Below are 72,089 nucleotides of genomic sequence, written 5' to 3'. Positions count from 1 at the left end.
CAAGGAATGATCGAGACGCTTTATAGAGTATTAGTAGACACTTGTGACATGACTAGTCTGCAGAGAGCATGGAAACTCTACAACACGTGGAGTGCACTAGGCAAAAAGTGCCCAAACAAGTACAGGAAGCCAAGACAGGACTCCAAATCTGTCAATGTCATTCTAAGAAACAATGATGGCGCATCTGGGTATGGTAATCTGTTTACCGTACTTTCACTTTGTTAGTCCACCGGTTGGTGGGTTGACACTGGGCCAATATTCATGTGTGTGCAACTGTGTTTTTGTTTTCTTGCAGCATATAAATACGATATCCACAGGGATGCTCAGCTTGATTTTAGTGGAAGTACACAAAATGTCCAGATGGTTTGTGTCCTCCATAATACTTCATCATGCACAATACATCGAACGGTTCTCTAATCATTCGTTGTCACCTTGAGCCACTGGACTATATGTTTGAATGGTGTTGCCAGCGTCGGCCATTAAGAAGGGTAAGAAGAAAGACAAAAAGACAGATGGATGCTTTACTTGTGGTTCGGAGGAACACTGGGTAAACAAGTGCCCAAGCAAGTACCAAGAAGCCAGGACAGGACTCCAAGTCTGTCAATGTCACTCTAAGCAACAATGATGGGGCATCTAGGTATGGTAATCTATTTACCGTACTTTCAGTTTGTTAGTCCACCGATTGGTGGGTTGAGACTGGGGCCAATATTCATGTGTGAGGCTGATGTGCCTTTGTTTTCTGGTAGCGTATAAATACGAAATCCACATGGATGCTCAGCTTGATTTTAGTGGAACTGCAAAAAATGTTAAGATGGTTCGTGTCCTCCATAATTTGATCATGCACAATACATCGAATGGTTCTCTAATCATTCGTCGTCACCTTGAGCCACCGGACTATCAGATGACAAACTGAGGACAAACCCTACCCGGTCCACAATCATAGGCATTATATATTTTGAATGGGAAAAGCTTGTCAAAGTTTACATTAGGTTAATATATTGGAATTGGAAAACCTTGTCAATTTTTGCTCATTGATGTTAGCCAGAACACATGCATTTGATATTTTTGAGTGGGACACCCTTTGCTGTGAACAACGTTGATTGTTTTTTTTCCTATTCCTGTCTTTAGTTCAGAAGTAAATATTTACTCTGCTGAGATGCATAGTCACATGAATGTTGACTTGTGTAAGATATTTTAACAGTTTGTTCTGAATATTGTCTATGTAATGCCAAGCCTTGTGTTTGATTGCAAAGTTGAGCTTGGAATGTTGTGGCATGCGACATCACGAGCTGTTCACCATGCCTCCTGAGAATAATGCTTCGTATTGTTTTGCATGTCGATCTAATGCCAGTGATTTGCTTGTTAAGAAGATCATCCTCTTTTGTTGTTTCCGTGCTTAAGAAGTTCATCGTCTTATGTTTCATTCATAGCCTATACGACAAGTCGGGTAGGTTAGAAGTGAAACCATATGATCTTCCGACCAACTCATCATCTTAGGCCGTGATTGGGTCATCGTTTTCCAACCAAAAGCGCTTGTAAAACTGACGCTTGTAAATAAAAGCAGATGGTCTCGGGCGAAGCGCTTGGTTGGTCGATTTCGACTAGTAAAATATACACTGGTCTCTCAAATTACACGCATAACCCACCGGTTTTACTTACAGACCTCGGGCCCTCGGTTTCATTACGCCTGTATTTTATGCGTTGTTTCCGATGATGAGTAAATTACACTTGTATCTTAATACATGTGTGAAATAAACCAAAGCTCCCAAGCGCAACCTTACCGTTTCATGCTGTCTCAGTCTCTCGAAGGTGCTCATAGGTGTTTGATGATCCTGAATTTCTGAATGAGCAGCAGGCGCTGTATCAGACCATCCGTAGGGCCTGCGAGGCCCTCTCCATCGTCCTTCGAGTTGTTGCGCTTGCCGTGTCGCCGAGCATTGTTAACATGGTCAATGAACATGAGGATTCAGGAGATGACTTTATTTTGACTGGATGACAGTAGGGACCCACTAGGGCCATAGCCGTACGTATGCAAGTGCCTCCTTATTATGTACAACTATATTGTTTTTGCTTCCTCCTGGTTTCCTGACATCACGGTCCCACACCATTGTCAACCTATGTAGTCAATACAAATGAGAGAATTGCACAAGGTGTGGCCGACAGCTGGGACCAAGCAGCTCGAATAGTATTTGTGTTTTCGAGGCATGAGCATTGCAGAGTTTTTCTTGGCGATGTTTTCGTTATTGTTCAGAGGAGAGAAGGGTGTTAACTGGGCGAGTTGTGGCCCGTCTAGCCCAGGACAGATATCCAGCCCAGATATTTATTTTTTTCAAGATGAAAATTGCTAGCCCAGCTATACGTTTTTTGAGGAATACCCAGGCAAGGTCAACTTGTTATCACCACCCTGCTGGGCTGCAAATCTTTCCTAGGAGGGATGCATTAGGCTTAACAGTAAAATGGGCTTTCAAAATAATAAATGGGATGTAATTATAAAAACATAGCAGTAACTATAAAAAAATGCACCAAACACGAAATTAGTTTATAAAATATTATTTATGGATTTTGAAAATCTTAATTTTTAATTGTTGCGCGCGCAATGTTTCTTTGGATTTTTACGTAATACAAATTTATATTTAATCTCACTAGAAATTTTGGGATAAAAATATTTCGGATACCATCAAAATGTGGGAAATTTTATAGAATTCTGTCTTGAACGATTGGTTTTTTTGAATAAATCTTGAATCGTTGGTTGAAATTATTAATCATTGTCCTAGCTAGAAAATGGGTTGTACTTTTAACAAACTGTAAATGGGCTGTAGTAAATTCCATTAGAATTCAAAAATGGGCTGTACATTCTTACAAATCGCAAATGGGCTATAAGTTCTCTGCCACACACTTATGGGCCTACTAAGTTGACGTGTCCCCTAAAAAAAGAAGTTGACGTGTATGCAAGGCTTTGTCAACTTATTATTGTCAACACACGGTTCTAGCAGCAGTGACCGTTGGATGTCTATCCAACGGATGTCGTGCTTCTTCTTCAATCTTGGATATTCTAGCTTCGGCCGCCCAAAAAATGATTCCTCCCCCGGACATCTGGGGCGCACCATTTTGGAGGCTGGCCTATGGGCCTACTAAGGTCACGCGTACCAAGGGCTTTTGTCAACTTAGTCAATATAAACGATTCTAGCTGCAGTGACCGTATGATGTCCATCCAACGGTTGTAGTGCTTCTTCAACCTCTGGTCTTTTTGCTCCAGCCGCCCAAAGCAGCGCCCGTCGTGTCGCCTGCTCCTGCCTCCCGTGGCCGACTGTGCTGCCACGGAGGCCTCACCGCCCCCTACTACTCCCACCGCTGGTCAGGCCATCCCTCCACTCACCCACACCCCCTGTTATTCTGCGGTGACGGCAGCCTCACACCGCAGCCGAACCAGTGAACCATCGTACTCCTCTCCGCGCGGGCTTCCACTGCCGCGTCTTCCCCGGCTCCACGTCCTCCCCTTCCTAGGCCTCGCCGTCGTCCACCGCCCTGGTGCTCTCGGCGCGGCGTGGTCAACATGGTCAAGGAACAACTTCCATCGGAAGAGTACTGTATGTGGAGAGGCTGACAGCTGGGTCCACGACGGCCGCAAGGAAGTGCCTCCTTATTACGAGCACAATAATTATTCCTCCACCTGACAACAGGGACCCACCAGATGGGCCACTGTATTTTGCGAAAAAAATGTTTCCCCCCTGACTGCTGGGACCCAGCAGCTACATCTTTGCACGCAAGTAAGTGCCTCCTTATTACGCACAAAAAATGAATACTCCCCCTGCCAGCTGGGACCCAATATAGTGGGAGGCTGACTTGTGGGCCTACTAAGTTGATGGGGACAGAGGGCTTTATCAACTTAGTCAATATGCACGATTCTAGCTCCAGTGACCGTATGATGTCCATCCAACGGCCGTAGTGCTTCTTCAACCTCTGGTCTTCTTGCTCTAGCCACCCAAACCAGTGCCGGTCGTGCCTCGTGCTCCTGCCTCCCGTGGCCGGCTACGATGCCGCGGAGGCCTCACTGCCCCCTACTACTCCCACCGTTGGCCAGGACATCGCTCTACTCACCCACACCTCCTGTTATTCTGCAGCGACGGCAGCCTCACACCGCCACGAACCAGTGAACCCTCATACTAATCTACGCGTGGGCATCCACTGCCGCGTCTTCCCCGGCTTCGCGTCGTCCCCTTCCTAGGCCTCGCTGTCGTCCACCACCCTGGTGCTCTCGGCGTGGCGTGGTCAACATGGTCAAGAAACGGCTTCCATCGGACATGGACTGTACGTGGAGAGGCTGACAGCTGGGTCCACGGCAGCCGCAAGGAAGTGCCTACTTATTACGTGGAAAATAATTATCCATGCACCTGACAGCGGGGACCCACCAGACGGGCCACCGTATTTCGCGAAAAACGTTTCCCCCCTGACTACTGGGACCCACAAGCTACATCTTCGCACGCAAGGAAATGCATCCGAAAAACGATTCGCTCCCCTGACTGCTGGGACCCACCAGCTATATCTTCGCACGTAAGGAAGTTCCTGACAGTCGGGACCCACCTGGTCGAAGCATACGTAGCATTATCATTCTGGTCGCGAATGTGTACATACATACTGGTCGATGTAGAGCGCGCACGTGTGTAGTAGAGGCGCGCATGTAGCATGTACACGTATGTACAGCGGCCAGTGTGCAAGAAAGAAAATACGGCCACGTACGTACATATGGGCGGGGTCTCGAACACCTACTCGCGCATACGTACGGCCAGGGCTTGTGTACATGGCTGGGTCGGAACGGATAAATTGCGTCGTCGTCGTGTTCATGCGGAGCCAACCGGCTGGGTCGGAACGGAATGCGTCGCCATGTTCATCGCGAGGGCTTGGACGGAACAACCGATGGAAACGAGGCCTAGCGTACTGCACAACAAAGGAAACGACCTTGTGTTCGACCAGCCACGTTCTAAACGGGGTCCTATTCATCGGGAGGGGTCTGGCGTACCGCAAAACAGAGGAAACAGACCTCCTACGGTCGAAACGGGGGTCCTGTTCATCAGGAGGGGTGTGGCGTACCGCAAAATGGAGGAAACGAACTTGTGTTGGAGCGCTATGGTCGAAACGGGGGTCCTATTCATCAGGAGGGGTGTGGCCTACCGCAAAATGGAGGAAACGAACTTGTGTTGGAGAGCTACGGTCGAAACAGGGGTCCTATTCATTGGGAGGGGTGTGGCGTACTGCAAAACGGGAATCCAGGATACTGCTCATCTCCACCGTCGACCCCCTCCAGCCTCCACGGGCTACTGTTCATCCACTGTCGACCTCCTCCAGCCTCCACCTGCGACTGTTCATCCACGTGCTCCCGTTCATCCAGCCTCCACCGCGCGCTACTCCACCGACTACTCTTCAACCAGCCCTCTCCACGGGCTCCTGTTCAGCCACCCCTCCATGGGCCACTGTTCATCCAGCCCTCCACCCTCTACTGTTTATCCAGCCCTCCACGGGGTCCTGTTCATCCAGCCCCAACCGGCTCGATCGATCAGGGTCCTATTCATCCAGAGGCAACACCACGGGGTCCTGTTCATCCACCCCACCAGGAACTGTTCATCCAACCCCCCAGCAACGCTCACTGTTCATCTAGAGGCAACATCGATCGGCTTTAGTTAGCAGCAGTAGCGATGGAATCGCTCGATCGGGTTCAGTTAACAGCCATCGATCGATCACTCGGGTTCAGTAACACGTAGCCTGCAGTGCGATCGCTCGGGTTCAGTAGGCGAACGCCTTGCTTGGGTTTAGTTAGAGCCCAACGCCTCACACCCATGCGCATGCGTGTATGAGAGAAACACGCATCGCTCGGCCCCGACCACCCACCGTAACCGGGAACACCCTGATATTTTCCTTGCCCTCGCTTCTACCACGGTTTTTTCTGTCATGGACGGCCCAAAGAATGTCATGAAGCTGCATCTCCGGCCCTCCCAGGACGAAAAGCCCATTTTCTGTCATGATTTTTTGTCATAGAAGTAGGATCCCACCACATCTATGATGATACTGGGTTTTGTCACAATTATCATCATAGAAGTGTCATAAGTATGACAAAAAAATTCGTTCGGCCCAAAATGTCACGGATGTGTCTTTTTTGTAGTGTTTTGATCGGTGTGAACAGGTTTGCAATTAAATATAGGATGGTAGTAATTTGGAATGTGACGGGACGCAAACTCAAAGTTTATTGACGGTTCTATAATTTCTAAGTGCGGCACTATTCCCGAACGGTGTAACGTGGGCACACTTTCTCGGCCGCGTACGTGGCGATTGCACCATAGGGTGCACCGCAATAGGCAATGTTAGCACACATCTAGTTCCAACAACCGTGCACACTCGTTATTACCATCGTGCACGCTTCTTTGAATTGGAATGTGTGCCCCTCTAGCGCACACATGTTGATCTGTCTAACCATTTATGTTTGTTGTGGATAATCGCAAAGAGTTCATCCGTGTGAAGCGTGGGTCACAAATCGCAGACACTTTGATCTGGCTGACCATTTCTGTTTTGTTGCCTAATCACAAACAGTTAATCCTTCTAAAGCGTATGCCCTCAATCGCATATACCTTTATCTAGCTGCCCGTTTCTGTTGTTCCGCCTCATCACAAACAATTAATGTGAGTGAACTGTATGCCGTATATCGCACATGCCTTCATCTGGCTGCCCATTTCTATTCTTCTTCCTCATCGCAAATAGTTAATTGGACTGAACCATATGCCTTGCATCGCACATGCAACTAAAATCGAAACCATGTTTGATGGCTCTGCCATCGCAAATGTTTCACATTTGTTTTGACGGTATTTTTACATCACCGTTTGCGATTAATGCATCGCACAGAGTTTTGTCAAAGGGTCTCGTAGTGTTGCGTTAGCAGCATCCTGTAGTAGTGATATGAGAATCATGTAATAAATCAGGTGCGATTGAGCTTTGATATTTTCATCAATATACTATGTGTGCCAGCATGATCTTGGGATGGTACAGATACACAGAGACTTGATCATTTTCGGGTTGGGTCACTACGGAGATGGTATTCAGAGCACACGCTGACCATAAGACATAAACCCTAGGATCGGAAAGCCATAGGAAGAAATTATTTTATTTTATGTCTTTATTTTTCCATAGTTCTCTCCTATTCATTTCCGACTTCCCTCCGATTTTCAACATTCTAGATGGCCACCGAGTACATATCGGTCCTTTTGCCAGCCGGATGAGACGATGCCTTTCGACAAGCAGCTGGTTCAGATCATCAGGAAGTTGAATATTGCTCTGCCCTCCATCATTAGGACTCCTCCCAATGCACTTCCGCTGGACACTTGCTATAGGATTGTGGTGCACATTCCAGGGAGGACATTTGGATGCTTCTCAGAGCCCCTTGACTCCAGTTTACCACCCCTACTTGGACTCGGGAGGAACATGGCTATTCATATTGCACTTGGACACCTCCAAGAGGAGTATAGGGTTGAACTCGACACATCAGAGCTCGCCATGGTCTCTCGAAGAACTAGGAATGGAGAGATCATGTGCACTATGGATGAAGACTCCATTCTTTCATATGTCCAAGACCTGGAGACTCACATCAGGACTCCGGAGTTCAGACGCGCAGAAGCTCAAAGATGTTCAGGAAGCTGATCTTCCGTGAACTGGAATTGGAGGACAAAGCCCGCGAGGACCATAACGAGCATGAAGAGGAAGTCAAGGATCTTTTAGAGAGAATTGAGAACCTAAAGACATATATTCCCGCGATGGAAGAGAAGATGGACCTAGGAGAAGACCTTTATCTGAGTGGAGATGATGGACCCCTTGTGAGCAATGATAAGGACTATGAGGAGAGCTCCACTGAAGTACGCACCAAGAGGACATGCACCATAGAAGAACACTAAACCGGAAGACACACCACTGGAGGATGCAAGGATATCTGAGGAGGACTCTTAGCCGCGACCGCCATGTTATTTTTATTTTATCGCTGATCGATTAGGCTGTTATTTTTCGATTTTTTGTGAGATTTGTATTCCGAGATTGAACTATGTTTGAGTTGAATGAATAAATGGCTGGTGTGATAATGATTGTTGCATGCATATGGGTAGTATTATTTCTCTTTAAACCCTTGTTCTATTCTAATTTCTCATCCACTCCAAAACATCAGATGCCTCCGAGACGTGACCCTGGATTCAACTTTCCACTGAAGCTCAACCAGCTGATCCAGTAGCAGAATGGCTTGATGCAGATGCTCATCCAGAACCAAGGCATTAACAACAATCTACCGCCACACAGTCAAAAAAAACAATCTACCGCCACCACCCCATGTCGACAATTTGACCCGTTTCCTAAGGTTGAACTCGCCGGTGTTCTCTAGCAGCACCGAGTCGATTGTTGTTGATGATTGGCTCTGCATGATCCGAAGGGAGTTAGTAACTGCTGGATGCACGGATACGGAGAAGGTGCGCTTTGCCGCACATCAGCTTGATGGACCCGCAGCCTCCTGGTGGGAGAACATCACCACTACTTATCATGTCGCCACAGTTACATGGGATAAGTTTCAGTAGGCCTTCCGCACCGCTCATGTCTAAGCAGGTGCCACGAGTTTGAAGAAGCATGAGTTCCGCAACTTACGCCAGGGGAATCGTAATGTTGGGCAGTACATGGACGAGTTTAGTCAGTTAGCTCGCTATGCCCTAGCTAGATGATGTGGCCATAGACGCCACAGAGCAGGAGAAATTCCTAGAAGGACTCAATGATGAGCTGGGAATGCAGCTGATGGTGGATACCTTGAACAACAACCAGGAGCTATAGACAAGGCCATAATCCTTCAAGACAAACAACAGCAGATTGATAGCCGCAATAGGAAGTATGACCAGGGGAAGTATAGCTCTGGAGCTCGGTAGAAGCCCCACTACACCCCATACTCGGGAGGACACATTCACCACAAACATGCGGGCATACTGGAGGACATAATCATGGAGGGAATGGGAATAATCGTCAGAACAACAACCACTTTAAGTCTGGCAATGGTGGCTGATGTGGCTTGAACTACACCAATATTTCTCCAAAGAGGAAGGGATGATGCAGCACATCTATGGTAGGTATTTCGCTCAGTGATGAGATCAAGGTTATTGAACTAGTAGGAGAACCACGCAACACTATATAAATGGTACTTGCACACAAAGAACAAATACTTGCAACCCGAGGTAAAAGAGGGGTTGTCAACACCCCCCGGGTAAAAAGATAGATACAATTTAGTAGATTCGATAAATAGATCTCGCGGGAACGCGCGATAAAAAAATTGCAAATAATTTTTTTTGGATTAATAGATATGAAAATAAAAGCAAATAAAAGTAGATCTCAAAGGCAAATATGATAAAGAAGAGAACCGGGGGCCGTAGATTTCACTAGTGGCTTCTGTGGAGAAAATAGCATACAACGGGTAAACAAACTACTGTTGGGCAATTGATAGAACTTCAAATAATTATGAAGATATCCATGCAATGATCATTATATAGTCATCATGTCCAAGATTAGTAGACTGACTCCTGCCTGCATCTACTACTATTACTCCACACATCGACCGCTATCCAACATGCATCTAGTGTATTAAGTTCATGAAGAAACAGAATAATGCAATAAGAACCATGACATGATGTAGACAAGATGTATTTATGTAGGAACAGAGCCCACCTTATTATCCTTAATAGCAAAGATACATACATGTCATGTCCCCTTCTGTTATTGGGATTGAGCACCGTAAGATCGAACCCATCACAAAGCACCTCTTCCCATGGCAAGAAAATTCGATGTAGTTGGCCTAACTAAACCAATTCGAAGAAGAAATACGAGGATATATGCAATCATGCATATAAGAGAGCAAAACTCAAATAACTTTCATGGATAAAATAGATCTGATCATAAACTCAAAGTTCATCGGATCCTATCAAAAACACTACAAAAAGAGTTACATCAAATGGATCTCCAAGAGACCATTGTATTGAGAATCAAAAGAGAGAGAGGAAGCCATCTAGCTACTAACTACGGACCCGTAGGTCTACATTGAACTACTCACGCATCATCGGAGCGGCACCAATGAGGATGATGAACCCCTTCGTGATGGTGTCTAGATTGGATTTGTGGTTGCTAGAACTTGTGACAGCTGGAATTGTGTTTCATCGTCTTCCCTAGGGTTTTTGGAATATTTGGGTATTTATAGAGCAAAGAGGCGGTGCGGGAGGCGACCGAGGTGGGCAAAACCCACCAGCGCGCGGCTGTGCCCCTAGGCGCGCCCAGGTGGGTTGTGCTCCCCTCGAAGCCCCCCTCTAGTACTTCCTTGGCCCATTGTGTGTCTTCTGGTCTAGAAAAATTCTCCAAAAAGTTTCATTGCATTTGGACTGCATTTGGTATTGATTTTCTACGAAGTAAAAAAACAATCAAGAAACAGCAACGGGCACTGGCACTATGTCAATAGGTTAGTCCCAAAATATGATATAAAGTTGCTATAAAATTATTGTAAAACATTCAAGAATGATAATATAACAGCATGGAACAATAAAAAATTATTGATACGTTGGAGAAGAATCAACATCCTCAAGCTTAATTCCTGCTCGTCCTCGGGTAGGTAAATGAGAAAAACAGAATTTTCAATGTGGAATGTTGCTTAACATGTTCATCACATATTCTTTTCTTTGTAGCATGGACATTTGGACTTTTATATGATTCGAAGCAATAGTCTAGTTTTGACATGAAGATTTCAATACTCAAGTATATCAACAAGCAACCATGTTTTTCAAAATATCAACACTAAAGCAAGTTATCCCTAGCCCATTATGCTCAATCAATGATTCATTCATGAAACACACCCGCATATTAGCTACACCCAATGATCAAGTACGATCATAGTGCCCCTTAGTTGGTACTTTATAAAAGAAGATGGAGACTCGAAATAAAAATTGCATAAAATAAATAGAAAGGCCGTTCGTAGAGGGAAGTAGGGATTTGTAGAGGTGCCAGAGCTCAAAGAGAAAAAGATATAGATAAACATTTTGGGTGGCATGCCATTCTTGTCAAGGAAAACGATCTAGTAGTTCCCGATACTTTCCATGGTAGATATATCATAGGCGGTTCCCAAAAAGATAATAAAGTTTATTCCCTTTTCCACCATAATTTCACATTCCACGGCTAAGCGAATCCACGGGTACTGTTCATACCAACACTTTCCAAGGAATTTATTATTTGACAACATAAATTAAATTCATTTTTCATTTCGGGACTGGGCATCCCTAATACGTTTGCCGTACTCTCGTGCAATGACAAGTGAATAAACACTCATCTTGAGAACAACACCTCTAACATGGAAAAATATCATCCACCCCCTTCCATTTCATGAGCGGTACGAGCACAGAAAAAGGAAATTTATTTTGAAGATTAGAGATGGCACATGCAAATTTTTACTTAGAACGGCACATAAATACTTCATATAGGTAGGTATAGTGGACTCATATGGCAAAAATTGGCTTAAGGATTTTGGATGCACAAGTAGTAATCCCACTTAGTACAAATGAATGCTAGCAAAAGATTGAGAAGCATCTAGCCAAGAAACGACAAAATATCATAAGTGATCATTAAGCTTAACTAACGCTGAATAATGCACCACAAGTAGGATGTAATTTCATTGCATAACTATTGTCTTTCGTGCTTGCATAGGGAATCACAAACCTTAACATCAATGTTCTTACTAAAGTATAATTACTCATCAATATGACTCACATATTATATCATCATATCGCAAAACTATTACAAACAATCAAGTTTATTTTGTCCAATGATCTTCATGAAAGTTTTTATTATATCCCTCTTGATTATCTATCACTTTGGGACTAATTTCATAAGTTTCTTTGGATAGCTCAAACAAATCTAAGTGAAGAACATGAAGATAAAATGTTTATGCTCTCAAAATAATTTAAGTGAAGCATGAGAGAATTTCTTTAAAAATACTAAAGCACATCGTGCTCAAAAAAGATACAAGTGACGCACTAGAGCAATTCCGCAGCTCAAAAAGATTTAAGTGAAGCATAGAGAGCAATTCTAACAAGTCATAACATAATTTTTGGCTCTCTCAAATAGGTGTGTCCAGCAAGGATAGATGGCACAAAATAAAAAGCAAAACAAGCAAAGACTCATATCATACAAGATGCTTCAAGCAAACCTCATGATATGTGACGGATAAAAATATAGCTCCAAGTAAAATACTGATAGTCGTGAGAAGAAAGAGGGGATGCCACTCGGGGGCATCCCCAAGATTAGTTGCTTGCTTCTCTTTTAGATGATAGCTTGGGATGCCATGGAGCATCCCCATGTAACACTCCAAAATTTTTTATTTGGTTTTATCAAATTCTTTATTTAATTGGAAGGAGGTTATTTAATTTTTTTAAAAGACTCTCCTTCTCAAAAAAAATTCATTTGTGACAAGTATTTTTTTTGGGTTCTTCCCAATCTTGATCTTTGGTCTTAAGGGTTTTTCATCTTATGTGGGCTCAACACAAATAATTTTGGAAGGTTTTTACAATTCCTTTTCATTAAAAATAATCCCTATAAATTATGGATTTATTCTTCCCCATTCAAAAATTTCTCTCTTGCCATGGCCTATGTAGAAAATCTTCTTCCAAAACCCACCTCCCTACTTTGGGTCAAGTCAAGCATCAAGTCCAGCAAGGTTCAACTTCTCCTATATTTTTATTTCGATTTTTTTTAACCTCAAAATCATTTTCTGTCATTTATTTGGACTTTCGTGGTTTACAACGGAACTACCAGATTTCCTTTGAGTCTTGGTCCCAAATAAACTCCTCTGGCTAGTCCTTAGTACCCTCAACCTAGATCCATCAAGATCTGCTGGTCCATAGTTCAAATTTTTTAGAATTTACTTGCTGCAAGTTTGGACCAGATTTGCCATTTTTGGTGAAATTCATTCTTTTTCTTTTCCTAAAATTCTGAGATAATTCAGGCAGTCTCTAGATGCATCAAGAGATCACCTCACCAAGTCTCAGCTCAAGAAAAATTTTCCATGTGCTAAAAACATTTCATCGAACAGCTGGTGTGCACTGTTTCTGTTCAAATTCAGAGTTCAGTGTTTCAGTTTCAGCCGTCAGTGTCGTTTTCTTTAGAGCCTCACGTCGATCTCGCCAGTAACTGTAGTGGCGCCATGCTCCCTATTCCTCCTTCTTATCCATCGCGCCGCACGGTCGTTTTGATGGGTGCGAGCGTCGGCGGTGAGCTGGCAGGAGTACATCGCCCCCGTGAGCGGCGACAACAACGTTCGCTGCGGCCGCCAGAGAGGCTTAGCGTGGAACGACGCCGACCAGCACCGCCCACACCACCAGGAGCCTCCGCGTGGCCGTCCTCTTCTCAGTGCGCGCCGTAGAACCGTCGCCGTGGCCTGAGAGGCGGAGAGCGCGCTCTCTGCCGCTGACGAGCCCATGAGCTCCGTTCTGTCGAAACCACGGGAGCAGGCCAAATCTGACTAGGTTAGCCGTTGAATGGGGCCAGTGGACCAATTCGAAGCTGCCCAATCACCTAAACCTACAGCCCGACCACTACTTCGCCGTAATCGCTCACCAGAGAAATCCCGTTCTCGCCAACCGCCTCGGGCCGACTATAAATAGAGGCCCCGAGCTCGTTCTCGACCCAGTGCCTCCCCTCCTTGCCTTAGAACCTCGCCACACTCATCAGAAGGCCTCGGGAGAGCCTTCTTCCCCGACTCTGGCCGCCCCGATCCGCTTCGGGCTCCGGCAAGATTCTCTCTGGTGAGAGCAACCCCACCTCCCAAACTGTGCCAGTAGCCTCCTAGTGCACCCGCTTGCCTGACCCGCACTTCAGTTTGCAGTTTGCAGCCCCCTTCAGAGAGAATCATCCTCGACTGAAACACCGCCCGCTGGAGTGGAGGCCGCCGTCGACATGGTGCTCGCCGACGACCAACTCCACCACCGACAGACACGGGAGAACTCCATGAGTCCGTAGGTACCTTCCACTCCCCTACCTCGCCGTGGATCGACGCCGGCGATCACCGCGAGCCTCGGGTGCCCGTGGGACTCTGTTCTAAATTTCAAACCTGACGGGTGGGACCCCCTCGTCAGCCTCTCCTCTTTTATTTGAAACGTTTTCTGAAAGCGCCTTCGGGCAAAGTACATTTTTCCCTTTGGGTCGGCGTATCTCTAACCGACACGTTTTTTGTTTTTCTAAACTAGCCCCTGGAAAGTTTCTGTTTCATCGCAGATCAGTCCCTGGACTAAAACCTTTATAACTTTTAAACAAATGATGATTTTGAGCAGATTCTTTTTCTGTCATCTTTATTTTTCTATCTAATTTTTTATCATATTTATTTGAAAAAAATTGGAACAATTTTTATGCACGCACTGTATTTACGCTAGTATTCGATTTCTTTTATAACGTATATACCGAAGGAGGTGACAGAGCCGCAAACTTCGCCGAGCTAGACTCCGACTACTCCAAACCAGGCAAGCATGTTTGAACCTTTTATATGATGAGTGTTTTTCATGTTTTCTTGAGTGGTTTCCGCATGGCATGTTTATATGAGCATTTGTGAAGGTTATATTTCATGCAAAGTAAGCTGCGAGTGAGCTTCGATATTGATGCGTTCTCATGATGGTGATATAACCTGATCATGTGGTGGCATGATAGGTTGCAAGCTGGTATTGTTGAAGCATGCCAGTTTTATATCAACTGTTTAACTCCAGTAGTAACGTGGATCAAGTCTTGTTCCCATTCATCCCCTTCCGTGCTACCACATGTTTTCTGCAAAGAATACGGTTTAGTAAGTTCAAACCTCTTTCCTTGTACACACCAAATAGAGGGGCCGTGATGAGGGTTCCATGGCCCTGGAGTAAAGCCCGTCATCCGGTCAGGGGGCTTGGGTGTTTCTGTTTGGGACCGAGAGGGGGGCACCCCTTAGAGCGCGCGATATAAATTTGATCCCATGCTATTCGAGGTTGTAGCCTCCCTGTCTTAGAGTTTTTCTTGAACGTTGCCTAGGATGATTCCTGGCAGCGTAATGTGGAATGGTTGTGTACTGGTTAGATGTCTTTCTTCTAAAATACCATAAACGGAACTAGTCCTTTGTGACTACTGAAATCCGTTGGCTGTGGATAAAGAGTACAAACTTTGCAGATTCAAAACCATTCGAGTAACCATGTCCATGATCAAGGACTTTGATCAACATATTAGTGTCGGTCTCAGTGTCAGTCTCAGTGACAGTCTCCGGAGAATAAACATGAAACTAAGAGTGGTAAACCCTGCTGAATGTTATTCCTGTGGATTATGTACTGAGTATTCCTTCAGATGATTTACCTTCATGAACTACTTGAATTCAAATGATGAAATATAAGCCCTTTATGTGATGTCGCTCAGACGTCCGACTATGGCATTCTTGTTACTTACTTTTGGATATAAGCCCTTTATGTGATGTCACCCAGACATCCGACTGTGGCATTTTTGTTATTCACTTTCGGATATAAGCCTTTATGTGATGTCGCTCAGACGTCCGACTGTGGCATTCTTGTTATTTACTTTTGATATAAGCCCTTTATGTGATGTCGCTCAGACGCCAGACTGTGGCATTATTGTTATTTACTTTTGATATAAGCCCTCTATGTGAAGTCGCTCAGACGTCCGACTATGGCATTCTTGTTATTTACTTTTGATATAAGCCCTTTATGTGATGTTGCTCAGACGTCCGACTGTGGCATCCCCGTTATTTACTTTCGTTATGAGCCCTTTACGAGATGTCGCTTAGACGTCCGACTGTGGCACGTACTGCCATTTACGTTTCAATATAAGCCCTTTATGTGGTGTCGCCCTGACACCCCACTGTGGCATGTTTACTTATTTTTCCTTTCGAGGTGTCGCTTCAGACACCCGATCGGTCTTCAGCTATTTTATTGGGATTTCGGGAGGACTACCGCCTGACTCCCTTTCATTTATCGTGCAGTGCAAATTTATTACCCGAGTGTGCATTACTAATCTGCTCATGTGCATCATGTTTACATTTGTTATATCTTATGTCCAAACTGTCTTGCGAGTACATTCAAAGTACTCACCTAGCTTGCTGATTTGGCTAGATGTTGACGAAGGCGATCTTATGGATGAACAGTACGATAGCGAGTCCGATGCCTAGAGGAGACCCAGTCAGTCCCGTGCGATCCTGGAGTTGGTCACTTGTATTATATATGCTTCTGCTACCCTAATAAAATCATCAAGCCTCACTCCAGCCCTTGATGAGCTGTAAGATTTTAGAGTCATGTCACCCACCTTATTGTGACATATCCACCACCACTTTTATTACGAGTCAGTAGTTATGCCTCCATACCCTTTGTGTCATATCCGCCTTTATGTATAATATCGGCGTGCTTGTAATAAAATTGTTGAGCAACCTCAGCTCAACCTTGTATAATATTTAGTACTTCTGGATTTCTGTATCAAGGATTTGTCTACCAGTAAGGAGGATTCTTCTATATTGGTCTGATATAATGGTCGGTTTTTCAATATATGTTTTATTGGAAAACCGGTCCTAAAAACCTTGGTACCAGAGCCAGGCTGCCTGTAGGAAGCCACTAGGTGTGATCGCTAATCGGTTATTAGCGTAAAAAGTGCTATTTTTAACATTTTGCAATTGTAGCAATTTTCTGTTAGTTATCATAAATTTATGAATTGACTATCTAGAATTTTGTCTACTTTTGTAGATGGCTGGCAGCGACTGTGAGTCACAGGTGTTCGCCAATGTACCTGAGGGGTTTATCAAGCTTCTCGTCCCCATCACCAAGGTCGCGATCGGGCCATCGACTCGTCCGGAGTTCACACTCTACCAGCACAAGATCAGCGACAGCGTGTCTATGCACCAGGCCACGGTGCAATTCAAGGGAGGACGTTCTGAGTCACGCCACTTCCGATTTGTGGGATGGGCCATGCCTACGGAGAAGCATGCCATGCAGATGGCTGCCCGTGAGGCGATTGCTCGTCTCCGGGATGCCCTCCCTTCGATGAAGACTCGTCGCTACTGCTGCCTCCCATGCCATGTGCCATACACATGTCACTATGCATTCGCTTGCGCTAGGGGGGGGGAGATGAGGCTATTGAAATGTTGGTTGAGTATCTCAAGGCTCTTGAGGCAGCTTTTGATAACCTCGTGGACAACTTTGTGGCTGCTCGTATGGACTTCGTTCAGGGCTGTAACACCAACAGGAGGGAGCTCCTCCATACAGCACCACCACTGACTTACGTTTCGTCCTCAGCATCCTATACACCTACCATCTTAGCCACTGCTCGCCGCCTACCTACCACTAAGGAGTTTGACCAAGTCATTGCTCCTACTCCAGTCAGTGCTGCACCACCTACCGCACCCGCACCAGCTCCTCAACCTAGTATTTTGTGCCTGGAGCCTATTAGTGAGGAGGAGGTTGAGTCTCCAGCATCACTGGGTCTTACCCTCGGCAGGCCGAGGGAAGTTTTTACCATCTCCGACTGAGTACGCCTAGCAGCCGTGCGATGTACCAGCTTGTATGATATGTTTATATGTATATAGGTTTGGTGAGAAGTAGTTGGTGTGTGCATCATGTAGGAACTCGGAGAAGTGCACTAGCCTAAATAACATGTCAGGAATGTGTACGCACATCCTGAGTGATGTATTGTATAATTACTGCTTGCGTGTAAGATAGGTACTTAGCAGTCCTTCTCCATGCGCAATAAAGTATTTTCTTGAAAATAAAATTTTGCCTTTGTAAAATTATTTATTTTTGCCATTTAGTTTTCTAATGAATTCTGCAAAAATACCCCAGAGTGGAAAATGCCTCGTCCCTGGACTCGTTCCATGCCAAGTCCGCCAGAAGAAAATTATGGTACCCAGACAAGTAACAATTTCACACAGGGGCAGTCAAGTCAACAAGGCAATGAAGCAGCATTTTCTCAAGTATGCCGCCTTTATGAGCAAAGCCGGCAGTAGCATCAAGAAATGATGAACCATGTTATCAATATGGGAAATCACCGTTAACCATATCAGCAGCATTCCAAATTGTCGGAACTACAAAAGACACGTCCCCCAACGTTCTCTCACACTGATAGACCTCTTGAGGCCGATGATTGGCTTCGTGACATTGAAAGGAAGTTAATTATTGCACAATGTTCAGACCGTGAGAAGGTACTTTATGAACCTCACTACCTCATTGGAGCAGCTGCATCATGGTGGGAAAATTTCCTACACATGCACCCCAATGAAAATAACATCACCTGGGAAGAATTTAAAGAAGGTTTTTGTGGGGCGCACATTCCCAGAAGCATTATGACGATTAAGAAAAGGGAGTTTGATGACCTCAAGCAGAGAAGCATGACAGTGACTGAGTACAATAGTCAGTTTACTCAATTATCTCGTTATGCCAACAAAGAGCATATGACTGAAAATAGAAAGATGGAAAAATTTCTGGACGGTCTGGCACCATCACTTAAATGACAGCTGGTCGTATACAACTTTCTGGATTTCAAAACACTTGTGGACAAAGCTATTACATTGGAAAATGAGCGCCGCAACTTGGAGGATTTTCGCAAGCGCAAAAGGGACAAGATTACTCATGCTCGCAACAATCGGAACAAGACGGATTTTCAAAAAATAGGATCGAACAAATCCACAACCATTGTTCCACTCCCAACAAAAATTTTCATGCAAGAGACAAGGATTTTACATATCGCCTAGGTGTTACTTGCTACGCTTGTGGAGAGGAAGGATACTATGCCAAACAGTGCCCAAAGCCAAGAAACTCGGCCCCCAAGCCGAACAACAGTGGAAATAATTCAACACCCAAATGTAACAACTTCAACCCCAATAACAATCACAAGAAGGGTCACTTGAACCATGTGACCAAGGAGGAAGCACAGAATGCCCCGGATATCATACTCGGCACGTTCCCTGTCAACACAATACCTCCCACAGGTTTGTTTGATTCTGGAGCTTCTCACTCGTTCATTTCAGAGAAATTTGCTTTGCAACATGATTTTTTGATGCTTCCCTTGGAAAAATCCATAACCATCAAGTCCCCCAGGATTAAGCAAATCACTCAGAGATACTGCCAAGCTGTGGTTATTGAGATTGAGGGACTAAAGTTTCAGGCAAACCTCATTGTATTGGAAAATAAGGGACTGGATGTTATCCTAGGAATGGACTGGTTAACCACCAACAAGGGATTTATCGACTGCTTCAATCGGACTGTAATTCTTACTCATCATCATGGGAAGATGATAAAAGTTGCAGCTCAAGAAAGGCCAATATCACGGCAACCAAGGTTGAACAAGGTGGACATTTCGGAGTTAAGAAAAGTTCCAGTGGTGTGTGAGTTCCGTGACATATTTCCCGAAGAGCTACCAGGCATGCCACCAGACCGGGAAATAGAGTTCATCATTGAACTAGTACCTGGAACCACCCCCATTTATAAGAAACCATATAGAATGGCACCCTCCGAGTTGGTAGAATTAAAGAAGCAAATAAAAGAATTACTGGACAAAGGATTTATACGGGCCAGCTCCTCACCTTGGGGTTCACCAGTATTATTTGCCAAGAAAAAGGATGGGACACTGAGATTATGTATAGACTATCGAGCACTCAACATGGTCATCATCAAGAACAAATATCCGATGCCACGGATAAATGATTTATTTAACCAACTCGCACAAGCCAAGGTTTTCTCAAAAATTGATTTAAGTTCGGGGTATCATCAATTAAAAGTACGAACAGAAGTTATCGCTAAGACCGCATTCACCTCCAGATACGGATTATATGAATTTACAGTAATGCTGTTTGGACTAACAAACGCCCCCGCATATTTTGTCCACCTCATGAACAAAGTGTTTATGAAATTTATGGACAAATTTGTTGTGGTGTTCATTGATGATATTCTGGTATACTCTAAGACGCCGGAAGAACATGCTGAACATCTCAGAATTGTACTGGGAGAATTAAGGAAACATCAATTATACGCCAAATTCAGCAAATGTGAATTTTGGTTAAGACAGGTTGGCTTTCTGGGCCACGTATTAACCCAAGAAGGTGTTGCCGTGGACCCCAAAAAAGTCAAGGCCGTACTTGGCTGGAAACCACCAGCCAACGTGACAGATGTACGAAGTTTCCTGGGAATGGCTGGATATTACCGAAGGTTTATTGAGGGGTTCTCCACCATAGCAAAACCAATGACACGGTTACTCAAGAAGGATAAGAAATTTGTATGGATTGAAGCTTGTGAGAAAAGTTTCCAAGGATTCAAAAGGAAATTAACAACAGCACCAGTATTGGCTGTACCAGACACACACAAAAGTTTTGAAGTATATTGTGACGCATCCCGGAAGGGCCTCAGATGCGTACTAATGCAAGAAGGCAAGGTAGTCGCATACGCTTCCATGCAACTACGAAAGCATGAAGAAAATTATCCTACTCATGACTTGGAATTGGCAGCAGTCATTCATGCACTCAAAGAGTGGAGGCACTTTTTGCTTGGAAATTATTATGAAATATATACGGACCATAAAAGCCTCAAATATATTTTCACACAACCAGAACTCAATTTACGACAATGGCGCTGGTTGGAATTAGTGAAAGATTATGATGTTGGCATTCACTACCATCCAGGAAAGGCGAATGTAGTGGCAGATGCTCTTAGTCGAAACCCCAGCTCGGGCAACGACAGTCTACAGAACTTGAGACCTGAATTTCAGCAGGAGTTCGCCAAACTCAACTTGGTGATGGTCACTGAAGGCAATGTGTCAAATTTGGAAATACAGCCCACCCTAGTGGAATAGATTAAGAAGGCTCAGCATGGACACCCCGGCATCGAAGGCATAAAAAGAAAAGTGAGTCTGGGCAATGCTTCAGAATTCGTCATAGACGATAAGGGAATATTATGGTACGGAGATAGACTTTGCGTACCAAATATAGAGGACCTCAAACAGCAAATTCTAGCCTAAGGCCACACCGCTCCATATTCAATCCACCCTGGAGGAACCAAAATGTACAAGGACATTCAGGAAAAAATTTGGTGGCACGGTATGAAGAGGGATATAGCCACATTCATTGCATGTTGTGATTCATGTCAGCACATTAAAGCCGAGCACCAAAAACCAGCAGGACTATTACAGCCAAACAGGATACCTGAGTGGAAATGGGACGAAATAGGAATGGATTTTATTGTCGGACTACCTCGGTCACGACACGGAAATGATGCCATATGGGTCATTAGAGATAGATTAACTAAGGTGGCACATTTCATCCAAGTAAAGACAACCCACACCACTCAGAAGCTTGCCAAACTTTATCTCTCCCGTATAGTTCGTCTGCATGGAATTCCAAAGACTATAATATCCGACAGAGGCACTCAATTCGTCTCTAGATTTTGGGATCATTTACAACAAGCTCTGCGAACTCAACTAGTATTCAGTACAGCATACCACCCCCAGATTGGAGTACAGACTGAACGTGTGAACTAAATTCTAGAGGACATGCTGAGAGCATGTGTTCTCACCTATGGAACCAATTGGGAAGAAATCTTGCCGTATGCCGAGTTCGCATACAACAACAGTTACCAAGCCAGTCTACAAATGGCACCATATGAAGCCTTGTACGGGCGAAGATGCTGCACCCCATTAAATTGGTCAGAAACAGGAGACAGTCGTATCTTCGGCCCAGACATGCTCAAGGAAGCTGAGGAGAAAGTTAGACTAATCAGGGATCGACTCAAGACAACTGAGAGCCGACAAAAGAGTTATTACGATAAAAAACATCATGAAGTCAGCTTTGAACCCGGTGAATATGTGTATCTACGAGTATCTCCTATGAGGGGACTGCAACGATTCAAAGTTAAAGGAAAGCTAGCACCACGGTTTATTGGACCCTTCTGTGTGATTGCACGAAGAGGCACAGTGGCCTACCAGCTAGACCTACCCGAAGAACTGTCAGACGTCCACGACGTGTTCCACGTCTCACAGTTGAGGAAATGTGTAAGCAACCCAGGAAAGCATGTATCTCACAAAAACATTGACATGCAACCAGACCTCACCTATGCGGAACGTCCAATAAAAATATTGGAGGAGTCTGAGAGGGGGACCCGTCAGAAAACAATTAAGTTTTTCAAGGTTCAGTGGAGCAATCACACCGAGGATGAAGCAACATGGGAGAGAGAGGATTTTCTTCGCATAGAGTACCCACACCTATTTGAGGATCAGCTGAAATCTCGGGGACGAGATTTTTCCTAAGGGGGTAGGTGTTGTAATACTCCAAAAAATTTGATTTGGTTTTATCAAATTCTTTATTTAATTGGAAGGAGGTTATTCAATTTTTTTTAAAAGATCTCCTTCTCAAAAAAAATTCATTTGTGACAAGTATTTTTTTGGGTTCTTCCCAATCTTGATCTTTGGTCTTAAGGGTTTTTCATCTTGTGTGGGCTCAACACAAATAATTTTGGAAGGTTTTTACAATTCCTTTTTATTAAAAAGAATCCCTATAATTATGGATTTATTCTTCCCCATTCAAAAATTTCTCTCTTGCCATGGCCTATGTAGAAAATCTTCTTCCAAAACCCACCTCCCTACTTTGGGTCAAGTCAAGCATCAAGTCCAGCAAGGTTCAACTTCTCCTATATTTTTATTTCTATTTGTTTTAACCTCAAAATCATTTTCTGTCATTTATTTGGACTTTCGTGGTTTAAAACGGAACTACCAGATTTCCTTTGAGTCTTGGTCCCAAATAAACTCCTCTGGCTAGTCCTTAGTACCCTCAACCTAGATCCATCAAGATCTGCAGGTCCACAGTTCAAAATTTTCAAAATTTACTTGCTGCAAGTTTGGACCAGATTTGCCATTTTTGGTGAAATTCATTCTTTTTCTTTTCCTAAAATTCTGAGATAATTCAGGCAGTCTCAAGATGCATCAAGAGATCACCTCACCAAGTCTCAGCTCAAGAAAAATTTTCCCCGTGCTCAAAACATTTTGTCGAACAGCTGGTGTGCACTGTTTCTATTGAAATTCAGAGTTCAGTGTTTCAGTTTCAGTCGTCAGTGTCGTTTTCTTCAGCGCCTCACGTCGATCTCACCAGTAACTGCAGTGGCGCCATGCTCCCTGTTCCTCCTTATCCATCGCGCCGCACGGTCGTCTGGACGGGTGCGAGCGTCGGCGATGAGCTGGAAGGAGTACATCACCCCCGTGAGCGTCGACAACAACGTTCGCCGCAGCCGCCAGAGAGGCTTAGCGTGGAACGGTGCCGAACAGCACCGCCCACACCACCAGGAGCCTCTGCGTGGCCGTCCTCTTCTCTGTGCGCGCTGCAGAAACGTGGCCGTGGCCTGAGAGGCGCAAAGCACGCTCTCTGCCGCCGACGAGCCCGTGAGCTCCGTTCCGTCGAAACCACGGGAGTAGGCCAAATCCAACCAGGTTAGCCGTTGAATGGGGCCAGTGGACCAATCCGAAGCTGCCCAGTCACATAAACCTACAGCCCGACCACTGCCTCACCGTAATCACTCGCCGAAGAAATCCCATTCTCGGCAACCGCCTCGGGACGGCTATAAATAGAGGCCTCGAGCTCGTTCTCGACCCAGCGCCTCCCCTCCTCGCCTCAGAACCTCGCCACGCTCATCAAAAGGCCTCAGGAGAGCCTTCTTCCCCAACTCCGGCCGCCCCGGTCCTCTACGGGCTCCGGCAAGATTCTCTCTGGTGAGAGCACCCCCGCCTCCCAAACTGTGCCAGTAGCCTCCTAGTGCACCCACTTGCCTGACCCGAGCTTCAATTTGGAGTTTGTAGCCCCCTTCGGAGAGAATCATCCTCGACCGAACCACCATCCGCCAGAGTGGAGGTCGCCGTCGATGTGGTGCTCGCCAACGACCAACTCCACCACCCACAGACGCAGGAGAACTCCGTGAGTCCGTAGGTACCTTCCACTCCCCCTACCTCGCCGTGGATCGATGCCGGTGACCACCGCGAGCCTCGGGCGCCGGTGGGACTCTGTTCTGAATTTCAAACCTGATGGGTGGGACCCAGTCGTCAGCCTCTCCTCTTTTATTCGAAACATTTTCTGAAAGCGCCTTCGGGCAAAGTACGTTTTTCCTTTGGGTCGGCGTATCTCTAACCGAAACGTTTTTTGTTTTTCTAAACTAGCCCCTGGAAAGTTTCTGTTTCATCATAGATCAGTCCCTGGACTAAAACCATTATAACTTTTAAACAAAAGATGATTTTGAGCTGATTCTTTTTCTGTCATCTTTATTTTTCTATCTAGTTTTTAATTATATTTATTTGAAAAATATTTGGAACAATTTTTCTGCACGCACGGTATTTACGTTAGTATTCGATTTCTTTTATGACGTAGATACCGAAGGAGGTGATGGAGCCGCAAACTTCGCCGAGCTAGACTCCGACTACTCCGAACCAGGCAAGCATGTTTGAACCTTTGATATGATGAGTGTTTTTCATGTTTGCTTGAGTGGTTTCCGCATGGCATGTTTATATGAGCATTTGTGAAGGTTATATTTCATGCAAAGTAAGCTGCGAGTGAGCTTCGATATTGATGCGTTCTCATGATGGTGATATAACCTGATCATGTGGTGGTATGATAGTTTGCAAGATGGCATTGTTGAAGCATGCCAGTTTTATATCAACTGTTTAACTCCAGTATTAACGTGGATCAAGTCTTGTTCCCGTTCGCCCCCTTCCGTGCTACCACATGTTTTCTGCAAAGCATATGGTTTAGTAAGTTCAAACCTCTTTCCTTGTACACACCAAATAGAGGGGCCGTGATGAGGGTTCCATGGCCCTGGATTAAAGCCCGTCATCTGGTCAAGGGGCATGGGTGTTTTCGGTTGGGAGCGAGAGGGGGGCAACCCTTAGAGCGCGTGATATAAATTTGATCCCATGCTATTCGAGGTTGTAGCCTCCCCGTCTTAGAGTTTTTCTTGAACGTTGCCTAGGGTGATTCCTGGCAGCGGAATGTGGAATGGGTGTGTACTGGTTAGATGTGTTTCTTCTAAAATACTGTAAACGAAACTAGTCCTTTGTGACTACTAAAATCCGTTGGCTGTGGGTAAAGAGTACAAACTCTGCAGAGTCAAAACCATTCGAGTAACCATGTCCATGATCAAGGACTTTCATCAACATATCAGTGTCGGTCTCAGTGTCAGTCTCAGTGACAGTCTCCGGAGAATAAACATGAAACTAAGAGTGGTAAACCCGGCTGAATGTTATTCCTGTGGATGGACTAACTGATTTATTATTATGTACTGAGTATTCCTTGGGATGATTTACCTTCAAGAACTACTTGAATTCGAATGATGAAATATAAGCCCTTTATGCCATGTCGCTCAGACGTCCGACTGTGGCATTCTTGTTACTTACTTTTGGATATAAGCCCTTTATGTGATGTCGCCCAGACGTCCGACTGTGGCATTCTTGTTATTCACTTTCGGATATAAGCCCTTTATGTGATGTCGCTCAGACGTCCGACCATGGCATTCTTGTTATTTACTTTTGATATAAGCCCTTTATGTGATGTTGCTCAGACGTCCGACTGTGGCATTCTTGTTATTTACTTTTGATATAAGCCCTTTATGTGATGTCGCTCAGATGTCCGACTGTGGCATTCTTGTTATTTACTTTTGATATAAGCCCTTTATGTGATGTCGCTCAGACGTCCGACTGTGGCATCCCTGTTATTTACTTTCGTTATGAGCCCTTTTCGAGATGTCGCTTAGACGTCCGACTGTGGCACGTACTGCCATTTATGTTTCAATATAAGCCCTTTATGTGGTGTCGCCCTGATGCCCGACTGCGACATGTTTATTTGTTTTTTGTTTCGGGGCGTCGCTTCAGACACCCGATCAGTCTTCAGCTATTTTATTGGGATTTCGGGAGGACTACCGCCTGACTCCCTTTCATTTATCGTGAATTGCAAATTTATTACCTGAGTGTGCATTACTAATCTGCTCATGTGCATCATGTTTACATTTGTTATATCTTATGTCCAAACTGTCTTGCGAGTACATTCAAAGTACTCACCTGACTTGTTGATTTGGCCAGATGTTGACGAAGGCGATCTTATGGATGAAGAGTACGATAGCGAGCCTGACACCTAGAGGAGACCCAGTCAGTCCCGTGCGATCTTGGAGTTGGTCACTTGTATTATATATGCTTCCGCTACCCTAATAAAATCATCAAGCCTCACTCCAGCACTTGATGAGCTTTAAGATTTTGGAGTCATGTCACCCACCTCACTGTGACATATCCACCACCACTTTTATTACGAGTCAGTAGTTATGCCTCCATACCCTTTGTGTCATATCCACCTTTATGTATAATATCGGCGTGCTTGTAATAAAATTGTTGAGCAGCCTCAGCTCAACCTTGAATAATATTTAGTACTTCTGGATTTCTGTATCAAGGATTTGTCTACCAGTAAGGAGGATTCTTCTATACTGGTCTGATATAATGGTCGGTTTTTCAATAAATGTTTTATTGGAAAACCGGTCCTGACACCCCAAGCTTAGGCTCTTCTTACTCCTTATTCCTTCATCCATCGTGATCTCACTCAAAACTTGAAAACTTCAATCCCACAAAACTCACCAAAACCTTCGTGAGATCCGTTAGTATAACAAAGCAAATCACTACTCTCAGTACTATTGCAAACCCATTCACATTTTATTCTTGAATTATATCTACTGTATTCCAACTTTGATCTGGCTCATTCCCCCAGATAGAGTCCATAGATTCATCAAAATAAGCACACAACACAAAGAAAACAGAATCTGTCAAAAACATAACAGTTTGTAGCAATCTAAAAACTCGTATACTTATGTAACTCCAAAAATTATGAAAAATTAGAAAGATGTAGGAAATATGACATCAATCTTGTCTAAAAACTTCAGTAGCTTTAGTCAACTCTGGTTTTATGAAAATTATTTTATTAGACTCAAAAGTTTCTGTTTTCCAGCATGATCAAATCAATTATCTCCCAACATAATTCCAACGGCTTTGCTTGGCCAAACACTAATCAAAACATTAAAAACACAATCATAAAGAGGCATAATTGTTCAACCACTCAAGAATAGTTTTATTCATTGGGTTGCCTCCCGACAAGCGCTACGGTTTTACGCCCCTAGCTAGGCATAATGATTTCAATGATGCTCACACGAAGGATAAGAATTGAAACACAAAGAGAGCATCATGAAACATATGACGAACACTTTTAATTCTAACATACTTCCTATTCATAGGAATTTTATAAGAAAACAAATTATCGCGGCAAGCAAAAGCTAGCATATGCAAGGAAGAAGAAAGAATTAATAGCAATCTCAACAAAACGAGAGGTAAATTAGTAACATGAAAATTTCTACAACCATGTTTTCCTCTCTCAAAATAATTACATGTAGGATCAGAATCAAATTCAACAATATAGATATCATATAAAATTATCTCTCCATGATCCACATGCATAGAAGTCTTATAATCTTCCAATATAGTGGGATTAACATCAACTAAAGTCATGATCTCTCCAAACTCACTTTCATAAAAAAATCATAAGATTGAACAATCTCCAAATATGTGGGATTATTTTTACTTAAATTTAACACTCTTCCAAACCCACTTTCAATATTATCGCAAACATATTCATCATGAGGCTTAAATAAATTTTCAACATGATAAGAATCATTTTCACCACAATCATGATAATTGCAACAAGTAGTGGACATAGCAAAATTAGCATCCCCAAGCTTATAGCTTGGCATATTATTAGCACAATTGACATTAATAGAATTTATGGTAAAATCATTGCAATCAAGATTTTCATTCAAGGAGCTATCATGAATCACTTTAAATTTCTTCATCACAATGTTTAGACTCACGAATCTCAAGCAAAAACTTCATAAAGATAATCTAGTGAACTCAATTCACTAGCACTTGGTTCATCATAATTGGATTTTATTTGAAAATATTAGCAAGTGGATGAGGATCCATATCAATAGATTTTTACCAAGAAAAGATGCAAGAAAATAGAAGGCACATGGTAACGCAAGTAGAGATAGCAAACAAGAGATCTGACGGAAAAAAGGTGAACGAAAAAGAGGGCGAATCAAACGACAAATTTTTGTGAAGTGGGGATATGAAAATGAGAGACAAATGGAAAATAATGTAAATTGCAAGGAGATAAGATTTGCGATTGGGAACCTGATAGATGTTGATGATTTCTCCTCGGCAACGGCACCAGAAATTCCTTTTGATGCGGCTTGAACTACGACAATATTTGCCCAAAGAGGAATGGATGATGCAGCAAAACTACGGTATGTATTTCCCTCAGTGATGAGACCAAGGTTATCGAACCAGTAGGAGAACCACACAACACTATGTAAACGGTACCTGCACACAAAGAACAAATACTTGCAACCCAACGTAAAAGAGGGGTTGTCAATCCCTCCCGGGTAAAAAGATAGATAAAATTATAGTAGATTGGATAAATAGATTTCGCAGGAAAACGACATAAAATAAATAACAAAAAATTGAAGCAAGGTATTTTTGGGTTTATGGATTAATAGGTCTGAAAATAAAAGCAAATTAAAATAGATCTCCAAGGCAAATATGATAAAAGAATAGACCCGGTGGCCGTAGATTTCACTAGTGGCTTCTCTCGAGAAAAATTAGCATATGACGGGTAAACAAATTACTGTTGGGAAAGTGATAGAACTTCAAATAATTATGACAATATCCAGGCAATGGTCATTATGTAGGAATCACATCCAAGATTAGTAGGTCGACTCCTGTCTGCATCTAATACTATTACTCCAACCGTCGACCGCTATCCAGCATGCATCTAGTGTATTAAGTTCATGGAGAAACGGAGTAATGCAATAAGAATGATGACATGATGTAGACAAGATCTATTCATTTAGGAATAGACCCCATCTTGTAATCCTTAATAGCAACGATACATACGTGTAATGTCCCCTTCTGTCACTGGGATTGAGCACCGTACGATCGAACCCATCACAAAGCACCTCTTCCTATGGCAAGAAAAAACGATCTAGTTGGCCTAACTAAACCAATGATTTGAAGAAGAAATACGAGGTATAAGCAATCATGCATATAAGAGATCAAAACTCAAATAACTTTCATGGATAAAATAGGTCTGATCATAAACTCAAAGTTCATCGGATCCGAACAAACACACCGCAAAAAGAGTTACATCAAATAGATCACCAAGAGACCATTGTATTGATAATCAAGAGAGAGAGAGAGAGAGAGGAAGCCATCTAGCTACTAACTATGGACCCGTAGGTCTACAATGAAGTACTCACGCATTATCGGAGAGGCACCAATGAGGATGATGAACCCCTCCGTGATGGTGTCTAGATTGGATCTGTGGTTTTTGGAACTGGCGATGGCTAGAATTGTGTTTCTCCATCTCCCTTAGTGTTTTTGCAATATTGGGGTATCTATAGAGCAAAGAGACGGTGTGAGCGCCCGAGGTGGCCACAACCCACCAGGGTGCACATGGGCCCCCAGGTGCACCCAGGTGGGTTGTGCTCCCCTCGGAGCCCCCCTTTGGTACTTCCTTGGCCCATCCTGTGTCTTCTGGTCTAGAAAAATTCTCCAAAAAGTATCACTGTGTTTGGACTCTGTTTGGTATTTATTTTCTGCGAAGTAAAAAACAAGCAAAAAACAACAACTTGCACTGGGCACTATGTCAATAGGTTAGTCCCAAAAAATGATATAATGTTGCTTTAAAATGATTGTAAAATATCCAAGAATGATAATATAACAACATGGAACAATAAAAAATTATAGATACATTGGAGACATATCAAAGGCAATGGCAACCAGCACCGTTCTGCTCCGGCTAAGAAGGATCTGAGTCATATCACCCGTGTCAAGTGCAAGAAGACGGGACATTATGCCATCGATTGTCCGGCAGAGGGGAGTACGAGGGTTTACTGGTTCGTCCGCCGTCACCGGAGAATAACATCAGGTGTGGGTGAGTAGAGGGATGGCTAGACCAGCGATGGGAGTAGGGTGGGGCGGTGAGGCCTGCGCGGCAGCATAGCCGGCCATGGGAGGTGGGAGCAGGCAGGTCCGCCGGTGCTTGTTTGAGCGGCTGGAGTAGGTAGAGAAGAGATTGAAGAAGCACGACGGTTGTTGGATGGACATCCAACAATCATTGCTCTCGTGCTTTGACTAAGTTGACACCGCGTAGCGTGTGCATCAACTTTTTTTAGGAAAGCGTACGCGTCAACCTATAGTAGGTGCACAAGTCAGCCTCAAATCTGTGGAAAACAGCATACAACCCATCTGCCATTATTTCTAATAATTTAAAACCGATTTGCAAAATAGTAATGGTTTTTTGCATCCCATATTCTTTTAGTTAGCATTACAGCCCATATTGTGGCCACGGTTAAAAAATTATACGAAATTTTGCATACTTCGGTGCGGTTCGAACTGTTTTTAATCTTGAAATTTTGAGTCACATTCAAAGTAATTTTAAAAATAAATTTATATCAATATAAAATCCAAATAATTGTCGACGCATAAAAAGTAATGGAATTTAAAATCTTGAAATTAAAAAAAATTGAAACTAATTGCTGGTTGATGTGTTTGAAAAATGGACAACCCATTTCTCATTACTAGTAGCCCATTTTCTGGGCAAGCCGAATGAAGCTCTCTCATCTTGAAAGATTTGCATCCCAGCAGGGCTGACAAGGCAAGTAGGCCTCGGTTTGGGTATTCCGCAAAAGAACAAAAAAACTGGGCTAGCCATTTCCATAAACAAAAAAACAACTAGGCTGGTCTTGTGGTAAACATAAAATAAAAGGTTGGCTAGACAGGCCGGAGTGCCCTGCACAGCCTAGTTGACACCCTGCTTCCATCTAAAAAACAAAAATAACTAGGCGAGCTGCTGGGTCCCTGGTGTCAGCCGCTCGTTGTGCAATTCTCTCATTTATTGACTACGTTGACAATGGCATGGGACCTAGATGTCAGAAATCCATTAGGAGGAACCATTTTTTGGCTTGAAATAAGGAGGCACTTGTTTGCAAACTTCCATGACCTTGGTGGGTCCCTGCTGTCATCCTCTCACATACAATCATCTCCTGATTATGCACGCGTCAACCTAGTAGGCCCACAAGTCAGCGTCTAAACCTGTGGCGGACAAATACAACCCACTTAAAGAAATAATAGCCCTTTCCATACGTTCAAACGAATAGTTCAACATCCAGAATAAAGTAACAGGTCTGATCTAGATATAGAGTACAGAACTTCCACACTGACAACCATCATAGCCAAGTTAACAATCTACTCCCACTAATAATCTAGTAGTGTACAAGTACTAACTTAATCTTAGCTAACTAGATGATACCGGCCGCCATCTGCGGTACACGCTAAACACCGGTACCAACGCCCTCCTCCTCGCCTCGGATTTGCCAAAGGTGCGATAGGGCGCGTTGCTCGCGCATGTTGGCCCTTTCCATGCTAGCATGGTCCACCGAAGCTTCCGCTTCTAAGCGGGAAACCCACTTCACGAGCTGATAGTAAAATTCGGCGTCATGAACGCCTACGTGCCCGACAGCCTCCAGCAGGGCTATTTGCCGGGCGCCGGTGACCATGTAGTCAGCCCAGTTGCGGTTGCTCTGCTCGCGACTCAAACATCGGTGCGCTGCTGCTCCATTCCCCACTGGCGGCGCAAATTAGTGATACACTGCTCGTCCGCCAGGCGGTTGCGCTCCAACAAGTCCTCATACTCCGCATTGCCATCTAAAGACCGACTGTGACGCCCCGAGACCCATGCGCCAGGTGTCTTCCAGTTATTCGCTGTTGTTGCCTTGTCATTTGCTTGCGTGTCGCATCTTGCCATGTCATCTTATGCATTGCATCATCATGTTTTTGAAACTTGCATTCGTCCGGGTCTCCCCGTTCCTTTCGTTGTCCGTTCTGAGCCCAGACACACTAGCATGTGCCCGCGACATGCTCGAAATAGTATTTTATAAGTGGCCGGAAAATGTTCTCGGAATGGGTTGAAAGTTGGCATGCGGTGTTGTTATAGTGTAGATAAGCTACCTGCCAAGTTTCATCGCATTCGGAGTCCGTTTGATGCCCCAACGGTTAATTATAGCGGCACTATAGTCGGTCAGACGTCGGACGTTTTCGGTCTTCGGAAACCGTTGTCGGGCTGCCTTCTCTTCTCTCCTCTCAGCCCATCGCACTCTCCACAGCCCACCTGCAACCCACTAGACCCACCTAACCACCCCTTGCATCAGTGCATCGGACCCCTCGCGCGCGTCCGAAAGTTGTCCCAAACCCGACCCAGGCAGTCGTCACCGTTGGTTCCGGATCATCCCCAAACGTCCCTAAAACATCACTCTTTTCTTATTTGGACTCCCTATCCTATTTTTCTCGACCGCCCAATTTCGATCGGAGGGTCCAAACCTACTGCTTTTTGTCCGTATAAATAGTCCACCTCTATCCAAATCAGACCAAGACCTAATTTCTAGGGATCCTCCCCTGTCCAATCCCCGCCACCACCACTCTCCTTGTTTTCAGCGCCGAGCCAACCAGCCCCCTTCCCTTGATCCAACTCCACCTCACCCGATGCCTCCTCCTCCCTCTTCGATCCAAAGGAGTGGAGCTCCTCCGTGCCCTCGCCTCCGCCCAACCCTGTCATCATCGGCAACCGTGGCTTGCCGGAGCCGTCGCGCCGTCCTACCGGCCATCGAGGTCATGACCAAGTCACTCCTCTTCCTTCCCTTCCTCCTCTCCCTACCACCCCTGCTCCCTCTCATTCCTCCCGGTCTCCCCTTTGTGTAGGAAGAAGCACGCCCGTGCAATGGAAGCCTCCAGCGAGCACCGGCGTACAGCCGTTCTCCTTTGACGCCGGAGCTCCCGCACGCCTCCCGAACACCAAATCCGGCCCTCTCCGACACCTCCTCGCAGGATCCGGTCGTCTCCGTCTCGTTGAACCTCACGCCCGCCGCGTCTATCTTTTGCAGGAGCCAGGGTCGCCGCCTCCTTCAATTCACCAAGGATGCCCAGCTCGAGCTCCTTGTCCCAGGCCTCCTCGCCATGGTTGCTGCCCTTCTGCTGAACCTCGCGCCTCGGGCCACCGTACGCATGCCTGGGCCCCGCCAGCTCGTCAACCTCGCCGTCGGCAAGCGACTGCTGCACCTCTCCTTCGCCCGTTCCTCTCTCGGTCACCGCGCGGCCACACCTGAGGACCTTCTCGCCAGGACCATCCCCGCGCCGCCGCTTCGTCAGAGAGACAACGCCGAGGCCTCCTCTTCTTCTGATCTGGCGCCATCCCACGAGCTTGCCGCCTCTCCGTTCACGCTGCCGCGCCCCGCCATCGTCAGCCTCGTGTCATCCAAGTCGTCGTCGCCGCTTGCCTTCTCTGGTGCCCCTGCCTCTCTCCATCGCCTACTCGCCGCCGTTCTTATTCACGCCGTGCCCGCTGCGCCCCTGTTGAGCTGCTCTGCTTCGCTAGCTCATCCCCGTTGACCCAGTTCAAGTGCCAGCATGGCCCAGCCTCCTCCCACCGAACCCGGCTTGGCCCATGGTGTGCAGCGCTCCAGCCGGCCTGCTCGGCCTCTCTTTTGCCTAGGCTTGGACCATGGTGAGGCCACCCCTGAGCGCCCTCCCCCTTTATTCCCTGCTATCGGGCCAGCCAGATTCGGTCCGCTTACATTTTTTTCCAGATCGGCGAATTTGTCTATGAACCAGGGTTTTGCAGTTTTACAGAAAATCCCTTGCACAACATGCATATAATAACTCACAAATGGTGCATCATATTAAAACAAACTTTATATGTAAAATTCTTAGAATTTTGTGTAGATTAATAATTTGCCACTTTCATGCATGTTAAAAATGTTTAAAATGCTGTTTGCGTTTATTTTGCCTAATGCCATGTTAAAATGCTTTAATTCATAACTAAATAACCGCAGCTCCATTTTAATCAAACTTTATATGTAAATGGGGTAGAAAAAGCATAGATTAACATGATGACTTTACTTTGCATGGTTAACAACTCTAAAATATGGTTTAGGGCAGAATAGTACCTAATCCATAATATGCATATGAGGATTTTCTGGAATTGTTGTTTGTTTATTTCCGGCCTCATTTAAACTTGACTAGATAGTTAGTTTAATTATGCTTCACCTCTTTCCATGTTAATCAACATTTAATATTGTGGGGTACATAAACGAGATCGAACTAAATAACTTGAATGTGGTGTTCTGTCAATTTGCAACTCGTTGCATATTGAGCTCCATTTAACTTATAGTGTTGTTTGTGCATATTGCCATGACATGTTTCATTAAACCAGACATGCATCATACTTGGTTGTGCATCATGTCATGCTTATATGATTGTTGTTTACCTTGTTGTTCGCTCCTTTCTGGTGTTGCTTCTTCTTGTTAGTTCCGGTAACGTCGCGTGTGTGAGGATCCGTTCGACTATGTCCGTTTGTCTTCTTCATGGACCCGTTCTTCTTCCTTGTGGGATCTCAGGCAAGACGACCATACCCTCGAAATCACTTCTATCTTTGCTTGCTAGTTGTTCGCTCTATTGCTATGCCGCGATACCTACCACTTGCTATATCATGCCTCCCGTATTGCCATGTCAAGCCTCTAACCCACCTTTCCTAGCAAACCGTTGTTTGGCTATGTTACCGCTTTGCTCAGTCCCTCTTATAACATTGTTAGTTGAAGGTGAAGATGAAGTTTGTTCCATGTTTGGAACATGGATATGTTGGGATCTCACAATATCTCTTATTTTAATTAATGCATCTATATACTTGGTAAAGGGTGGAAGGCTCGGCCTTATGCCTGGTGTTTTGTTCCACTCTTGCTGCCCTAGTTTCCGTCATACCAGTGTTATGTTCCTTGATTTTGTGTTCCTTACACGGTTGGGTGTTATGGGGACCCCTTGACAGTTCACTTTGAATAAAACTCCTCCAGCAAGGCCCAACCTTGGTTTTACCATTTGCCTCACCACCACCTACCCTTCCCTCGGGTCGGCCAACCCGAGGGTCATCTTTACTTTAAACCCCCCCGGGCCAGTGCTTGTCTAAGTGTTGGTCCGAACCGAGTAGACTGCGGGGCCACCTCGGGGAAACTTGAGGTTTGGTTTTACTTGTAGGATGTCTCATCCGCTGTTGCCCTAAGAATGAGATATGTGCAGCTCCTATCAGGATGTGGGCGCATCGGGCGGTCTTGCTGGTCTTGTTTTACCATTGTCGAACTGTCTTGTAACCGGGATTCCGAGACTGATCGGGTCTTCCCGGGAGAAGGAATATTCTTCATTGACCATGAGAGCTTGTGATGGGCTAAGTTGGGACACCCCTGCAGGGTTTGAAGTTTGAAAGTCGTGCCCGCGGTTATGGGCAGATGGGAATTTGTTAATGTCCGGTTGTAGAGAACTTGAAACTTAACTTAACTAAAATGCATCAACCGCGTGTGTAACCGTGATGGTCTCTTTCAGGCAGAGTCCGGGAAGTGAACACGATTCTTGTGTTATGCTTGAACGTAAGTAGTTTCAGGATCACTTCTTGATCACTTCTAGTTCATGACCGTCGCGTTTCTTCTCTTCTCGCTCTCATTTGCGTATGTTAGCCACCATATATGCTTAGTTCTTGCTACAGCTCCTCCTCATTACCCCTTTCCTACCCATAAGCTTAAATAGTCTTGATCTCGCGGGTGTGAGATTGTTAAGTCCTCGTGGCTCACAGATACTTCTAAACAGTTGCAGGTGCCAATGATGCCAGTGTAGGTGACGCAACAGAGCTCAAGTGGGAGCTCAATGAAGATCTTGTTCGTTGTGTTGTTTCGTTTTCTGTTGATCAGTAGCGGAGCCCAGTTGGGACGATTGTGGATCTAGCAATTGGGGTTGTCTTCTTTTATTTTGGTTCCGTAGTCGGACCTTGATTGTATTCTGGATGATGTATGTTTAACTTGTATTTGTGTGAAGTGGCGATTTTAAGCCAACTCTTTATCCCTTTCTTATTCAGTACATGGGATTGTGTGAAGATTACCCGTCTTGCGACAAACCTACCATGCGGCTATGCCTCTAAGTCGTGCCCCGACACGTGGGAGATATAGCCGCATCGTGGGTGTTACAAGTTGGTAATCAGAGCCATCCCCGACTTAGGAGCTCCCTGCTTGATCAAATTGTTGACATTGTTGAGTCTAGAAAAAAGTGGTTTTGAGTCTTAAGATTATATATATCGGAGAGTAGGATTGTTTTTACTCCCCAGTCCCTTCGTCGCTCTGGTGAGACCTCCTGACGTAGAAGTTTTGACTCTCCTCTCCTCAAATTTCACGAAAAAAATTAGGATCACGCGGGTATCTTGGAATCGTTCCGATGGTTTTGTGACGAGAACATTGTTCTTGGTGCCTCCTTACATTTTGGGGTTGTGGCAGTGTCCCGGGGAGTTGAGCTCCGAGGTGTTGTCGTCACAATTTTATCGTTGCAGTTCTGGAATACCTGAGTTCGCCAACATCGAAAATCTCTTCTATGAAGTTTTTGGTGAGATAACCTCGATGCCACCCAGTACTAGGGCGGGAGTTCGGGAGTATTGCCATAACTCGTATAACGGATCCTTTTCGAAGGTTGAGGTAAATGATTTCCGAAGGTTTCTTGGTTATGTGTTGAAGGATGGATACAGCTAGATGTAGGATTTGCTAGTTTTGGGTGAGATATTATGCTTCCCCTGTATCTCCAACACCTGATTGCATAACCAGAAAGTTTCGGGAGTTTATAAGTGGGAATTCAAGTAGCTCCTAGAATAATCTTTCCAACAGACACATGATATGATATGGGATCTATCATATGTTTGTTTCCGGCTTATTCTGCAAGCTAATCATTTGTTTTGTTTGAGTTGTGGTATTCGAGTTGCTTCAATGTCAAGTGTTGATTCCATATCTCCCCTAAGTGGTTTTCTCATATTTCTATGTGAATACTAATCCTTCTTGTTAATCGAGTTTGTCATGTCAATCCTTTTCAACCGGTGTGCTTCTCTTCAAGTGGATCCCATCATTTCATGATCCGCAAGATCAATTATCAGTTATTCTCAACGGTGTTTGCTTCATTCGTCCCAAGTTTTTTTGTTTTTTCCCCCCCCCCCCCCCTTTTTTTTTTAGGACTCAGATTTCTGAATCAAGTATCCATCTTATGGATGTGAAGTTTCTTCATTCTTTCCTTAATGTTCTTATCCAGTGATTCTCAGGAAGATTCTAACAGAGCTTCAAGTTCGTCATTCTTCATTCTTTTTCTTCTCCGGTGGATTCAAGTCAAGCTTTGGTGATCATATCCTTTCCTCGTTTCAAATGTTTTGTCTTGCCGGTGCACCTCTTTCATTCCCCGCTTGCTATTCAATTGTTCTGGAGTGCTGAAGATATCCTAAAAGGTTCAAGTTTCTATTAATAATCCTTTCAAGCTATTTCGAGGTCTTATCTTATTCTAGCCGTTTAATTCTACCGGCGCAATCTCTCTTTCAAATCATTCAACGGTGTTTCTTTTGAGTGGGCCCTAACCCACAGGTCTTTTCCCAGGATCTTACCTAACTCTTCTATTTTCCCGATGTTATTCTCAAATTCTTTTCAAAGTGTGACGTAAGGATAAATTATCATCAGTCATATATGTTTCTCCAAGATCTTTCAAATTCTTTTCATCGTTGGCTCAACCTCTTCGCTTTCGATTCTCCCAGAGTGTCTAAACAATTCTTGATGGTGTTCTCGTCATCATTCTCAGATTTGAAGAGCAAAGAAGAGTTTCTCTTCAATGTTCTCTTGAAGATTCATGGTTCTAGCTTGATGCCATCCTCTCAAAATAGTTTTTGATTGTGAGAATTCTTTTCACCCATCCTGAACAATTCAGGAGTCTTTTCAGTTTGATTCTTAGGAGCCCATCATCTCAGAATTATTCATTCCAGCTTTCAGCTCTTGTTCTCCAAATCTTACCGGTGCATCGTTCAAGTATTCCCTAATCAACTTGGAATCTCTTTGTTCACTTGTATCTAAATCCCCTCAAGTATCTTCATTCGTTCTTCATATTCTTCCCGGTGATTTGTGCCTTTGCTACTTTCATTTTCAATTCTTACGATGGTTTGTTCAAGATTCTCTTCCATGGTTATCATATCAATTCATTCGTTCTTTCCAATCCTACCGGTGGTTCGCTTAAGACCTTCCCAAGTTTGCGCCATATCTATCTTAATCCGTTCTACGAGAAAAAGTAGTATGCCAAATCCGTTGCTTGTAATCAATTTAATTGGTGAAGGATAAGCATAATGTAATTCTTATTATTGTTTCATCCATGTCATCTAATTTCTTCTTTCCGGAGTGGTTCATCATATCACATTCCCGGTTCGAGATGCTTTATCTTTTCTTTCCAGAGTTCCAAGTTATTTCAATTATATCATTTCAAAGCTTCATCTAATCATTGCAAGGCTTCATTTCTATTATTTTCATCCTTCACTTCTTTTGATCATCCTTTTATTACCGGAGATCTTCATGGAGGTTCTACATGATGGTTCGTCAAGGATTCCTTTCATTCTGCAATTGTCCTCAAGATTTCTCTCGAAGTTAAGATCCGCCAAGCTATACTCTAAAATAAACATGGTGCTCAACACATGTTTTCTTTTGAGGAGTTCACGCATTCTTTATCTTGCATTTGGAAGTGCAATTCTTTCTACCTTATCATTTGAGGTGGTGTTATGTCATTCTTGATAATTTCCCTTCATGTTTCATGATTCACAAGTACAGGAATGAGATATTTAAACCCATCAATCTCTTCATTGGAGTTATCTTGGGTTATATTTCACCTAAAGCTTTCCCTAAGGATTGTTGCTATTTATGGTGCTCATAAATGACCCAAGTTCTTCATTTATCCTCCCGATGAGATAAGATTCTCGTCTCCTTGTTCATATCAATCCAATCTATTGTTTCCGTTAGTGGCAGAATTTCACCTCATAGTTTTGAGAAGTTTTCCATAAGCCCACTACAAGCTTACTCTTTTCATTGTTGGTTTTCCAACAACTCCATTCGACCCTTCTCCTAAAGATGCTTTTTCAAGCTCATTTGAGATAGAAGATGTTGTTTTCTTCTCCGTTCCTTTAATTCCATTCTTTTATTTATTCTGGAGGCTTTGTGATATTGTTCTATTCAACTCATCATCTCATTTTTGTCAAAGATCATGTTCTTTCCTTTTTCTTATCCATTCAACCGGAGTGTCGTGTCCTTCATTCAAGTTCTCTCATCTTATCAAGTTTTCCATCCCTTCTCAACCGGAGTGCTGTCTGAAATCTTTCTTACCCATTGTGCCATTCTTTCAATAGTTCTGGAGGTAGTGTGTTGTTGATTTCATCAAGTATCATCCAATCTTCCCAAGTTCATATTCAATTCCTTTCATTTACAGTCGGAGTGCTGCCAAATTATATCATTCTTACTCCTTCTCTATCTTGTTTTAACGGGAGTGGTTTCAGTATCTATCCCCTCACTTAACCTCTTGGTTCTCGTCGTATTTCATGTTCCTGTTGTCCAACGGTGTGTTTTCAACTTTGTTCATCTTCGTTGTATTCTTCTTTCAATTGTTCAACCTCGCAAGGTTCTTTGGTTTCACTCATTGGTCAAAGAAGCAACTTAGTTTTACCTCTTCCCCTTCCTCTTTCGTTTCCCCCGATGCCATCCTAGATCTCGGGATGAGATCCTCTCGTAGTGGTGGAGTGTTGTGACGCCCCGAGACCGATGCGCCAGGTGTCTTCCAGTTATTCGCTGTTGTTGCCTTGTCATTTTCTTGCGTGTCGCATCTTGCCATATCATCATGTGCATTGCATCATCATGTTTTTGGAACTTGCATTCGTTCGGGTCTCCCCGTTCCTTCCGTTGTCCGTTCTGAGCCCAGACACACTAGCACGCGCCCGCGGCATGTTTGAAATAGTATTTTATAAGTGGCCGGAAAATGTTCTCAGAATGGGTTGAAAGTTGGCATGCAGTGTTGTTATAGTGTAGATAGGCCACCTGCCAAGTTTCATCGCATTCGGAGTCCGTTTGATGCTCCAACGGTTAATTATAGCGGCACTATAGTCAGTCAGACGTTGGACGTTTTTGGTCTTCGGAAACCGTTGTCGGGCTGCCTTCTCTTCTCTCCTCTCAGCCCATCGCACTCTCCACAGCCCACCTGCAACCCACTAGACCCACCTAACCACCCCTTGCATCAGTGCATCGGACCCCTCGCGCGCGTCCGAAAGTTGTCCCAAACCCGACCCAGGCAGTCGTCACCGTTGGTTCTGGATCATCCCCAAACGTCCCTAAAACATCACTCTTTTCTTATTTGGACTCCCAAGCCTATTTTTCTCGACCGCCAAATTTCGATCGGAGGGTCCAAACCTACTGCTTTTTGTCCCTATAAATAGTCCACCTCTATCCAAATCAGACCAAGACCTAATTTCTAGGGATTCTCCCCTGTCCAATCCCCGCCACCGCCACTCTCCTTGTTTTCAGCACCGAGCCAACCAGCCCCCTTCCCTTGATCCAACTCCACCTCACCCGATGCCTCCTCCTCCCTCTTCGATCCAAAGGAGTGGAGCTCCTCCGTGCCCTTGCCTCCGCCCAACCCTGTCATCACCGGCAACCGTGGCTTGCCGGAGCCGTCGCGCCGTCCTACCGGCCATCGAGGTCATGACCAAGTCACTCCTCTTCCTTCCCTTCCTCCTCTCCCTACCACCCCTGCTCCCTCTCATTCCTCCCGGTCTCCCCTTTGTGTAGGAAGAAGCACGCCCGTGCAATGGAAGCCTCCAGCGAGCACCGGCGTACAGCCGTTCTCCTTTGACGCCGGAGCTCCCGCACGCCTCCCGAACACCAAATCCGGCCCTCTCCGACGCCTCCTCGCAGGATCCGGTCGTCTCCGTCTCGTTGAACCTCACGCCCGCCGCGTCTGTCTTTTGCAGGAGCCAGGGTCGCCGCCTCCTTCAATTCACCAAGGACGCCCAGCTCGAGCTCCTCGTCCCAGGCCTCCCCGCCATGGTTGCTGCCCTTCTGCTGAACCTCGCGCCTCACGCTAGCGCACGCATGCCTCCGCCCCGCCGCCTCGTCAACCTCGCCGCCATCCAGCGACTGCTGCACCTCTCCTTCGCCCGTTCCTCTCTCGGTCACCGCACGGCCGCACCTGAGGACCTTCTCGCCAGGACCATCCCCGCGCCGCCGCTTCGTCGGAGAGACAACACCGAGGCCTCCTCTTCTTCTGATCTGGCGCCATCCCACGAGCTTGCCGCCTCTCCGTTCACACTGCCGCGCCCCGCCATCGTCAGCCTCGTGTCATCCAAGTCGTCGTCGCCGCTTGCCTTCTCTGGTGCCCCTACCTCTCCATCGCCTACTCGCCGCTATTCTTCTTCACGTCGTGCCCGCTACGCCCCTGTCGAGCTGCTCTGCTTCGCCAGCTCGTCCCCGTTGACCCGGTTCAAGTGCCAGCGTGGCCCGACCTCCTCCCACCGAACCCGGCTTGGCCCATGTTGTGCCGCGCTCCAGCCGGCCTGCTCGGCCTCTCTTTTGCCTGGGCTTGGACCATGGTGAGGACACCCCCGAGCGCCCTCCCCCTTTATTCCCTGCTATCGGGCCAGCCAGATTCGGCCCGCTTACATTTTTTTCCAGATCGGTGAATTTGTCTATTAACCAGGGTTTTGCAGTTTTACAGAAAACCCCTTGCACAACATGCATATAATAACTCACAAATGGTGCATCATATTAAAACAAACTTTATATGTAAAATGCTTAGAATTTTTTGTAGATTAATAATTTGCCACTTTCATGCATGTTTAAAATGTTTAAAATGTTGTTTGCGTTTATTTTGCCTAATGCCATGTTAAAATGCTTTAATTCATAACTAAATAACCACAGCTCCATTTTAATCAAACTTTATATGTAAATGGGGTAGAAAAATGCATAGATTAACATGATGAGTTTACTTTGCATGGTTAACAACTCTAAAATATGGGTTAGGGCAGAACAATACCTAATCCATAATATGCATATGAGGATTTTCTGGAATTGTTGTTTGTTTATTTCCGGCCTCATTTAAACTTGACTAGATAGTTTGTTTAATTATGCTTCACCTCTTTCCATGTTAATCAACATTTAATATTGTTGGGTACATAAACGAGATCGAACTAAATAACTTGAATGTGGTGTTCTGTCAATTTGCAACTCGTTGCATATTGAGCTCCATTTAACTTATAGTTGTTTGTGCATATTGCCATGACATGTTTCATTAAACCAGACATGCATAATACTTGGTTGTGCATCATGTCATGCTTATGTGATGGTTGTTTACCTCGTTGTTTGCTCCTTTCCGGTGTTGCTTCTTCTTGTTAGTTCCGGTAACGTCGTATGTGTGAGGATCCGTTCGGCTACTTCCGTTTGTCTTCTTCATGGACCCGTTCTTCTTCCTTGCGGGATCTCAAGCAAGATGACCATACCCTCAAAATCACGTCTATCTTTGCTTGCTAGTTGTTCGCTCTATTGCTATGCCATGATACCTACCACTTGCTATATCATGCCTCCCATATTGCCACGTCAAGCCTCTAACCCACCTTTCCTAGCAAACTGTTGTTTTGCTATGTTACCGCTTTGCTCAGCCCCTCTTATAGCGTTGTTAGTTGCAGGTGAAGATGAAGTTTGTTCCACGTTTGGAACATGGATATGTTGGGATATCACAATATCTCTTATTTTAATTAATGCATCTATATACTTGGTTAAGGCTGGAATGCTTGGCCTTATGCCTGGTGTTTTGTTCCACTCATGCCACCCTAATTTCCGTCATACCGGTGTTATGTTCCTTGATTTTGCGTTCCTTACACGGTTGGGTGTTATGGGGACCCCTTGACAATTCACTTTGAATAAAACTCCTCCAGCAAGGCCCAACCTTGGTTTCACCATCTGCCTCACGACCACGAACCCTTCCCATGGGTCGGCCAACTCGAGGGTCATCTTTATTTTAAACCCCCCGGGCCAGTGCTTGTCTAAGTGTTGGTCCGAACTGAGTAGACTGCGGGGCCACCTCGGGGAAACTTGAGGTTTGGTTTTACTCGTAGGATGTCTCATCCGGGGTTGCCCTGAGAACAAGATTTGTGCAGCTCCTATCGGGATGTCGGCGCATCGGGCGGTCTTGCTGGTCTTGTTTTACCATTATCGAAATATCTTGTAACCGGGATTCCGAGACTGATCGCGTCTTCCTGGGAGAAGGAATATCCTTCGTTAACCATGAGAGCTTGTGATGGGCTAAGTTGGGGCACCCCTGCAGGGTTTGAACTTTTGTAAGCCGTGCCTGCGGTTATGGGCAGATGGGAATTTGTTAATGTCCGATTGTAGAGAACTTGAAACTTAACTTAACTAAAATGCATCAACCGCGTGTGTAACTGTGATGGTCTCTTTCCGGCGGAGTCAGGGAAGTGAACATGGTTCTTGTGTTATGCTTGAACGTAAGTAGTTTCAGGATCACTTCTTGATCACTTCTAGTTCACGACCGTCGCGTTGCTTCTCTTCTCGCTCTCATTTGCGTATGTTAGCCACCATATATGCTTAGTGCTTGCTGCAGCTCCACCTCATTACCCCTTTCCTACCCATAAGCTTAAATAGTCTTGATCTCGCGGGTGTGAGATTGTTGAGTCCTCATGGCTCACAAATACTTCCAAACAGTTGCAGGTGCCGATGGTGCCAGTGCAGGTGACGCAACCGAGCTCAAGTGGGAACTCGATGAAGATCTTGTTCGTTGTGTTGTTTCGTTTTCTGTTGATCGGTAGTGGAGCTCAGTTGGGATGATCGGGGATCTAGAAATTGGGGTTGTCTTCTTTTATTTTGGTTCCATAGTCGGACCTTGATTGTATTCTGGATGATGTATGTTTAACTTGTATTTGTGTGAAGTGGCGATTGGAAGCCAACTCTTTATCCCTTTCTTATTCAGTACATGGTATTGTGTGAAGATTACCCCTCTTGCAACAAACCTACCATGTGGCTATGCCTCTAAGTCATGCCCCGACACATGGGAGATATAGCCGCATCGTGGGTGTTACACCGATAGAATTCCTCCTCCCTTCGTCTGCCTTCTGGTGAAAAACCAAACACTAGTTCCGGCGGTGACCGCCTCCGGCGTCGCCTATTGCGAATGTGCGGGGGCATGACGGACATGGCAAGAGCGAGGAGAAGTGGCGAGTGATGTGGGGCCGGTGGGGGCTTATGAGGATAGGGAGAGTAGGGTGCTGGCTCCACCGGAGAACTCCGGGAACCAGTAATTATAGGCGGAAGGTAGGTGACCTAGCGTGTCACGGGAAATGTGACGGTCATCGTGGTCATCGGAATTCAATGCATAAGTAGGCATGGCTTTGCGCGCAGCTTGCCGTGGAAAAGTAGAAAACTAAAATTATGATTGTGTCGTCCCGTCCCGTCCCGTCAGTGGTGTGTCCCGTCCGTGTTGGGTCGCACGTCGACATGACGGTCAAACGAGTGCACTCGATTCATCCAAATGAGGTACGTGCATGATATGCTAGTTATTCGCATAGGATCGAGTCGCTCGGATAGTGTATATGTAGGATCGCAATAGCGGATGAACGTTCATTGGGAGATAAGGCATTTGCGAACGTTTTTGCTGGCTGTTTCTTCAGATTCGCATGGCATTTTCTTCAGAACAACATGTCAGTTTCTTTAGAGGTAGGCACTTTTATTTAAAAAACAGCCACTTCGGATCGACCAGTAACTTGTAAACACTGAGCGAACAGAAATAAGGAATTGCTAGTAACTTGTAAACACCGAGAACACAAAAATAAGGATCATGCTGTGAATAGTAGTAAGAGCTGATCCGTTCAAAATGTTCACACGAGACTCATATGCCTGACATTGTAATATGTTCACATTAGTAGACCAAATTCACAACCAACTAGTATGATTCCCATACATAAGATCAACATGTCAATGCATCTCAATGATTCACAGATCATATACAAATATGTAGCTCCAAAAGCAAAGATCTACAAAAACATCTATTCCTCCTACTAATATGGATGCTTCTCTGGGCCAACATTCAGCACAGAGTGAAACACAAATTTGTTTGTGAAATCTACAATTCCTCTTGCAAACGTAAATGGTTTCACCAACAGCTGGAGCCATGAGAATGAACCACACATGATGGAGGAACATCCACTGCAATATGATTTGGTCTTCTCTCGATCACAAGGCGATACTATATTCAGAATACAAACTTTAACTTAGGCAAAATGATGCCCATTGTATAATCAGACCAAAGCAATGAAGCACCTAGTGTTGGCCAATAAATAGTACAGTACTACTTTTATGCAGTCCATGAAGTGACTATCCAATCTTTTCATGTCTATTTTCAAATGGCACTGCATGCGCTGACTATACTATTCTCTTGTGCAGTTCCACCAAAATTGCGGTCAATTTGTTTGTTGGCCAAAAAGCAACGGGCAGACATTTGTCTTCACAAATATCAAGCAGCTAGTAAACATATACCTCACCTTGTATTTTCGGTTTAAACACGTCTCTTCCGTTTAGCATCTGTCATGTTTTGCACTAGACAATTTGATATTATCATGTTTTGCCCTAGACAATATAGCACCTTTTCTTCAACAGACCAAGGATATCCATGTTCGCAGTGATGGAAGAGGTGAAATCGATACAACCGAAATTGAGCATCCAATCATTAAATCATGTCCTGGACCTCCAATGTATGTCCACCCTGCCAATAAATTCACATGCAAACCACTAATATTACTATCTAATGATAGTACAAAAAGAGTAGCGAGATAGTAGCAAACCATGTACCTTCGTAATGAACAACTCATAGTGCCACCAATTGGATATAACGGTTTGGAAGAGAACATGCTCCTAATGTTGAACCATTTGGACTTTTTGTGTAGTTCCACTAAAATCGAGCATCCCTGTTTGCATAGATATTGAAAGTGTGATTACTATAAAAGTGGCACTCGTTGAAGCATAGACTCACAAATATAAGCATTCCAATTTCTTAATGGGAAAAGGTAGCAAGACTGTTTCTAACCACCTGTTCGAAGGAATAAATAAGGCAACAATGGCTGATGTTAGGAAGGTGTACATAATTTCTTAATAATTGAACCATTCCAGACCTTTCCTCTTCTTTTAAGCATATTTTGTGCAGTTCAACTAAACTAAAATGCCATCACCGCCTCGACAATTCAGTGACACTGTACAAAAGGAAATGACTTAACATTACATCATGATGTGAGCTATGTAATCGACAGGAATTAGAGACAAACATACAGACCTCCTCCGATAACATAATGAACATTAATTTTAATAAAGGTGTGACTAGCTTTACCAGGATAATTTGAGTGAACTCTACACCCTATGTTCTTAATATAAGACATTTTCGCAGTTCAATTTAAAGTACCCAAACATCTAGTATTTAGAAAAATAGGTAGTAGTTTTCTTGAGCACATATCTGGGAAAGCTTGCCACACTTTATATATGTCCGTACGCTAATGCAACACCATTCGAATAGTACAAATATACACTAATCCAGTGGCTAGTGCAATAGTAGAGTAGTTTTTTTATTACGGGGTACAATACAATGGTTTTACTGAACATATTTCCATAAGCTAGCACTGGAAGATTTCTATAAGCATTAACAATACAAAATGTAAATGTAACAAGTTTCAGCATTGGTATACTAGCTGTGCAACATCATTAAACCAAGTACAAAAGTCTGATGGTAACTAGCATTATTAACTAATGACAGTATAAAAAATTGCAAACCGTGTACCTTCAAGGTAAATATCATTTCGAACTCGAGGGGACCTAAAAATTGCTATCCCAATCTTGACCTTTCGTCTAGTCTTCACATTTTTTGTACAGTTTAACCAAAATAAAATGACATCAACGCCCTCGCATTTTGGTGACACTGTACAAAAAAGTTGACTTATCTCATGAAAGTGAGGTATGTAATCTATAAGCATTAACAATGCAAAAATCTGAAGGTAGTAAGAAGTTTCATCATTGGTATACTGGTTGTGCAACCACATTAGAATGCCTTAGCTTAAAATCTTTAATACATCCAAAATCAATAGACTAACCCTGAAATAATCCAGTGACATTAAATGGCATTGCTTAAATTTATTGGTGGCATTAGACTGGGTGCGAAATTTGTTAAATGTGGCATCACTTTAGCAGTAGCATTGTTTGACTTTACCACTGGCGTTATACTAACAACAAAAAAGTGGCAATAAGAGCATGGGAGGCCCATTCGGATAGTGGGCGCACTAGTACGATGTACTTCCACAGATGAATAGAGTGGTGAGGGAGGTATGGTTGCGCGGAGCAACAAATATCCAGGTGGCATATGTGGATTATGTCCCATTTCTGTTCTCTTTAGCCACCTTTTTCCTATGTGAGGACAACAAATTGATCGAATGGTCATTATCTATTGCGTCGTCATGCCTTTCTACCATTTTTCAACCAAGAGACATGAGAATCGTTGCTTAGCTACTGATTTTCCCCTTTTCAACCTAGATGCGGGTTCGATGCCTAGTCTCTTCGACAGTACTTTCTCCCTTCATTTCCTTATTCAACCCATACATGGATTTGTCTGCATGAACTAGGGTTTCCTTTTGATAGTGCAAATTAAGGTTTTCGTCTGCGTGACCAGCAGAGTAGAGGATAGAAAATTGGGAATATGGTGGAGTGGAAAAAGATCCACAGGCAGCGACGTGGTAGATGGGGCAATAGAACAAGTTATGGTTCAAAAGGAGGTAGCATAACTGAGGGTCGGCGGGAAGTGGCTTTGCTCGTGGTCGTCGTCCTCTACACACACACTACGTCACCAAGGTTGGGGACGGCGGCCATCCCGCATGGGCGCTAGGTCTGAGAGGAAGACCTTGTTGTCAGTGTGTGACCTCGCTCGCCGACGAGGAGTGCGTCAATGTTGCACGTCATTTTCTTCCCCGGCGGATCTGTGACCACCGCTGAGGAGGGAGAGAGAGGCCGTTTTTTTAGATCTAGAGAGAGGGTGATAGTGTGAGAAGCAAGTGGGCAGCCCTTAGCAAGCAAGCGCTGAAGCTCCAGCCTATATATCTTTTTGATACTAGTACTAGAGGTGGAGTAGGGGTAAAGTAGTTTAAATTTTCTCTGCATATATTACTAGTTAGCCCTGCTTCAAAACTGAACGTCACACCATTAAAAAAATAAAGTCGAGAAATAATGTGGCACCTCGGGCCAACGCGGCCAGATCGCATTTTGCACGAGAAATGACACACCATGTTTCGTTGACATGTGGTGCCATTCTAACATGTCAGTGAGACGACGACGAGTCCTTTTGTACAATTTCCGAACGGACGTCTATGTAGGTCGGGCGCCTCTTCCTGTATCGTGGCGACCGTCCACCGCCTCTTCGCCTTTAGCTCTTGATTTGGAACTACTGTCGCATGCTCTTCCTCCCTCCTCCATTTTCCTTCACCCCTCCTTATGCCATTGTTCGATCGTCTTCTCCATGGAGGGAACATGCCTGAAATGACCCCGTTATTCTTGCCCTGATCTGAAAGACGACGTGGTAGAGCAACTCATTGATCGGTGCGACGCCATCACCTCGGCTAGCATGGCAGGTTCATTCAAGACCATTCTTGACTCAACTAATAACATCATTACAAAGAACCCAAGGGTCCAGGAGCGGTTTGATATCCCCTATCTTCTTCGCCATGACCGTGCCCACTCGTGCGCAGACAATGGAAGCCTTGCCTTGTGCAAGTTGATGCCGCTTGATAATGATACATGTGATGTTAAGATGCCATCGCTTAAGGGTAAGGACTAGGCAGGCGCAAATGGAGATTGGGTTGTTTATATTGGGTACAACTGCGAGTGGGAACTTGTGAATGTGTACACTCATTAGCGGATTCCACTTCCAAAAATCTCAAAGTGCCCTGAGGTTGAGCAGACAGATGATCTATGTACGTTCAAATACGATCATGGTGGCTGTCATTTACGGAAGATAGCAATTTGTCGAGTTGCCAACCACTCTTGGGATTACATGAACTATGAAGTTGTTTCTATATTCGACAAGCTTGTTGCCGTCCTTACTTCCACGCCACGATGGATATTGCTCAAAAATCAATTTCTGTACATGGATGAGTACTGTGATGCAATTCAATACGAGTCTCTTTTGTTTGCTGCCACCACTCATGGCACTATGTTTGCATGGAATCCTTATGGTTTTGGTACGTTTGTCTTACACCATAATTATAATTGTTTCATCCACATGCATGCGGGTTAGCTAGTTTCCTTTTACTAGTTAACCTTCTTGTGTTTCCAAGGTCATGTGAACATTCCACCACCTATACTTGAAAAATTTTATAACCAAGGGGGAGATGACAATGGTGATGATCATGAGCATGAGGACGAGCAGGACCTATATACTCAGTGGCGCCTTGCAACTTATTCCGATGGATCACCTCTTCTTGTCTGTATACAACGCACTGCTGATGTTACTACTGAGGAAGCAGGTGCTGTCTCCCATGGTCGCACTCTCCGGACCTAGTTCAACATCCATTGCAGGGTATTCGGGATGGATACTAGTGTGCTAGCTCCAACACCTTCTCCCTAGTTCAATTTCCCGGATGTTTCCCCCCTTCACCGGTACCACCTCATACCGCGTTAGGGCACCCCTAGCACCGCCACTTGTCATGTCATGCATCGCTATGCATATGTTTGCTTAATATTTATTGTTTCTTCCCCCTCTTCTCTCTCTAGCCACCGAGACCGACGCCGCTGCTACCTAGTACGACTACGGTGTTGACGACCCCTCTCTCTTGCCAGAGCAACCAGGCAAGCCCCCCCCCTTGATCACCAGATATCGCCTACTCTCCTCTATACTGCTTGCATTAGAGTAGTGGAGCATGTTACTGCTTTCCGTTAATCCTATTCTGTTGCATAGCCTATCATTGTTGCTACAACTGTTCATACCTTACCTGCAATCCTAAATGCTTAGTATAGGATGCTAGATTATCATCAGTGGCCCTACATTCTTGTCAGTCTGCCTTGCTATACTATCGGGCCGTGATCACGTCGGGTGTTGATAACAGGTATATACTATACATACATACTATACATGTTGTGACTAAAGTCGGGTCGGCTCATTGAGTACCCGCAAGTGATTCCGATGTTGGGGGCTGAAGGGGTAGGTGGTTACACCCAGGTAGTGGTGGGCCTAGGTTCCCGACGGCCCCCGCCTGTTACTTTGAGGCGGAGCGACAGGGCAGGCGGAGACCACCTAGGTGAGAGGTGGGCCTGGCCCTGGTCGGCATTCGTGGCTACTTCAAAATAACATGCTTAATGAGATCTGGGTATTTGATTTGAGTCTGGCTACTGGCCTATATGCACTAACCAACTACACGAGAACAGTTATGGGCACTCGATGTCGTGGTATCAGCCAAAGCCTTCGTGACGTCAGCGACTGAGCGGCGCGTGCCGGGTTGGACTGGAACGCCTGCTCTTGTATAAGGGAGGCTAGGTCTGCTCAGCGGCCGCGTACGCAACGTGCAGGTGTGCAATGGGAGATGGGCCCAGACCCCTGCGCCATAGGATTTAGACCGGCGTTGTAGCGCCCCGAGACCGATGTGCCAGGTGTCCTCCAGTTATTCGTTGTTGTTGCCTTGTCGTTTCTTGCGTGTCATGCATTTCATATCATGTCATCATGTGCATTGCATTTGCATACATGTTCCTCTCATGCATCCAAGAATTTTCCCCGTTGTCCGTTTTGCAATCTGGCGCTCCTATGTCACCCGCTGTACCTTTCTATCTATTTATGTGTGCGGGTGTTAAACGTTTTCGGATTGGACCGAGACATGCCATGCGGCCCTGGTTTACTACCGGTAGACCGCCTGTCAAGTTTCGTGCCATTTGGACTTCGTTTGATACTCCAATGGTTAACCGAGGGACCGAAAAGGCCTCGTGTGTGTTGCAGCCCAACACCCCTCCAAAGTGGCCCAAAACCCATCTAAAACTCCTCCATCATCTCGGTCGTTCGATCATGATCGCGTGGCCGAAAACCGCACCTCATTTGGACTCTCCTAGCTCCCTCTATCTATATAAACACCTCCTCCCCCGAAATTCACGGATGAAACCCTAGTCTACCACCTCTCCGCACCGCCGGACATTTCTTCGCCTGCCGACGGACATGTCCGGCCTCCCCCGCGCCAATCCAGAGCCTCCACATGGAGTTCTCCGCCTCCCGCCGCCGCCGGCCCGTGGGGCACGCGTCAGGCCCGCGGAGCCCATTCCCCGCCGCCGCGCGCCTGAGTCGCCCTTGCGCCGCCTTCCCTGAGCGCCTCGCCGCGCCGCCTCCCGCCGACGAGCTCTTGTCGCTGCGCTGCCCGCCGGCCGCCTTCCCTGCGGCGCCGCCCGCGCTCTGCCTTCGCCCACGCCTCCTCTCGATCGATCCTGAGCTGGATCGGGGAGCGCCGCCCTCGCCCCTCCCGCCGGCGACCTCGGGTCCCCGCCACCGTTGCTTTCCTCGCGCCGGAGCGCCGTCTCCCGCGCCGCTATGTCCCGGCCGCTGCACCTCCCGCAGCGCACGGCGCCCCGCCGGCCTCCTCCGACTTTCCCCCGCCTTGCCAGAGACCACGCCTCGCCGGAGTTCTTCTCAGGCCGGATCTGAGGAAGATGGATCAGATCCACCACTTTCCCATCCAAACACGCCCCGTCTTAGATCTGCACCGCTCCGTCCCGGATCTCCCCGTCCCGTTGACTTTCTCGGAGAGGTCTATTTTCTTCCAAGTGCCGGTAATATTTTGCATTTTTCAACGCATCATAACTTTGCACCCGTTGCTCCGCTTCATGCGTGTAGCATATCAAAATGTTCGTCTCGACGAGTACATCATTTCATCTCATTGCATCATTTTCATTTGAGCTCATCTTGGTGCCTGAAATGTCTTTGGAAGAGGGCTATGTGATGAATATGTCAGATCTGTTTCAGCAAATGGCCTTTTGTCATTTTTGCCATGATTAATGTGTGCATGCTATGATCCTAAGCTCTACATGTGTTTTGTAGAATGCTATGCCATCTTTATAGGGGTGTATGCCATGTGTTTTTGTGACCTTTGTGGTGACTAGCACAAGAATGCAAAGTAGCTTACTCGTTGATGCTGATTTCAGGGACTTAGAATTTCAGTAAGTCCTTGTCCTGATATTGTTTGTATGCCATATGTTCATGTTGTTTCCTAGTGATCCGTGCCTCTTTTGAGGATAATCAGTAAGGATGTTTTGCTAATATTGTGGTGCTCTATCCATCCATGTCTTTGTTTGCATTTATGGAGCACCCTAGCTTGAGTCAATCAAGCTCTACTTTTGCTATAAAATGTTCCTGCCAGATTGTTAACATGTTTAGCGATGTTGCCGAGCTTATTGTTATTGATCCGTGCATGCTACATTGTTGTTCTTGCCATGTCTAGCTTCTATGCCATGTCTTCTTCATGGGTGTATGCTTAGTTTGTCATGCCATGCTCTGTAGTGAGTGCATCGAGCTCGTAAACATGCTTACTTGTTAATCTGTTTTGCCATGCTCCAGTTTTCACTAAGTCTGAATATGTTTATGTTTTTGCTACATTCACATGCTTGCAATTGTATTTTCTGATCCCTTTTGGCTCAAGGTCACTAAGGGACTTTTGTTATGTTCTTAGAGTAGCTTCATGCCATGCCTTTCTTTGCCATGATATGTTCCTGTAGCATATTGTTTTCTTGCTCTTAAGTTTGCTTCCTGATGATAAATTCCTGAGTTGTTATTTCACAAAGTCTGAAACATGTTATCTTTTGCACTTTTGCCATGCTTGTTTGAACCTGTTAATGAGTGAATTAGCCGTAGCTCAGTGTTCATCTGTTGTCAAGCATCATGAGTGGATCCCTGCCATGTATTGTGTTGTCATGTTTGAGTGCTGTAGCATATTTATCTTGATGCTTTTAGTTGGTCACTTGCTGAATATCGCACACCGGTGCCATATTTGTTTTGCTTGCCATTTCCAAACCGTGCATCCGATTCCGGTGATCTTTATATCGATTTCAACCGAAAACAACTCACCTTTCAAGTGGCACTCTTGGATTTCCAAGTTGAGGCCAAGGTTAATCATTCCTTTCCAAATCATGCATATGCATCACATACCGCATCCCGCAAATCATGTCATGTTCATGTGTTGGTTGTTTACTATGTTGTGTGCTTCTTTCCGGTGTTGCCTCTTCAGGTTGGTTCCGATAACATCGAGTTTGTGAGGAACCGTTCGACTATGTCCGTTTGTCCTCTTCATGGACTCGTTCTTCCTTGCGGGATTTCAGGCAAGATGACCATACCCTCGAAATCACTTCTATCTTTGCTTGCTAGTTGCTCGCTCTTTTGCTATGCCTATGCTGCGATACCTACCACTTGCTTATCTTGCCTCCCATATTGTTAAGCCAAGCCTCTAACCCACCTTGTCCTAGTAAACCGTTGTTTGGCTATGTTACCGCTTTGCTCAGCCCCTCTTATAGCGTTGTTAGTTGCAGGTGAAGATTGGAGCTTGTTCCATGTTTGGAACATGGATATTATTGTTGGGATATCACAATATCTCTTATTTTAATTAATGCATCTATATACTTGGTAAAGGGTGGAAGGCTCGGCCTTATGCCTGGTGTTTTGTTCGACTCTTGCCGCCCTAGTTTCCGTCATATCGGTGTTATGTTCCCGAATTTTGTGTTCCTTACACGGTTGGGTTATAATGGGAACCCCTTGATAGCTCGCCTTGAATAAAACTCCTCCAGCAAGGCCCAACATTGGTTTTACCATTCCCCACCTAGCCTTTTCTTTCCCTTGGGTTCTGCAGACTCAAGGGTCATCTTTATTTCAACCCCCGGGCCAGTGCTCCTCTAAGTGTTGGTCCAACCTGTCAGCTGCCGGTGGCCACTAGGGGCAACTCTGGGCTGGCCTACCGGAACCTTGAACAATCCGCTGTGCCCTGAGAACGAGATATGTGCAGCTCCTATCGGGATTTGTCGGCACATTTGGGTGGCTTTGCTGGACTTGTTTTACCATTGTCGAGGATGTCTTGTAACCGAGATGCCGAGCCTGATCGGATTGTCTTGGGAGAAGGAATATCCTTCATTGACCGTGAGAGCTTGTGATGGGCTAAGTTGGGACTCCCCTGTAGGGATTTGAACTTTCGAAAGTCGTGCCCATGGTCATGGGCAGATGAGAATTTGTTAATGTCCGGTTGTAGAAAACCTGAAGTTGATCTTAATTAAAATGCATCAACCGCGTGTGTAACCGTGATGGTCTCTTCTCGGTGGAGTCCGGGAAGTGAACACGGTGTTGGAGTTATGCTTGACGTAAGTTGTTCTAGGATCACTTCTTGATCATAGTTTCTCGACCGTGCTTTGCCTTCTCTTCTCGCTCTCATTTGCGTATGGTAGCCACCATATATGCTAGTCGCTTGCTGCAGCTCCACCTCATACCTTTTACCCTACCTATAAGCTTAAATAGTCTTGATCGAGAGGGTGTGAGATTGCTGAGTCCCCGTGACTCACAGATACTTCCAAAACCAGTTCGCAGGTGCCGATGATACCGTGCAGGTGACGCAACCAAGCTCAAGGAGGAGCTCTATGAAGATCGTGTTCTTTATGTTGTTCCCTTTTCCAGTTGATTACTAATGGAGCCCGGTTGGGACGATCGGGGATTTGTGTAGCATTTGGGGTAGTCTTCTTTTATTTTGGTACCGTAGTCGGATCTTGAGTGTATTTGGATGAATGTAATGCTTTATTCATGTATTGTGTGAAGTGGCGATTGTAAGCCAACTATGTATCTCTTTCCCTTATGTATTACATGGGTTGTGTGAAGATTAACTCACTTGCGACATTGCTTTCAATGCGGTTATGCCTCTAAGTCGTGCTTCGACACGTGGGAGATATAGCCGCATCAAGGGCATTACAGGCGTGCTGACCTCTCTGTTGTGCCTAGGTAGGGCTGCGACGTGTTGATCTTCCGAGGCCGGGCATGACCCAAAAAAGTTTGTCCGGACAAAGGTGATCGAGCGTGTTGGGAAATGTGGTGCACCCCTGCAGGGAAGTTAATCTATTCGAATAGCTGTGATCTTCAGTAACAGGACGACTTGGAGTTGTACCTTGACCTTATGACAACCAGAACCGAATACTTAATAAAACACACCCTTCCAAGTGCCAGATACAACCGGTCATCGCTCTCTCACAGGGCGACGAGGGGAGGATCATCGGTTAGGATTATGCTATGCGATGTTACTTGGTGAACTTACCATCTTCTCTCTTCTTCTGCTACAAGATGGAGGTTGCCAGAAGCGTAGTCTTCGATAGGACTAGCTATCCCCCTCTTATTCCGGCATTCTGTAGTCCAGTCCACATATGATACCCCTTTTCCATTTGATACCAATGCATACATATGTAGTGTAGCTCCTTGCTTGCGAGTACTTTGGATGAGTACTCACGGATGCTTCGTTGGTGCCTACTACTACATCTAGGCCGCTGACGACGACCATGAGTAGTTTAGGAGGATCCTAGGCAGGAGGCCTGCGCCTCTTTCGATCTGCATCCTAGTTTGTGCTAGCCTTCTTAAGGCAAAATTTTTTACTTATGTCTGTACTCAGATATTGTTGCTTCCGCTGACTTGTCTATGATCGAGCTCTTGTATTCGAACCCTCGAGGCCCCTGGCTTGTAATATGATGCTTGTATAACTTATTTTATTTGTAGAGTTGTGTTGTGATATCTTCCCGTGAGTCCCTGATCTTGATCGTACATGTTTGCGTGTATGATTAGTGTACGATTGAATCAGGGGCGTCACACAAAGATAGAAGTGATTTCGAGGGTATGGTCATCTTGCCTACAAATTTCTCAGAGTTGTCGAAAGCTTGATCCTCGTTAGCATACTCAACAGGTTCCTCTTTCACGTACTCATCTCCCAGCTCTACCCAAAGTAAGAACATAATCAATGGAACAATAATCAATCACGGAGAAATGCACAAACGACATGATGCAATACATGGCACGATATGCAAGATATGATATGCAATGCATATGCATGCTCCGGAAGGGAAACAATGATCAAGTCATCAACTTGGAAAACCAAGTATGCCGCTGGAAAGATGAGGTGATTTCGGTTGAAATCGATATAAAGATCGCCGAAAACGGATGCAAGGTTTGCAAACGGCAAGCAAAACAAGAATGGTGCAAAATTGTGATTAACAACATGATGGCATTTAGAATGCAACAAGAAACTAAGCTACTGCACTCCAGCATAGCAACGAAGCATATGGCAGTGATGTACACGATATTATTGACAAAACATGAACACTGAGCTACGGCTAAAACACAATAGAACAGGTTCAAACAAGCATGGAAAAAGTGCAAAAGATATCAGCTTCACAGACTTTGTGAAAATACTAACATGGCATAATCAACATCAGAAAGCACAGTTTAGAGGAAGCAAACATCATGCTACAAGAACATACCATAGTAAACAAAGGCAAGGCATGATTCTACTAAATGCATGGAACAAAACTCCCTTACTAATCATGAGGCAAAATGGCACAGAAAATACGATGGCACCCATGTAAACATATCAAGTTTTATAACGAGATTTAGATTCATGATAGCAAATTTGCGAGCTCATGCCACTCACCACAAAGCATTGCATGACAACATAATCATACCAACAACAATAAGACATGTTAATGAAGCTAAACGGTGCAAGATCAAGTTCATAGGATGGATGGATCACTAGGAAAACTCATGGCAATATTGATTAACATGTTAACAATCTGCCAAGAACATCATATAGCAAAAGTAGAGCAAGAAAAGTACATGCTAGAACAATCCATAATTTCAACCAGGGGCAAGAATGGATAGAGCATTACCACATGTTCAAAACACCCTTACTGAATTATCTAAAAATAAGCATGGATCTCATGGTAGAATCAAGTTTACATGGCATCAAAATAACAGTAGGAAAAAGACTTAGCAAAATCCAAGTGCCTGAAAGCAGCAACATTATGGAACCTACTTTGCATGCTTGTGCTAGTCACCACATAGATCAAAAAAATACAAGACTTACACCCCTGTAAATATGGCATGTAGTAGTTCAAAACACATGTAGACCTCATGCTCATATGATGCATACATCAAATGCAACAAAAATGATAAATCACCATGTTCTGTTAAGAACCAGCAGTTGACATTTTATAGCACTTTTGCAATGATGAAAATGGCAGCCAACCTCGTCCGGATCTAGGGTCTGGCGTGGATGATGAGGACGGCCGGAGCTTGACGCCAGAGTGGAGGAAGGAGACCGGAGAGGCTGCCGGAGGAGTCGTATCCGGCAAGGGGAGGCCTCCTCCAGTCGGATCTCGCAGGGATCCGGCGCGGGGCTGTGGCAGAGGGCGTCGGGCGGCAGATGGCATGCTGCCAGACGCGATGGCAAAGGAGGAAGATGGCAGGGAGCTCCGTTGGCCTGGCTGGCGGGGAGGCGCGGGTCGGCGGGCACGGGTGGACGGCGACGGCGGCTAGCGTCCCGGGCGACCCGACCGAATTGGACCCGGAGGGCCCCGCTTGGGCCCCGGCAGGCCGGCGCGGCGAAGTGGGCGCGGGTGCCTCGGCCAACAGTGTGCTGCCACGTGGCGGCAGAGGGGGAGGCAGACAAGTCCAGCGGCGGAGTAGATGTGTTCGGCGGCACGAGGGTAGCGGGGCTAGGGTTTGGACTGCGAGATTTTTGGAGGGGTGCACATATTTATAGGTAGATGGAGATAGGTGTGTCCAAAGAGGTGCGGTTTTCGCCCACACGATCGTGATCCGACGACGGAGAGCATGGATGTGGTTTAGATGGGTTATTGGGCTGTTTTGGAGGGGTGTTGGGCTGCAACACAAAAGAGGCTTTTGTGGTTGCCCGGTTAACCGTTGGGGCATCAAACGGCCTCCAAAAGGAACGAAATTTGACAAGCAGTCTACCGGTGGTGTACCAAGGCCACTTGACAAATCTCAGCCCATTCCTAAAACGTTTTTCTCCCGCTCACGAAAAGAGACAAGAGGGGTGCGCCGGGTGTATGTGGGAGTGTCGGATTATGAAACGGGCAACGGGGAAAATGCTCAGATGCATGAGACAAACACGAATGCAAATGCGATGCCCATGATGACATGATATGAAATGCATGACATCAAAAAAATACAAAACGAAAGACAAAACCCAACCATGAAGGGAATCTCATAACATAAAGCCGAAAATGTCAAGAGTCGGAGTTATAAATATGGAAAGTTACATCCGGGGTGTTACAACACTCCACCACTACAAGAGGATATCGTCCCGAGATCTGGGACTGAAAGAACATTGGATATTCGGAATGGAGGTGATCCTCGTGCTCCCAGGTGGCCTCTCGGTCGGAATGGTGTGACCACTTCACTTTCAGGAATTTGATTGACTTGTTGCAAGTTATGCACTTAGTTTCTTCAAGAATAGCAACGGGATACTCATGATAAGACAGATCTTCTTGGAGATCAATCTCTTCGAAGTTGATAGTACGCTTAGGAGTCTTGAAGCACTTGCGAAGCTATGACACGTGAAACACATTGTGCACATTTCCGAAGTTGGACGGAAGCTCAAGTTGATAGGCAATGTCGCATCTTTTGCCAATGATCTTGAAAGGACCCACGTATCTAGGGGCAAGCTTCCCTTTTATACCGAAGCGATGTATACCTTTCAATGGAGAGATGCGGAGGTAGACATGGTATCCGATCTCGAAAGCCAAGTCACGGTGCTTCCTATCATAGTAACTCTTCTGGCACGATTGCGCGGCTTTGAGATTTTTACGGATGACTTTGCACATTTCTTCAGCCTTTGTGATCAAGTCGTTGCCAAGAAGTTGGCGTTCACCAGTCTCTGACCAATTGAGAGGAGTACGTCACATTCTGCCATAGAAAATTTCGAATGGGGCCTTGCCTGAACTCGCTTGGAAGCTATTTTTGTAGGAGAACTCGGCATATGGAAGACAAACTTCCCACTTCATACTGAAAGAGATGACGCAAGCCCTGAGCATATCTTCGAGAATTTGATTTACTCGCTCGACTTGGCCACTAGTTTGAGGATGAAAAGTTGTGCTGAAGCGAATGTTGGTGCCCATGGCCTTCTGGAAGGAGTCCCAGAACTTAGAAGTGAAAATGGTTCCACGATCTGAAGATATCAATTGTGGAATGCCGTGCAAAGAGACAATCCTGGAGGTGTATAGTTTTGCCAGCTGAGCTGCTGTGATGGATTCTTTGATTGGAAGGAAATAAGCCACTTTTGTAAGCTTGTCAATGACAACGAAAATAGCATCATTCCCATGCTTGGACTTAGGAAATCCAGTAATGAAGTCCATCTCAATATGGTCAAACTTCCATTCTACAATAGCAAGATGTTGGAGGAGACCAGCTGGTCGTTGGTGTTCTGCTTTCACCCTTCGGCAAACATCACATTCATTCACGAATTGACCAATTTCTCGCTTCATTCGTGTCCACCAATACGACTGCTTGAGGTCATGGTACATCTTCATACTTCCAGGATGAATGGAAAGAAGAGAATTGTGCGCCTCCTTCATTATGACCTTCCTTAGATCACCTTTAGGAACCATAATCCGGTCCTCAAAGAATAGAGTGTCCTTGTCATCAATCCGATAGCACATGTATTTAGGTTGGCTCTTGGCAATACCATGTTTCACCTTCTTCACCATGGTATCCAGGAGTTGTGCCACACGAATTTGATCTTCCAAAGTAGGAGAGTCTGGAAGGTTGGCAAGAAAGTCTTGAGGAACAACTTGGAGGTTCAGTTTGCGGAAAGCTTCACAAAGGTCCGGTTGGAAGGGCTTGAGAATTAAGCTATTGCAATAAGCCTTCCTGCTCAAAGCATCTGCAATGACATTGGCCTTGCCTGGAGTATATTCAATACTCAGATTGTATTGTTGAATCATTTCGACCCATGGAGTCTTCCTGAGGTTGAGGTTTGGGTTGAGTGAAGATATACTTGAGGCTCTTATGATCTATGAAAATGTCCACTTTCCTTCCCAACAAGAGATGTCTCCACATTAACAATGCATGAACAACTGCCGCCAACTCAAGATCATGAGTGGGGTAGTTCCTTTCGTTGGGCTTCAACTAGCGAGAGGTATAGGCCACAACTTTATTATCTTGCATTAACACTGCGCCGAGACCTTGTAAGGAGGCATCATAGAAAACTTCGAATGGCTTGGATTCATCAGGAGGAGTTAAGACAGAAGCTGTGACTAGCTTCTCTTTGAGGGTGTTGAAAGCAACGTCACATTCAGGTGTCCAGACATACTTAACTTGCTTATGGAGGAGGTTGGAAAGAGGCTTTGCAATCTTTGATAAATTATAAATGAATCTTCGACAATAGCTTGCAAGCCCATGAAAACTGCGGAGCTGCTTGACATTCTGAGGAGGTTCCCAATTCACAATTGCAGACACCTTCTCGGGATTAACAGCGATGCCCTTGGCGGAGATGATATCACCAAGGTAAAGAACCTCATCAAGCCAGAACTCACACTTGGAAAACTTCCGCATAGAATTGATGCTCTCTGAGCTTGTCAAGAACCAATCTCAAATGCTTGGCATGATCCTTCTTATTTTTGGAGAAGACCAAGATATCATTGAGATACACCAGGACGAAATCATTTGTGTAGGGGTTGAATATGAAGTTCATCATGCGAGAGAACGTTGGAGGAGCATTGAGAAGGCCAAAAGACATGACAATATGTTCATAAGAACCATAGCTTGTTCTGAATGCTGTCTTGGGAATATCTTGCTCACGAATGCGAATCTGATGATAACCCATACGGTGGTCAAGCCTGGAGAATACTTTAGCACCTTTAAGTTGCTCGAATAGCTCATTGATGTTGGGAAGTGGATACTTGTTTTTTATTGTCTTCTTGTTCAATGGACGGTAGTCGACACAAAGTCGGTCTGTTCCATCCTTCTTCCGGACAAAAAGAACACCATAACCCCATGGAGATGAACTCAGTCTGATCAGACCCATATGCTCTTGTTCCATCGAGTTGTTTCTTCAACTCCTCTGGTCCAAGCTTGTAAGGACGCTTGCAAACGGGTTCCGTACTAGGCTCAAGATCGATAACTAATTCAACTGGATGGTGAGGAGGCATTCCCGGAAGCTCTTCTAGAAAGGCGTCTTGGTATTCACAAATGACTGGAATCTGAGAGATGCCATTCAACTTGCCCTTCTCATTGAGATAAAATAGTCGAATGGTTTCATCCTGAGTGGCATAGATGATCACATCCTCAGAAGAGTGTGTCAATTAAATCTCTATGGCAGCACAATCAAGCTGAGCCTTGTGCTTAGAAAGCCAGTCCATCCTGAGAATTAGATCAATATCCGAGTCGCCAAGAACAATTGGAGAAGACATAAATTTATAGTTTCCCATCTTGATAACAGAATCCCGAACGAATACTCGAGAAGTCATTTGTCGAGACAGATAAACAATATACAAAGATCTCGGCAATACTTGAGTAACCAAATCATGCATAGCCAGAAAAGGTCTTGAAATGAAAGAATGCGATGCACCAGAATCGAATAAGAATTTTGCAGGAAAGTCATTAACAGGAAGATTACCCATGATCACTTCTGAAGAATCCTCTGCCTGATCTGCGTTCATCATGTTCACCTTTGCAGACATGGAATTATGCTTGACCACTGCATTGCTGGAAGATCTCACGGGAGGAGGAGGCGGAAGGCGCCTTTGGTTGAAGCATTTGTTTGCATAGTGCCCTTTCCGCTGACACTTATTGCAAGTCATCTTTGAGAGCGGACGATGATAAGGAGAACTTGCCCTTGGATCTTGAGACTGAGCTTTGTTCTGATAGCCTGGGTTGGGTGGGTGGGAAGATCCATTGCCACCTTTGCTCTTCTACTGGTAGGGCTGGCGAAACGTAGGAGGAGGCAGAAGCCAGAACTTCTGTTGCTTAGCTATCACTTGTGAGGAAAAAGAAGATTGAACTACATCCCTGACTCTCATCCTAGAAGCCTCACACTTGAGATGAGCAGATTCTTGCTTTGGTGCCATGTTGTAGAATTGATCGAACTTAGTCGGCTCAAGAAGCACGAGAGCTAACTGCAGATCTTCTCTGAGGCCACCTCTGAATTGATCGATCATACTCTTTTCGTTAGGAACGTCTTGTTTAGCGAAGCGAGCAAGTTTCTGAAACTAGATATTGTATTGGTACACAGACATGCTACCTTGCTTGAGATTGCGGAACTCCTCACGCTTGCTCTCAGCAACACTTGGTGGGATATGATGAGCTTTGAAGTCTCGGCAGAAATCATCCCAGGTAATCACACGACCTCCTCTGGAATCTCTATATTGTTGATACCACTCAGCAGCTTGGTCCTTGAGTTGAAACGAAGCAAACTTGACAAAGTCCTCAGGCCTGACATTGCTACATTCAAAATGCTTGCAAGGGCCACGAAACAAGAGTTAGGGTTGGTTTCAAACCCCTCCTGCAAGCTAGGGTTGGTTTCGGACCCCTCCTCCAAGGGCCACGAAATTCCCCCCTCTCTCCTCCATATATACAACCCTTAGGGCATCGTTTATACTTTGGGTTTTGTTTAGATTAAAGTTCGCCATAGCTGCAACTTCACGTACTTCGTTTGTGTTCAACGACCAGACAAAGGCGTCACAGAGCTCCACCGTGATCAATAAACCTTTACTCTTATATTCACAATATCCCGATTGCAATCTTAGTTTCTTGCTTGTTCTTCATTTGCCTACAGGAAACAGACCTTCATGGTCAGGTTGATTGTGCTCCGGGGTGGTCAATAACCTCTTGGAGATGGTTTAGCGATTGCTAAGGCGCGACGTCCTCGCACGTTCGTAGTTAGATCGTCAAAGTCGAATTCCTCCAAAACAATAGCCACCATCTCATCGAAAGATGGGACACCTTTGCCTCTATCATGTGGTATCAGATTTACAGGTTGCTCGATGAGATTTTCCCGTTTTTCGTACTTTATATCGAGTCTGTTCTTCATACCTACAGTCCATGAAAAAGCCACAAAACAATTAGGGTTAGTTCATCATATATGAACCAGTCTGAGCCTTTGCATAGTCTTTTAACTATTTTGCTTTGTTGAATTTGCGGTTGCATCGTCGTGTCTAGTTGCTGGTCTTAGAGTCTAGTCTTTTAGAGTTTCGAGTTCTGGTCATAAGTTTTCACACCGCCGCCGCACCATCATCATCGCCCCTGCCATCTACCACCACCGCTTATCCGCCACCGATCCATCTCCATATACCATCACCAATCCGTATCCATATACCACCACCAATCCATATCCATATACCACCACCGCTGACATATCTTACCATCATATATCCACCACCAGTCCTAGTTCTTATCATATTAGGTTTGTTTTCGAGATCCATCTAATTTCCGATTCGTGTTTCCTTGCCTGAGTAGCTTTAAAAAAAGGGTCTGGAGACCCCCGGGCAGTTTTTAGGCCAAAATTTCGGCCACCGAAAATATTTTTTCCCTATCCTATATTTAGGATTTCTGAGTCTTTTGAGACACTCGCCATCATAGTGATTTTTTGTCGCACTTTTTCATCGTCGCTGCCCTGATTTCCGAAAAAATTGTCAAAAAAATTTCATGTCCATCCTATCATTTTGACCTGGGAAGAGTTTTGAGACACTCGCCATTGTAGTGATTTTTCGCAAAAAAAAGAGGAGCGCAAAAAAGAGAGGGCGAAAAAAATTCTAGAGTGTGCTTTTCCCTTGTTTACGGGCAGCGCCGTGATTTTTTTAGTGTTCTAGGCTCGCGTCTCTAGCATGGTCTAGCCTAGGACTAGAATTGTACCGTCATTGAGCGTTTATTCAAGTTTGCATCTCTGAATTGATTATTGCTAATCTTTTTTCTACGATATTATAGGCCTTCCTAGCTCCACATAAATCTATGTCCTGCGTTCGACTCTCCCTGATAATCACTCTATCCAAGCTTTGAGAGTTTGACAACATCGATTGCCGATCACCGCCAGCTACTGGGTAAGAACTGGTAAGAATTTGAGATTTGCTTGACAGATTTGTGACACCCACCACCACCATTTTCTAGTAGTCTGTAGGATCATATTCTTTTGTGTTTCTATTGTTGCTAACCATGGCAGGATCACAAGTCTATGAGACTGACTGCGAGAACATGATGAATAAGGAGTTGCATGATAAATTTTAGCGAATGATGACTGAACAGGTGCAAGATGTGCTGAACAATTTTGAAGAGGCCATGGATAATATAATTGTGTTTGAGAAGACATTCGAAACAAAGCTCGATAACAATTTTAATGAACTGCTTCCGTGTCTTCCACAACCACCACCGGCTGCACCTACCGCACCTCTGCAATAGCAACAACAACAACAACAACAACAACAACGACAACAACAACAACAACAACAACAACAACAACAACGACGACTACCTCAACGTCGTGAAATAGCCCTCCGCCAAGCGAGCCGTGTCCCTCTTGAGCCTAGCCAAACTGTTGGTGCTACTGTTGATACTTCTGTGGCTCCTGCTACTGATGTGGAGGAGGTTGATTATTCGGGAGATTACAAGGATGAGGTTGATCAAAATCATAACTACATGCAACCACCAGCACCACAACCACCAGGTCATCCACATGCAAATAATGGCAATGGTAGGGCTCCCCATCAGTAACGAGATCATGACCATCTCCCTAAACTAAAATTGAATATTCCACCATTTGAGGCTACATATGTTCCTGATAGATATCTTACTTGGGAGTTAGAAACCGAAGAACGTTTTACATGTTTAGAATATCCCAAGGAGAGACGTGTTGCTGCTGCACTTTGTACTTTCACTAGTTTTGCTTGTGTGTGGTGGTCTAAACATCGTAGATTATATCCGAATAATATTCCAACTACTTGGGCTGATTTGAAAACGGATATGCGTACTCGTTGGGTTCCACCATATTATCAACATGAATTACTTCAAAAATTGCAGCGTTTAAGACAAGGAAATTTTTTTGTAGAAGAATATTATCATAAATTACAAACTGGTATGATTCGGTGTGGTATTGTTGAGGATAATGAAGCTATGTTTGCACGTTTTATGGGTGGATTAAATAAAGATATTCAGACCATTCTAGAGTATAAGGAATATAATAATATTACTCATTTATTCCATCTTGCTTGCAAAGTTGAACGTGAAGTGCATGATCGATAGGAATTGGCGCGAACTAACTTTTCTGTAGGTCGATCTTCATCATGGACACTGCGTGCATCCTCTACTTCCACACGTTCTGTTGCACCAGTGCCTTCGTCAGCTGCCACCGCCAACCATGATACTAGAAAGCAGGCACAACCACCACTATCTTCCAAGAGCACACCTTCTGGGCCAGCACATAGCTCTTCTTCATCCATGGCATCAACAGGGCAAACACATGATATTATTTGTCGTCGTTGCAAAGGGGGAGGTCATTATGCGAGACAATGCCCATCTAAGCGTGTGATGATTGTTACTGAGGATGGTGGGTATGAGTCCGCTAGTGACTATGATGAGGAGACCTTGGCTCTTATTACAAGTGAAGAAGAAAGTGGAGATGGTTCTGATCATGAGACGCAATACATGGCTGCTGAAGATGCTGATAGGTATGAATGTTTACTTGCTCAACGTGTTTTGAGTGTGCAGGTTACACTAGCTGAGCAAAATAAGAAGCATAATTTGTTCCATACAAAGGGAGTTGTGAAGGAACGTTCTGTTCCGTCATCATAGATGGAGGGAGCTGCAACAACTTGGCTAGGATGGAGATGGTGGAGAAGCTATCTCTAACCATAAGACCACATCCACATCCTTACTACATCCAATGGTTCAACAACAGCGGCAAGGTTAAGGTAACATGTATTGTTCATGTGCATTTTAGTATCTCCACGTATGCTGATTATGTTGATTGTGTTGTGGTACCTATGCAAGCATGTTCCTTATTACTTGGTAGACCATGGCAATTTGATAAAAATTCTATACACCATGGTAGAACCAATCAGTATACTTTTGTTCATAAGGACAAATATATTACATTGCTTCCTATGACTCCTGATTCCATTTTGAAAGATGATATTAATAGAGCTAATAAAGAAAAACAGGAGAAACATAAGACTGAAAATCAGATTGTGGCAAAAGAATTTGAGCAACAAATGAAGCCTAATAATAAACCATCTAGTGTTGCTTTTGAAATTAAATTGAAAAGTCCATGTTTACATGCCACCAAATCTGATATAGATGATCTAGATTTCAGCAAATCTGTTTGCTATGCTTTTGTGTGCAAAGATGCGTTATTTTCTTTCGAGGATGTACCTTCCTATTTGCCTCCTGCTGTCACTAACATTTTGCAGGAGTTCGCTGACATCTTTCCACAAGACGAGCCACCGAGATTACCAACTATTCCAGGGATTGAGCATCAGATTGACTTAATTCCCGGTGCTTCGCTTCCTAACTGTGCGCCATACCGTACCAATCTAGAGGAGACAAAGGAGATTATGCGCCAATACAGGAGATGCTCGACAAAGGGTATATACACGAATCTCTTAGTCCTTGTGTTGTTCCTATTATACTAGTGCCAAAAAAGATGGTACATCACCTATGTGTGTTGATTGTAGTGGCATTAATAATATTACTATTCGTTATCGTCATCCTATTCCTAGGCTAGATGACATGCTTGATAAGTTGAGTGGCTCTACAATATTCTCCAAAGTTGATTTGCGTAGTGGATACCATCAAATTCGTATTAAATTGGGAGATTAATGGAAAACAACATTTAAAACTAAGTTTGGATTATATGAGTGGTTAGTCATGCCTTTTAGGTTAACTAATGCACCTAGTACTTTCATGAGATTAATGAACGAACTTTTATGTGCTTTCATTGGACAATTTGTGGTAGTCTATTTTGATGATATACTAATTTATAGCAGATCTTTGGAGGAACATTTGGAACATTTACATGCTGTTTTTATTGCTCTACGCGACGCATGTTTGTTTGGTAACCTTGGGAACTGCACCTTCTGCACCGATCGAGTATCTTTTCTTAGCTATGTTGTTCTCCACAGGGAATTGAAGTTGATAAAGCCAAGATTGAAGCTATTGAGAGTTGGCCGTAGCCCAAAACGTTCACACAAGTCAGGAGTTTTCTTGGCCTCGCTGGATTCTATAGGCATTTTGCGAGAGATTTCAGCACCATTGCTGCACCTCTCAATGAGCATACAAAGAAGGATGTACCTTTTGTTTGGGGTACCACACAGGAAGAAGCCTTCACGGTATTGAAAGATAAGTTGACACATGCTCCTTTACTCCAACTTCCTGGTTTTAATAAGACTTTTGAGCTTGAATGCAATGCTAGTGGAATTGGATTAAGAGGTGTGTTATTACAAGATGGCAAACATGTTGCATATTTTTCTGAAAAATTGAGTGGGCCTAGTCTGAATTATTATACTTATGATAAAGAATTATATGCTCTTGTTCGGACTTTAGAGACATGGCAACATTCTTTATGGCCCAAAGACTTTGTTATACATTGTGATGATGAATCCTTGAAACATATTAAAAGTCAAGTAAACTGAATCATAGACATGCTAAATGGGTTGAATTCATTGAGACTTTCCCTTATGACATTAAACACAAGAAGGGTAAAGAAAATGGTATTGCTAATGCATTGTCTCGTCGCTATACTATGCTTTCACAACTTGACTTCAAAATATTTGGTTTGGAGACCATCAAAGATCAGTATGTGCATGATGCTGATTTTAAAGATGTAATACATAATTGTAAAGAAGGAAGAACATGGAACAAGTTCATCGTTAATGATGGATTTGTGTTCCGTGCTAACAAGCTATGCTTTCTAGCTAGCTCTGTCCGTCTTTTGTTGTTGAAGGAGGCGCATGGAGGAGGATTAATGTGACACTTTGGCGTGAAGAAGACGGAGGACGTACTAGCTACACATTTCTTTTGGCCAAAGATGATACTGGATGTTGAGCATTTTGTTGCTCGCTGCACTACATGTCAAAAAGCTAAGTCACGACTCAATCCTTATGGTTTATATATGCCTTTGCCTGTACCTAGTGTTCCTTGGGAGGATATATCTATGGATTTTGTTTTAGGTTTACCTCGAACAAAGAAGGGGAGGGATAGCATATTTGTTGGCGTGGATACTCGAAAATGGCACACTTTATACCATGTCATAAAAGCGATGATGCTGTTAATGTTGCTGATTTGTTCTTTCATGAAATTATTCGCCTGCATGGTGTGCCAAATACTATTGTTTCAGATCATGATACCAAATTTCTTAGCCACTTTTGGAGATGTTTATGGGATAAATTGGGGACTAAGCTTCTTTTTAGTACTACTTGTCACCCCAAACTGATGGACAAACTGAAGTAGTCAATAGAACATTGTCTACTATGCTTAGGGATGTTTGAAGAATAATAAGAAAATGTGGGAAGAATGCTTGCCTCGTAGTAAATTTGCTTATAATCGTTCGTTGCATTCTACTACTAAGATGTGCCCTTTTGAAATTGTGTATGGTTTCCTACCTCGTGTGCCTATTGATTTGTTGCCACTTCCATCTTCGGAGAAGGTTAATTTTGATGCTAAAGAACATGCTAAATTGATTTTAAAAATGCACGAGTTAACTAAGGAAAACATTGGGCGTATGAATGCGAAATATGAACTTGCTGGAGATAACGGTAGAAAACATGTTGTGTTTGCACCTGGAGATCTTTTTTGGTTACATTTGCGTAAGGATAGATTTCCTAATTTGCGCAAATAAAAGTGAATACCACGTGCTGATGGTCCTTTTAAGGTGTTAGAGAAAATAGATGATAATGCATATAAACTTGTGCTGCCTGTAGATTTTGGGGTTTGTCCCACTTTTAACATTGCGGATTTCAAGCCTTATTTGGGTGAGGAAGATGAGCTTCCATTGAGGACGACTTCATTTCAAGAAGGGGATGATGATGAGGACATCAATACCATTGTTACACCCATAGCTCCTGCTACTATACATACTGGACCAATTACTAGACCTCGCGCACGCCAATTGAATTACCAGGTACTTTCGTTTCTTGGTAACGATTCTAATGTTCATGAGAATATGATGTTGCCTAAATTGGATATGTTTATTCTGCTTACAAATGAAGGGCCTAGCTTGGACAAGACAGATGAACCTTAGAGAAAGTTCAAGCATGGAGTGGCATGCGCAAGGGGAACAAGAACGGAGTTACAAGTGATGATTCCAGGACTTTGAAGCCACCATAATGAGTGCATGAAGGCTTGGACGAAATATACAAGACGCCACTTCATAAATTTCATCCACAGGCTATTCTAGGTGCTGCGTCACCCTATTTTTGGGCCAGGCCCATGTAATTTCGAAATACTTGATTATAGGCTGTTTTTAGAGTCTGTATGTGTGGGTAAACAAGAGTTAGGGTTGGTTTCGGACCCCTCCCCCAGGGCCACGAAATTCCTCCCTCTCTCCTCCATATATACAGCCGTTAGGGCGTCGTTTAGACTTTGGGTTTTGTTTAGATTAAAGTTCTCCATAGCTGCAACTTCACGTACTTCCTTTGTGTTCAACGACCAGACAAGGGCGTCATAGAACCCCACCGTGATCAATAAAGCTTTCCTCTTATATTTGCAATATCCAGATTGCAATCTTAGTTTCTTGCTTGTTCTTCGTTTGCCTGCAGGAAACAGACCTTCGTGGTCAGGTTGATCATGCTCCGGTGTGGTTAATAACCTCTCGTTGTTGGTTTAGCGATTGCTAAGGCGCGACGTCCTTGCACGTTCATAGTCGCATCATCAAAGTCGACTTCCTCCAAAACGATGGCCACCATCTCATCGAAAGACGGGACACCTTTGCCTCTATCACTAGAAGAGGGACAAATCATGGGCTTTTATTGGAAAAAGCTTTGTAAAAATGAAGTGTGTGGAATGACTTCGGTCATAAGTTTACCCATGGGTGATGAGGTAAAAGTTACAAAGAAGGGTGATGATGGATACTCAAGTGCGATAATTAATTCTATGCTCTACAGGGCACACGGTTGAAGAAACCAACTGTGTGCAGTAATGTCAAAGATCGCAATGGAGTTAGCTATACAGATTGTGTCATTACTACAGGGTGCTGCTAACGCGAAACTACGATCAGAGACCCTTCGACTAAAATGTGTGTGATGCAATAATCGCAAATGGTGGTGTAACAAACCATCAAAAAGGTGCAAAACATCTGTGATGGAGGATGCATCAACCACGATTCAAATTTTAGTTGTGTGTGTGATGCAGGGCATACGGTTCAGTTCAATTAACTATTTGCAATGAGGAGGAACAAAATAAATGAGCAGCTAGATGAAGGTATGTGCAATATACATCATGCGGTTCACTCGGATGAACTGTTTGTGATTAGGAAACACAAAAGAAATGGTCAGCCAGATCAAGGTGTGTGCGATATACGGCATGCGGTTTAATCAGATGAACTGTTTGCGTTGAGACAAGAGAACATAAACTGTTCAATATATCAAGATGTGTGTGACACGCGGCAAACATGTCTGTAATCAGAAATGTGCGCAAAGACCGATAATAACACAGACGATTGCTTCTAATATGACGTATGTGATATGCTCTGTTTATACAACATCTATTGGCCATTGGGGGACGGGCGGTCATCTGGATACGCCATAAGGATGCGAAGAGGCATCCTATATCAGCAAGAACTTGTTGTTCCACCAGTAGATCATGCAAGAGAACTCTCAAGTTAAGTGTGCTCAGGCTGGAACAGCCATCGGATGGGTGACTGGATGGGAAGTTGTGTTGATGTTAAATTAGCTGATAGGATGGGTCGTATTTGTCAAATTAAATGACTGATACGACCCATCCCATGATTTAATTTAACCTCGAGATCCTTGTTTTTTTATTTTTTATTTTTTAACACATGTTAAAGAAGGTCTACCGCATTACATTTTGACAATGTGCGATACGTGGCATATAGTTGATCCATCCTGTTTGTGATGGAATAAGCCGTGTTTGTTGTGGGCAAACGCTTGCTAGTATTCAACCATTTGCGATTGATGAATTCATCACCGATGGGTTCCCTAGTGTGGTCCGTGTTCATCTGATCATCATCTACTTCTTGTGCTAGCTCAATGTTCCTTCTATGCTAAGGTTCCATTAATTGATGGGGTTTTATGAACACGCCACCATTTCCTGCGATTTCCTCACCTGTTTCCCGCCACCCAACGATATTGCACATAAACCTAGGTGGCGTGTGACGCACAGAGGCGACAAGCGTTGCCTGTAGCACATCCACCTTTTCCAAGCATGCCAACCCACCAAAGCGGCACCTCTGCCATCAACCTCGTCGACGAGGAAAATGATCAGGCACCACGGCCCATCGAGGCTGAGGCGCTCCCCGGCAACACGATGGGCGACGCCCTGATGCGCGTCATCGCCAGGGTTGAGCAGACCTTTGGCGCATGGCGCTTGAGCGCCATGGATCAAGATAGGCATGTCAGCGCCGACAAGCTGCTGCTCAATGCACAACATGATCGATGGAGCGCCCCAGAGCAAGCTAGGAAAGTCCATGCCGATAGGATCCAGCTCACCGCATGGCGAGACCGTTGGAGCGCCGCAGAGCGAGAGGGGCGGCGCGCCGCACAGCAAGAGCGGATCCATCGGCGCTTTCCTGCTATCGACACGGCATCACAGCTGGGTACACGTCCCATCAGTACCCCCATTCCTCGCCAAGAGTGGGAAGAGGCCCTCAGCGCCGTACTTGCACCAGAGGCCGGCCGTGTCGTACTTGCAATGGATGCCCGTCGTGCCATTCACATGGGTCGCGTTGTTCGCCTTGTCCGTGGCGCACCGCACAACAAGAGCTGATCCATCGGCACTTG

This window comes from Triticum urartu, chromosome 6, assembly GCF_003073215.2.
Source record: "Triticum urartu cultivar G1812 chromosome 6, Tu2.1, whole genome shotgun sequence".
NCBI classification, from domain to species: domain Eukaryota; kingdom Viridiplantae; phylum Streptophyta; class Magnoliopsida; order Poales; family Poaceae; genus Triticum; species Triticum urartu.
The sequence above is the reverse complement of the archived record's forward strand: the minus strand, read 5'-3'. Positions refer to the sequence as shown.